The 72,089-nt window shown below is 45.1% G+C and overlaps 3 protein-coding genes across 3 annotated transcripts in view; 1 reads left to right on the forward strand and 2 right to left on the reverse strand.

Annotated features, from left to right (window-relative positions):
• Positions 1-2,104: 2,104 nt before the first annotated feature.
• Positions 2,105-21,318, forward strand: LOC145347568 (guanine nucleotide-binding protein G(I)/G(S)/G(O) subunit gamma-5-like). Its single transcript, XM_080195109.1, has 3 exons — positions 2,105-2,266; positions 18,319-18,470; positions 20,995-21,318. The coding sequence occupies exons 1-2, from the start codon at positions 2,186-2,188 to the stop codon at positions 18,442-18,444; spliced, it is 207 nt and encodes a 68-aa protein (XP_080051235.1). The 5' UTR covers positions 2,105-2,185; the 3' UTR covers positions 18,445-18,470; positions 20,995-21,318.
• On the reverse strand, positions 20,994-44,727 carry rpf1 (ribosome production factor 1 homolog). The gene is made up of 9 exons (XM_080196456.1): positions 44,395-44,727; positions 33,911-33,967; positions 33,014-33,094; positions 32,556-32,651; positions 30,995-31,148; positions 29,174-29,256; positions 28,028-28,218; positions 25,382-25,508; positions 20,994-24,446 (listed from the first exon to the last, which is right to left on the reverse strand). Exons 1-9 carry the CDS (start codon positions 44,725-44,727, stop codon positions 24,405-24,407), a joined length of 1,164 nt encoding a protein of 387 aa, XP_080052582.1. The 3' UTR covers positions 20,994-24,404.
• A 15,380-nt stretch (positions 44,728-60,107) lies between these two features.
• dnase2b (deoxyribonuclease II beta) overlaps positions 60,108-72,089 on the reverse strand; it is a 21,901-nt gene continuing 9,919 nt past the window's right edge. The window contains exons 4-7 of the mRNA XM_080196458.1: positions 68,838-68,916; positions 63,880-64,041; positions 62,061-62,258; positions 60,108-60,481 (exon numbers count right to left, since the gene is read on the reverse strand). Of these exons, the coding sequence (XP_080052584.1) occupies positions 60,108-60,481; positions 62,061-62,258; positions 63,880-64,041; positions 68,838-68,916 (813 nt within the window). The remainder of the gene's footprint in view (positions 60,482-62,060; positions 62,259-63,879; positions 64,042-68,837; positions 68,917-72,089) is intronic.

The following is a 72,089-nucleotide window of genomic DNA, read 5'->3' on the forward strand; positions in this document are numbered from 1 at the left end:
GTGTTTTATTGAGTGGTCAGTCAGTTATATTGAGTGGTCAGTGTTACATTGAGTGGTCAGTGTTATATTGAGTGGTCAGTGTTATACTGAGTGGTCAGTGTTATACTGAGCGGTCAGTCAGTTATATTGAGTGGTCAGTGTTATATTGAGTGGTCAGTGTTATACTGAGTGGTCAGTGAGTTATATTGAGTGGTCAGTGTTATATTGGGTGGGTCAGTGTTACACTGAGTGGTCAGTGAATTATATGAGTGGTCAGTGTTATATTGAATGGTCAATGAATTGTATGAGTAGTCAGTGTTATATTAGGTGGGCAGTGAGTTATATTGGGTGGGTCAATGAATTATATTGGGTGGTCAGTGAGTTACATTGAGTGGTCAGTGTTATACTGAATGGTCAGTGTTATTTTGAGTGGTCAGTGAATTATATTGAGTGGTCATTGCTATACTGAATGTTCAGTGTTATATTGAGTGATCAGTGAATTATGAGTGGTCAGTGATATATTAGGTGGTCAGTGAGTCATGTTGGAGGGGTCAGTGAATTATATTGAGCGGTCAATGTTATATTGAGTCGTCAGTGAGTTATATTGAGTGGCCAGTGTTATATTGAGTGGTCAGTGGGTTATATTGAGTGGTCTGGGTTATATTGAGTGGTCAGTGAGTTATATGAGGTGGTCAGTGAGTTATATTGGGGTGTCAGTGAATTATAGTGAGTGGTCAATGTTATATTGAGTGGTCAGTTAGTTATATTGAGTGGTCAGTGTTGTATTGAGTGGTCAGTGAGTTATATTGAGTGGTCAGTGAGTTATATTGAGTGGTCAGTGTATTATTGGATGGTCAGTGAGCTATATTGAGTGGTCAATGTTATATTGAATGGTCAGTGACTTATATTGGGTGGCCAGTGAGTTATATTGAGTGGCCAGTGAGTTATATTGAGTGGTTAGTGAATTATATTAAGTAGTCAGTGCCGGTGAGTTATATTGAGTGGTCAGTGAATTATATGAGTGGTCAGTGATATATTAGGTGGTCAGTAAGTTATGTTGAGTGGACAGTGTTATATTGGGTGGTCAGTGGGTTATGTTGAGTGGACAGTGTTATGTTGAGTGGACAGTGTTATATTGGGTGGTCAGTGGGTTATGTTGAGTGGACAGTGTTATATTGGGTGGTCAGTGGGTTATGTTGAGTGGACAGTGTTATATTGGGTGGTCAGTGGGTTATGTTGAGTGGATAGTGTTATATTGGGTGGTCAGTGTGTTATGTTGAGTGGACAGTATTATATTGGGTGGTCAGTGGGTTATGTTGAGTGGTCAGTGTTGTATTGGGTGGTCAGTGGGTTATGTTGAGCGGACAGTGTTATATTGGGTGGTCAGTGGGTTATGTTGAGTGGACAGTGTTATATTGGGTGGTCAGTGGGTTATGTTGAGTGGACAGTGTTATATTGGGTGGTCAGTGGGTTATGTTGAGTGGTCAGTGTTGTATTGGGTGGTCAGTGGGTTATGTTGAGCGGACAGTGTTATATTGGGTGGTCAGTGTGTTATGTTGAGTGGACAGTGTTATATTGGGTGGTCAGTGTTATATTGGGTGGTCAGTGGGTTATGTTGAGTGGACAGTGTTATATTGGGTGGTCAGTGTGTTATATTGGGTGGTCAGTGTTATATTGGGTGGTCAGTGTTATATTGGGTGGTCAGTGTTATATTGGGTGGTCAGTGTTATATTGGGTGGTCAGTGTGTTATGTTGAGTGGACAGTGTTGTATTGGGTGGACAGTGTTATATTGGGTGGTCAGTGTGTTATATTGGGTGGTCAGTGTTATATTGGGTGGTCAGTGTTATATTGGGTGGTCAGTGGGTTATGTTGAGTGGACAGTGTTATATTGGGTGGTCAGTGTTGTATTGGGTGGTCAGTGTGTTATGTTGAGCGGACAGTGTTATATTGGGTGGTCAGTGGGTTATGTTGAGCGGACAGTGTTATATTGGGTGGTCAGTGGGTTATGTTGAGTGGTGACTGAGTGTGTTTCTTGCTGCTTATCTCAATGTGGACAGTGCGGGGCGCAGCAGCAGATGTGTAGGAGGGAGAGACCGGAAAAAGCCTGAGCTCCGCTGAAGCGCCTGGCGGAGTCCCCGGCACACACACACACACACAGAGAGGATCGCAGCTTGGCCGCCAGCAGACCCCCCCGGGGAAGCAGAGATGTCCGCCACCGCCAACCTGAGCGCCACCCGGAAAATGGTGCAGCAACTCCGCTCCGAGCTGGGAATCAAGAGGCTGAAGGTGAGCGGGGTTAGGGGATGTGAGTTTACACTGAGCAGGGTGGGGTAGCGGCACAAACACCCGCTGGAAACAGCTGACAACGCCATTCCTCCGAAACACGCAGAAAGCTGCGACTCCCGGGGGGTGGAAATTACTCACCTCCCCAACACTGGATGGGACACAAGGAGGCCAGTCGGCCCGTCGTGTCTGTACTGGCCCTTTCATTGAGCCACCCACTGATCCCCGCTTCTACATATCCCTATAACCCCCACCCAAATAATTATCCAATACCCTTCTTGGAAGTTACTATTAAATCTGATCTCAAGCCTGCAGTCTGGGTGAGGTTACTCACTGGCTCTTGGGGGTTGTGTGTTGTCAGAGGCGAGCTTTACGTACAATTAACCCCAAATTTCTTCCCCCTGTTCTAGAGCTGGCTAATCCCTGGGTAAAACCCTCTCCTTTTTAATGAACCTGATCAAGAACATTTCTTCAATGGTGTCTAAAATCCAGCAATCCATTCCCACTGTCTTTACTCTGTCAAAGCTCACATTTTTTTGCCCCTTTTTGTGTTTTAAATGAATTTCTGAGATGTCTCCTGCTACATTATGGATCACCTTCCCTCGTCTCCATGTCAACAGCCCTGTATTCTATTTTTTTTTAAAAAAGTTTGGCACCATATTTGAAAGGGGGGTTTAGGTAGTTCCAAGTTTAAACATTAAGGACATCTTTGGAACATGTTCTTTTTCCCCTTCTTCCCAAGTTCACAAACCAGCAAGGAAAAAAAAAACGATTCCCTCTCTTTTTCTCTGAAGGAAGATCTTTTTTTAAAAAAAAATGAAAGAACTTCCTTGAACTCCCCAAATGTCCAAGGCTTTGTAAACTTCCGTGTCATTGTTATGAGGAAGCAGTTTTCTTCGTTTGAGTAACATCATGGCACTGGCAGATTTCAGACCGAGTATCGAATTAAGCTTCATCGCGGGGAGTGTGCATCTGCTTGGGTCTAAAGTCAGTAGTTCCTGTGAGATTCGGCAGGCTTTCATTTGCTATTCTGTTCAGTGTTTCAGTTTATGTACTTGACACATTCACTGTTAAGGCCAAGGCGAGAATATTGCCTCACATTGAGTCAGCAAACCAGGAAGCTGACGGGAATTTGTAGGAGTCTTGTTGACGGTTGAATTGTGTAAAACATGTAGTTGTGCAGAAGTATTTGCGGAATTAGAGCCCCTGTTTGTTGTTTTAGATATTTATGATCTTTCTGTGTTAATCTGAGTTCTAGTAGTAATTCCCATTTTTGCCTACAGTTTGAACAGTATAATGTGACATGACGGTGCTTGTTGTACATCAGGATCAACAACCAGATTTCATAGAAATGTGACACGTACACATAAAGTTGTAAATTTCACAAGTTGGGAGAGGAAATTGCAGTTTGCTGCAATACAGAGTGTTGAGGAGGGAGCCCCACTTGCAACATCTATACTGCAAGTGTATCACTGCCCACATTGTAAGCCCTTTCATTATTCAGAACACCGCCAGTGTGAATCTTGTCACATCAGTCTGATAAGTGTTTCATTTTAATTTGGAATATAAATCTAATTTGTAATTTGATGTCATAGAGGCTTACAGCATGGAAAGAGGCCCTTTGACCCAACTTATCCATGCTGCCCACTTTTTACCATCAAGCTAGTCCCAATTGCCTGCATTTGGCCCATATCCCTCTATACCCATGTAACTGTCTAAATACTTTTTTAAAAGATTGTACTTGCCTCTGCTTCTACCTCTGGCAGCTTGTTCCAGACACTTGCCACCCTCTGTGGGGGGGAAAAAAGTGCCCCTCTAGACCCTTTTGTGTCTCTTTTCTCTCACCTAAAACCTATGCCCTCTTGTTTTAGACTCCCCTACCTTTGGGAAAAGATGTTGACTATCTATCTTATCTGTGTCCCTCATTACTTTATAGAATGCTATAAGATCGCTCGTAAAACTCCTACGCTCCAGGGCAGAAATGCCCCAGTCTATCCAGCCTCTCCTAACTCAAACCATCAAGTCCTGGGAGCATCCTAGTTACTCTTTTCTGCACTCTTTCTAGTTTAATATCTATGTTGTGTAAAAACAAAAAGAAAATCCTTTTGATTACCCTCGCAGAGATATTCTCTTTGAGCTCGTTGCTTAGAATCCCCACAGTGCAGAAGCAGACCATTCAGCCTGTCAAGTTTGCACTGACTCTCTTCACCAGATCCTCTTTCCCCCACACCCTATCCCTGTAATCCCCAGACATTTTACCATGGCTAATCCACCCAAGCCACACATCTTTGGTCTGTGGGAGGAAACTGGAGCACCCAGAGGAAACCCAAGCAGACACAGGCAGAATGTGCAAACTACACACAAAACAGTCACCTGAGGCTGGAGTTGAACTCTGGTCCCTGGCGCTGAGGCAGCAGTGCTGACCACTGCGCCGCCATACCACTTGTTCAGTATATTCTATTTTGAAATTTACCTCCTGCCATTGTATTCACGAAAAGAGTTCTGAAGGCATAGACTGGATTTTGAACAGGGTGATGGAGGGGAAAAACAAGAATTTTAACACAGAAAATGTCTTGGAGGGTTTGTGGCAAAGGGTGAGATCAGACAATGAGCTGTGGTACTGGTTACTGGCGCTGGGTTTTAAGAAGATATTTGAAGATGGGGCGGGGGAGAATTCCAGAGAGTAAGGGCCAAGATGGCTGAAGGCTCTCCCGTCAATAATTAGCTTAAAAGAGATGGAAATACATAGCAAGTTTAGAGGGAGTTGTAAGATTGGGGTCAGAAGGAATGGGCAAATCATTGGGGGGGGGGGGGAATTAATTTACAGACCTTAGGAATTTAACAAACATTTGGCTGCTGTGATCCTGTCAACATTCTAAATGGATTGGTGGAACTGGCTTTCCTCTTCTGTATATTGTGCTGCTTTTGACTACTCGTGTACCAAACATTTACAAGCTGGCTTTCTTGTTTGGTGATCCATCTGATTGAGCCTCTTGTTAAGTCCTCTTGCTATATCTCTGGATATCCAGAGAACAAAATCTGTGGGCGTCACTAACTGGCTAGTATTTATTGTCCATTGCTTGTTGCTGGAAGGCAGTTGAGAGTGAACCACATTGCTGTGACTCTGGAGTCACGTGTAGGCCAGACTGGGTAAGGACAGCAGATTTCCTTCCCTCTAGGACATTGGTGAACCAAATGAGTTTTAATTTTAATTCTAATTCCTATCATGCCTCTAACAAAATTTTTAAAAGCCCAAGGTTTTTCACAGAAACATTGTCAAACATAAGGTGACATTGAGATCTTAGCACAGATATGCTGCATCTTTATAAGACCCTTGTCAGACCCCACTTGGAGTACTGTGCGCAGTTCTGGTAGCCTCACTACAAGAAGGATGTGGATGCTATTGAAAGGGTGCAGAGGAGATTTACAAGGATGTTGCCTGGATTGGGTGGCATGCCTTATGTGGATAGGTTGAGGGAGCTCGGTCTTTTCTCCCTGGAGAGGCGAAGGTTGAGAGGCGACCTGATAGAGGTGTATAAGATGTTGAAAGGTATAGATAGGGTGGATTCTCGGAGGCTATTTCCCAGGGCTGAAATGGTTGCTACAAGAGGACACAGGTTTCAGGTGCTGGGGAGTAGGTACAGAGGAGATGTCAGGGGTAAGTTTTTCACTCAGAGGGTGGTGAGTGAGTGGAATCGGTGGTGGCGGAGGCAAACTCGCTGGGGTCTTTTAAGAGACTTCTGGATGAGTACATGGGATTTAATGGGAAAGAGGGTTATAGATAGGCCTGGTAGGTAGGGATATGATCGGCGCAACTTGTGGGCCGAAGGGCCTGTTTGTGCTGTTGTGTTCTATGTTCTATGCAAAAGCTAGGTCAAAGAGTTGGGTTTAAAGGAGTGTCTGAAGAAGCACAATGGAGAGGTTTAAGGAGCTGAGAGCCGTGGCAGCTGGAGGCATAGTCACTGGTGGTAGAGTGAGTAATATCAGGGATGCTTGTGGTCAGAATTGGAGGAGCTCAGATATCTTAAAGGCTTGTAAGATGGAGGAGATTACAGAAAGAGGCAAAGCTAGATAGGGATTTGAAAACAAAGGTGAGATTTTTAAAATCAAGACATTGCTTAACTGGGAATCGGTATAGGTCAGAGAGGTGATTGAGGAACAAGAGTTAAGACAAAGGCAGCAGGGTTTTGGATAACGGAGAGAAGAGTGTGGAACACCAGCATTAGGATACTGATCAGAAACCCCAAGGTATGCTATAAGGCCACACTAGACCCCAATAATGTTTCTGTTTTGGCATTAGTGTGAGGACAGGATGTTTGACTCCAGGTACGATTCTTTTGATTTGATTTATTATTGTCACATTGTATTAGTATACAGTGAAAAGTATTTTTTTTGCATGTCATACAGACAAAGCACACGGTTCACAGAGAAGAAAAGGAGAGAGTGCAGAATGCAGTTATAGCTAGGGGTGTAGAGAAAGATCAACTTAGTGCAAGGTAGGTCCATTCAAAAGTCTGACGGCAGCAGGGAAGAAGCTGTTCTTGAATCAGTTGGTACAAACTTTTGTATCTTTTTCCCAATGGAAGAAGGAGGTGGAAGAGAGAGTGTCCAGGGTGCGTTGGGTCCTTAATTGTGCAGGCTGCTTTTCCGAGGCAGCAGGAAGTGTAGACAGAGTCATTGCTTCCCGCATTGACACCCTAGGAAGCTTTTATCAAAAAAAACTGTAGAATTTTACTATATCAAATGAATCAGTGTAACATTTAACATTTGAACAACACTTAAACAAGATTTTTTTTAAAACTATTAACCTATCTCTCTACGTTCCAATTCAAGCAATTTTCCTCTTACAGACTTAAACTCTTCAAAATTAATTGCAACACACCAGCTTGCATTTTTGTACTGCAGCTGCCGGTCCTTGAGCCTCTAGAACCCCCCTGGAGGGAGAGACAGAGAGACCTATTTCTCGTTACGGATCCCAAAGAGCAGCGTCCAAAGAGAGAGAGAGAGATAGAGAGACTGCTTCATTCAGAACCCAGCAGTAACTGCCTGCTTTTCCCCCCTGTAAGCTTAGCTCCTCTCCTTAAACATATGACTCTTTATCAAAATCCTACTTTTGCACCCCTTTATAGTGGAGTCCAAGAGATGTAGACAAAAGTCGTAGGTAGAAGGAGGATTGGAATGAGGCGCTCACTGAGTGTTAAAATGGCGGCGTGGGCTTGTTGGGCTGAAGGGCCTGTTTCCTATGCTGTGCTGTTCTTTGTACTCTGAAGCCCAGTGAAAAAAACCAAAATAAAAATGAATCAATGCAGATTAAAAGAAACGCATCTCTTGCTAAAGCCAATCGTTAGTCTGCATTCTCAGCATGTGACCTACTGGTGTAGATAAATTGGCACTGTGTAAAACACAGCTGAATTCTAAACATACTCCTCCAAAAGAAATATAATGTAAATACATTTCATAAAGGTTCAGTATCATCACACCAGCCGGGTGTAAATTAGAATAGTTGAGTCTAGAGGCAGCAGATGGACTGAGCAAGGGACAGAGTGGCAATGTTGCAGGGTGGAAATTAGCGATGTTAATCCTGGTTTAGCCTCGGTCAGTCCCCAGAGAGAGAAGTGTAATTGCGAGCCAGAGAACAGTGTGAGGCGCCCGCTGGATTTGCCCTTCCTGCTCAATGTTGAACGTCAGGTAAGCAGCCTGATACAAACCGTGCAGAGGTCGGGAGGGCAGCAGTGAGGTAGCATTGGTCGCCAGCAGTGTACAGATGTGTTTTTGGATGATGTCGCTGAAGAGCAGTATGTCAATGAGAAAAAGGAAGGGGCCAAGGATAGATCCTCGGGGTAGGAAAGCCCACGCAAATGATCTTTGACTATGACTAGAAGCTGATGTGAACAGATCCACCCATTTGCGCAATGCAGGGTAACCTTGACAGTATTGAGGGGTAACCTGATAGAGTGTGTAAGATGATGAGAGGTATTGATTGAGTGGACTCTGAGGCTTTTTCCCAGGGCTGAAATGATTGCCACAAGAGGACACAAGTTTAAGGTGCTGGGGAGTAGGTACGGAGGAGAAGTCAGGGGTAAGTTTTTCACTCAGAGGGTGGTGGGTGAGTGGAATCGGCTGCCGGCAGTGGTGGTGGAGGCAGATTCAATAGGGTCTTTTAAGAGACTTTTGGATAAGTACATGGAACTTAGTAAGATAGAGGGTTATAGATGAGTCTGGTAGATAGAGAGATGTTCAGCGCAACTTGTGGGCTGAAGCGCCTGTTTGTGCTGTAGCTTTTCTATATTTCTATGTTTTTCTATGTTTATTAACTAACTGTAGGTAACTGGTGTGGGGTTTTAAAAGGATCTGGTAACTATTGTATTGGGAGACAAGTGGTCCATGTTTGGTCACCATATGCAGCTGCCATGTGCGTGGCACCGTCACACAGTGATTAGCGCTATTACCTCATCGTGCCAGGAACCCGGGTTCAATTCTAGTCTTGAGTGACTGTCTGTGTGGAGTTTGCACATTCTCCCCGTGTCTGCATGGGTTTCTTCCCACAGTCCAGAGATCTGCAGGTTTAGGTTGATTGTCCATGCTAAATTGCCGCTTAGTGCCAGGAGGTCAAGCAGGTAAAATATGTGGGGTTTGGGTGGGATTGTTGTTGGTGCAGGCTCGATGAGCTGAATAGTGGCCTCTTGTAGGATTCTATAATGCACGAGGCAACAAATGCAGCCTTGTGCTAACTTTAACATTGTTACAGACAGTGTCAAGCTAGCAGACCGCTGAATCTACAATGGTATCTTCGGATTTTTACCAATTATGTCCGGTTCTAATGTAAACTAGGTGTTTGTATCCCATGCAGGTGAATAATTTTTGGAACAATGTGAATTATGACAACAGTCAAAATTCTAACTTTGTTTGATATAATCACAAGTGAAATATGTTCACAAAGGCAGCCCAGGGCATACTGGAAACAAAGTGATGTCCTCCGTTCCATCCTCCCCTCAAACATTAGAATTAAGAAGAGTTTTTGAATTTTTTTTTCTATGAAGTCTCATTTAAGAGGATTTAAATTATATTAAACTTCCTTCCGCAGATCCTGTATTCTCATTTCTCCTTTGACATCCGTCTGATGTCGAACTTGTCAAACAGTTTTTTTTAACTTCGTAACTCTTCAATTATCCATTATTTCATGGGTTGTGGGTGTTGCTGGCTAGGCCTGCATTTATTGCCCAACCCCAATTTCGCCTTGAACTGAATATCTCACCCAGCCCTTTTAGAGGGCAGTTAAGAGTCAACCACATCACTGTGGGTCTGGAGTCACATGTAGGCCTGGCCAGGATGAGAGATTTTCTTCCCTAAAGAAAATTAAACCAATTGGGTGAATTTTTATGCCAATCGTTGATGGTCAAATTGGTTTGGTTGCCATTACTGAGTCTCACTTTTTCATTCCAGATTTTATTAATTGAATTTAAATTCCAGCAGTTGTTGTACCCATGTCACCTTAACATTAGCCACCATCTCCCATCAAGAGTTCCCGACCATCTTCCTTCCTCGAGCGTTTTCCATATTTTTAATCCCTAATCCATTTGCATTCCAATTCCAATTGCATTTGTAGTATTTTTGGGATTGGCTATTTTTCTCTCAGTAAATTACAGCACAGGAACAGACCCGCCCACCCTCCAAACCTGCACTGAACACACTGCCCGTGTGAACCAAAATCCTGTACCCTTCCGGGGACCATATCCTTCTATTCCTATCTTATTCATATATTTGTCAAGACCAGTTAAAAGTCACTATCGTATCTGCTTCCACTACCTACCCCGGCAGCGAGTTCCAGGTAACCACCACCTTCTGTGTGGGGAAAAAAAAAATTTGCCTCGTACTTAGAACATAGAACCCTACAGTGGAGAAACAGGCCCTTCGGCCCATCGAGTCCACACTGACCAGAATCCCACCCAGGCCCTATCCCCACACCCCTACACATTTTACCCGCTAATCCCTCAAACCTACACTACACATCCCAGGATACTATAAGGGGCAATTTTAGCATGGCCAATCAACCTAACCCGCACATCTTTAGACTGTGGGAGGAAACCGGAGCACCCGGAGAAAACCCACACAGACACGAGGAGAACATGTAAATTTAGACAGTGACCCGAGCCGGGAATTGAACCCAGGTCCCTGGAGCTGTGAAGCAGCAGTGCTAACCACTGTGCTACCGTACCTTGCCTTTTAAACCTTGCTCCTTGCACCTTAAACTTAGGCCCCCGAGTACTAATTGACTTCACTGCCTGATGACTTGCAGAACAACTTATCACTTCACTACTTCTACTATTTTGTTTTAAATGTGAAGTTTACACTAAGCAATAAGAGAACTGGTGCCAGTATTTCTACTGTAAACCCGTAGCTGATTCAGTGCAGATATAAGAGAACAGGATTATTGATAGCAAAGCTCAATCCTTGTCTGCTTTGGCCCTGTTGACTTTATTATACTTCACTGTAATTAATGTGCTTGACACACACCTCCTTCAAAGGATTTAAAAATTCTGACACGGCTGAGTTCATAATACTCTCACGTCTCAATCCGAGATTGTGGATGCAAGTCCCATGCCAGAAGCTTGAGCTCCTATCGAGGCAGTACCTGGGGAATGCTGCACTGTTGGTGGTGACGTTCTTTGGATGAGACGTTAAACGAAGACCCCTCTCTGAAGTGGATGTAAAAGATCTTGGGGCACTAATTCGAAGATATTGAGGGAAGTTTGTCACATGAGGAATGGTTGAGGACTCTGGGTCTATACTCCATGGAGTTTAGAAGGATGAGGGGGAATCTAGTTGAAACTTACGGAATACCGAGAGGCCTGGATATGGAGTGGACATGGAGAGGATGTTTCCACTAGTGGGAGAGACTAGCACTCAAGGGCACAACCCCAGAGTGAGGGACGCTCCTTTAAAACTGAGATGAGGAGGAATTTCTTCAGCCAGAGGGTGGTGAATCTGTGGAACTCATTGCCACAGAGGGCTGTGGAGGCCGGGTCATTGGGTGTCTTTAAGACAGAGTTAGATAGGTTCTTGATCAATAACAGGATCAAGGGTTACGTGTAGAATAGAGATGAGAATCATATCAGAGACTTGATGGGCCGAATGGCCTAATTCTGCTCCTATATTTTATGGTCTTGCGGTGTCCCAGCAAACACTTATCCCCTGTCTAACACTCCAAACAGACATTGTGGCCAATTAGTTAATTGCTGTTTGAATGATCTTGCTTTGTACAAATTGGCCGACTCGTTTTCCTGCACTTGATATCTCGTCAAAAGTGCTTAAATGGCTGTAAATCGCTTTGGGACGTTCTGAGGTCCTGAAAGATGTTTTAAATGGTCCTGCCTTGTAGCTTCACCAAGGTGACACCTAATTATTTTGGATATACCTGGTGCTGCTCCTGGCATGCTATCTTCATTGTACCTGGCCTGGGGATATACAGGGCCATGAGGTTATAGATTGTGCTGGAGTACAATTCTGCTGCTGTTGATGGCTCACAGCGCCTCATAGATGCCTAGTTTTGAGTTGCTGGATCTGTTCAAAGTCTATCCCATTTAGCACGGTGATAGTGACACACAACGCGATGGAGGTTATTCCCAATGTGAAGATGGGATTTTGTCTCCATGAGGACTGTGTGATGGTCACTCCTACCAATACTGCCATGCACAAATGCATTTGCAGCAGGCAGATTTAGTAAGGATGAGATCAAATATGTTTTTCCTTCTTGGTTCCCTCATCACCTACCGCAGACCCAGTCTGGCAGCGATGTCCTTCAGGACTTGGACAGCTCAGTCAGTGGTGGCATTACAGAGCCACGCTTGGCGACGGGGACATTGAGGTCTCCCACCCAGAGTACATTCTGCACGTTGCCACTCTCAGAGCTTCTCCCAGGATGTGTTCAACATGAACGAATACTGATTTATTAGCTCGGGGGGTTGACAGTAGATGGTAATCAGCAGAAAGTTTCCTTGCCTGTGTTTGAGCCGGTGCCCTTCATGTGATCTGGAGTCGATGTTGAGGACTCCCTCCTAACTGTGCATCACTGTGCCACTCAGCTCTGGGTCTGTCCTTCCAGTGGGACAGGACATATCCAGGATTGGTGAGGGTTGTGCCTGAGTCACTGTCTGTAAGGTACAAGTCTGACTCTTGTATCTTTCAGAGTAAGATGGTTAGGCAACTCTCCCAATTCAGCCTCCACTTCCTGGCTGTGCACTCCAGACCCCAGCCACTGGCTGTGTGAAAAGATTTTGTTTTCTCACATCGTATTGCTTGTTTTTCAAATCACTTTTAAGTTTGTGCCCTCTCTTGATTTAGTGGAAACAGTTTCTCCCCATCTACTCTTTTTGGCCCCCTTGTGATGTTGAATATCTCTGTCAAATCTCCTCTTAGCTTCATTCTCTCCAAGGATAACAGTCCCAACCTCTTTATAAGATCTTTATAAGACCCTTGGAGTACTGTGCGCAGTTCTGGTCGCCTCACTGTAGGAAGGACATGGAAGCTATTGAAAGGGTGCAGAGGAGATTTACAAGGATGTTGCCTGGATTGGGAGGCATGCCTTATGAAGATAGGTTGAGGGAGCTGGGACTCTTCTCCCTGGAGAGACAAAGGTTGAGAGGTGTCCTGATAGAGGTTTATGAGATGTTGAGAGGAATAGATGGGGTGGATTCTCAGAGGCTATTTCCCAGGGCTGAAAGGATCGCTACGAGAGGACACAGGTTTAAGGTGCAGGGAAGCAAGTACAGAGGAGATGTCAGGGGTAAGTTTTTCACTGAGGGTGGTGAGTGAATGGAATCGGCTGCCATCGGTGGTGGTGGAGGCGAACTCGCTGGGGTCTTTTAAAAGACTTCTGGATGAGTGTATGGGATCTAATGGGATTGGGGGTTATAGATAGGTCTATGGCTTAGTAGGTATAGAAGTGATCGGCGCAATTAGTGGGCCAAAGGGCCTGTTTGTGCTGTAGTGTTCTATGTTCTCTCCAATCTATCCTCGTCACTGAAGTTTCTGATCCCTGTAATCATTTTTATCAATCTCTTCTGCACTCTCTCCAATGCATTCATGTCCTTCCTATATTGTGGTGCCCAGAATTGTACACAATACTCGAGTTGATGTCCAAATAGTGTCAAGTTTGACACGACGTCCTTGCTTTTATTATACAAAGTCTCAAAACTTTGTTATGCGCCAAGTATCCAAGCTCAGTTTCACTTCTTTATACACAAAAAGTATTCAAACTCTTCCACAAAAGATATCAAAACTATGGCTTAGACCTGAATTGTGAAGGCAAGGTGATCGGTCTCTCTGTGGATTCTGATGTCCTCTCGAGTCCCAGACGCAGGTCGCTGCTTCTTTTGATGCTTGTTCTTGCAGGTCATTTCTCTAGAAGGTCCTTTGTCTCTCCTTCTACAGATCTTACTGGTAACCAGTCATGTACTCTCAGAACAGGAACTAATCAATTACTGTATTGGTCATGCCTCTCTCGGATGGGGTGGGTGGGGTCGTGTCCCTCTCAGGAGCACAACACAGAGGTTTGTATTTAATTCACATCTTCTATTCTCTCAATGGACTGCTGTTAGCACCTCTTAGCCTTTCCCTTGTTTTTGTGACTATAACTTACCTATAATCATGAAGTATAAATATCACCCACTTTCTGTGCCTTATAGCTTTGAAAAGGGTTATCTGGACTCAAAACATCAGCTCTTTTTCTCTCATTACGGATGCTGCCTGATCTGTTAAGATTTTCCAGCATTTTCTCTTTTGGTTTTGCATTTAATTATTGTCAATCTCAGTCATATCAACATCTCACATGAGGTGACTGCCCAATCTGTTCTTGTGCCCTGTTCATGTTGTGTGCTGTAGACCGTAGCAGTTATGCTGTTCCCACAATTCGGATGCTGATACAGAGAGCCTTTTTACCCATCACACTTTGCTGGTGTCTTCTCAGATACCCATCAGGCTACCTGTCTCTCCATGTTCTTCCTACCAACATGCATCACCTCACACTTCTCCGCATTGAACCCCATCTGCCACCTATCTTCCCACTTCACCAACTTGTTTATGTCCTTTTGAAGTTTTACACTGTGCTCACAGATCACAATATTTCCAAGTATTGTGAGAGCCACAAACTTTGAAATTGTCCCCTGCACACCAAAATCTGGAAAGTTAATGTACACCGGGAGAAACAAGGATCCTAATACTAACCCTTGGGGATTACCACTACAAACTTTCCTCCAGCCCAAAAAATATCCACTAAACGTTACTCTCTGCTTCCTGTTATTCGGCCAGTTTTGCATCCATGTTGTTCCTGTCCCGTTTATTCCACAGGACTCGGATTTTGTCTCTAAGCCAACCAAATCTTTCCTGACATTCCTGCTCTATTTCGAAAGGAACCAAAATCTTTGGCCCAGAAAGGGTTGCTGGCTGCTCCGAACATCTCTGTTTGCAGATTTAAATGATCCACTTGCTGTCAGTGCTGAATCTCACTGAATAATTTCCACAGATGTGTTGCTGATCTCTTGGATGTTAACCCAGGTTACTTTGGGCAAATATATACTGTTCCCAACAAGGAATGTCTATTTCCACGCTCTTTCAACTTTGAAGTTCCAGTGCCGTCTTATTCTACCTGTTTTTTTAGTAATCACCAAGCCAGACAGTAACTTCCACAGTGGCTAAATGGAGTTGTCTGAACTCTCCACTCAATGGTGTCAGGGGGGCAGTCTGCAATGATGTGAGTCACTGATTGGGGGCACCACAGCCGCAGGCCAGGCTCCCTGCAAGGCCACCCTTGTGTCACATTGCTGCACAAAGACCTTGGCGAGAGTTCAGGAGTGCCCAGTGAGTGAAGTCAGGTGAGGGAGCTGTGAGATTGCGATGAGAAAGTGGCGGTGTTAAGGTTCCATTCCTGCTGTAAGAAGTCTGACAACACCAGGGTTAAGTCCAGCCAGTTTATTTAAAGAACAAAGAACAACACAGCACGGGAAACAGGCCCTTCGGCCCAACGAGCCTGTGCCGCCGTCCCATTGTCTCAGTGACCTATTCATGATTTTAGTCTACGCCTAATGTGCGAGGATTATTTGATAGTAATCCCACCAGCTTTCGGAAACGGTGTTTCTTTGTCAGGTGTGTGACATCCATTCCTGCTGCCAAAGGGTCTCTGCTGTTATTCCTTGGCATGCTGGGCATAGCCATGTAGGCTCGTGTGATGGGAGGAGAGTGGCCAGTGGGTTGATAAGGTCTTCGTTTAGCAACAGACTTGGGTTGATGCAAACCTTTTCCAGTTTTCTTGATATAATCGCCTTCTTCGTTTGACGGGATGGTATGTTGCTCAGGGAGCTAGGGGAGTTAAGTTTGGTGCGTATCCAGGATGATGCGCATTGTTGTGTTGTGTACCTTCAAGACTGGAATGGGATGAGGTGTAACAAACTGGCACACACAACTCTACAGTTGTGTAGACAATGACCAGAGCTGAGGTCTTCTATCAATAGAATTCATTAACACTAAAGCCGTCAACTGATCTTTGCAAAATAATTGAGAGGAACGGATGTAAATATATGGGATTGAATATAAAAGTAGGGAGGTCTTGCTGCAACTGTACAGGGCACTGGTGAGGCCACAGCTGGAGTACTGTGTGCAGTTTTGGTCGCCGCACTTGCGCAAGGATATATTGGCCTTGGAGGGAATGCAGAGGAGGTTCACTTGGCTGATACTGGAGTTGAGGGGGTTGAGCTATGAAGAGAGGCTGAATAGACTGGGCTTGTACTCGTTAGAGTTTAGAAGGATGAGGGGGGATCTTATTGAGACGTATAAGATGATGAAAGGGATGGATAGGGTAGAGGTGGAGAGTTCTTCCCGCTCAGAAAGGACAGCAGGACTAGAGGGCACAGCCTCAAGATAAGGGGGGGGGGGGGAGCAGTTTAGAACGGAGTTGAGGAGGAACTTCTTCACTCAAAAGGTGGTGAATCTCTGGAATTCTCTGCCCGTTGAAGTGGTGGAGGCTACCTCGCTAAATATATTTAAGACGCAGGTTGATAGGTTTTTGATAGACAAGGGGATTAAGGGTCATGGGGAGAAAGCGGGAAAGTGGAACTGAGCCACTTCAGATCAGCCATGATCTTATTGAATGGCGGGGCAGGCTCGAAGGGCTAGATGGCCTACTCCTGCTCCTATTTCTTATGTTCTTATGTAAAGGTCTATTTGGATCATTGTGGTCCATATAGAATCAAAAGCACACTTTCAAATAGGGAACTAAATAATGAAAGAAATCCTAAAATCCTTTAGATTCCCGAATGACGTGGAATGCTGGGCAAGTTGCCACTAATTCCAGGCCTGTGCCTAACCCTTGGAGTGAGTAATGCTGATGGAGCTGGATGGAGAGAGGTGAGATGAGGCTCGCGTGGAGCCTAAAAGCTGGCATGGAGCAGTTGAGCTGAATGGCCTGTCTCTGGATTGTGTGTGTTCTGTATTGAGCCAACTGCTTTCAACCAGCACTTCAGTAACCCAGAGAACTTCTAATTCTCAAAATGCCCTAACAAGCCACTCAGTTCATGGGCGACTGGGGATGGGTAACAAGTCCTGGCCCAGCCAGCGATGCCCGCAACCCATGAATGGATTTTTAAAATGTTGAACTGTTTCTCATCAGCCTGCCTGCAGTGGTCACGGGGACCAGCTTTCCACTCTTTATAATGGTGCACTTTTTAATTTTCCAAACTTCAGTTATTCAGGAAAGGATGGAGGGGAAGGAAGTTTATAGTCTGTGAATTGTGTGTTTCACACAAGAATGGCATTTTCAGAATATTGATGTATTTTGGCCCAAGTACAGTGTTTGTTTTCTTTCCGTATTGTTCTTTTCCCAATTATGCAGGAAAAACGAGCAGGATTGCAAAATGCAATTCCTCAACATTTTATGAATCCTGGATTTCGCGATGATAAAACCCCAGTGCGACTTCTTTAAAAAAAAAATTACCAGAAGCCAGTGCTGCTGCTAACCCTTTTTGTACAAATGTGAGCCTGGCATGCTCTGAGATGAATACAATTGAATATTTTTGCCCCTAACTTTTGAGTGGTGTTTTTAGATTCTGAACCCTGTTCCTACAATCAATTCTTTAATGCAGTGAAGTAAATAATAGACTCACTGTCAAGTCTGACCAGCACATCAGACAAGAAATTGCAATTATTTTTATTATTCATTTGTGGAACATGGGTGTCACTGGCTGGCCAGCATTTATTGCCCATCCATAGTTGCCCTTGAGAAGGTGATGGTGAGCTGCCTTCTTGAATTACAGCAGTCCACGTGCTGTGGGCTGACCTACAATACCATTAGGGAGGAAATTCCAGGATTTTGACCAGCAATAGCAAAGGAACGGCGAGATATTTCCAAGTCAGGACGGTGAGTGGCTTGGAGGGGAACTTGCAGGTGGTGTTCCCATGTATTTGCTACCCTTGTCCCTTCTAGATGGAAGTGATCAGGGGTGTGGAAGGTGCTGTCTAAGGATCTTTGGTGAATTGCTGGAGTGCATCTTGTAGATAGAAGCAGCAGCAGCGTGTACTGAGTGTAGGTGGTGGAGGGAATGAATGTGGATGTGGTGCCAATCAAGCGGGGCTACTTTTTCCTGGATGGTGTCAAGCTTCTTGAATGTTGCTAGAGCTGCACCTATCCTGGCAAGTGGGGCGTATTCCATCACGTTCCTGACTTGTGCCTTGTAGATGGTGGACAGGCTTTGGCGAGTCAGGAGTTGAGTTACTCACCATAGTATTCCTGGCCTCTGATATGCTACTGTAGCCACTGTGTTTATGTTGTGAGTCCAGCTGAGTTTCTTGTCAATGGTAACCCCATGGATGTTGACAGTGGGGGATTCAGTGACGGTAACACCATTGAATGTCAAGGCACGGTGGTTAACGTCTCTTATTGGACATTGCCTGGTATTTGTGTGGCACGAATGTTACTCGCACGTAGCACAATTGAATAACAATGGAAAGTCGTAACATTGAATATAAATTTAATTCTTGTGTCTTCTCTTTGCCCTACCCACATTTAGGTGTCTCAAGCAGCTACAGATTTGAAGCAGTTTTGTCTTCAGAATGCACAACAGGATCCTTTGCTGATGGGAATACACCCAAATACTAATCCTTTCAGACCAGCTAAACCCTGTTTGCTATTGTAGCTGAAATGTGATTCTAATTTCTTTTGGTAAGTAAATGTGTAGTTCGCCAAAAACAATTTAAGTGTTGATGGTGATTCAAATAATGCTGGTGTTTGATTCAAGATGAAAAGCCCAAGATTGATTGGTGTAATATACAAAGGCAGGGCAGAAATTATTCAGTTAATAGGTCATTGGGGAGAGTTACAGAACAAAGAGATCTAGGAGCACAGGTTCTTGAAAGTGGAGCCACAGGTGGAAAGATGAAGAAGGCAGTCGGCATGCTTAGTTTCATTGGGCAGAACATTGAATACAGGAGCTGAGACATCTTGTTGAAGTTGTATGTGACATTGGTCAGGCCACACTTGAAATACTGTGTCCAGTTCTGGTCACCCTATTACAGAAAGGAAATTATTAAACTAGAAAGAGCACAGAAAAGATTTACTAGGATGCTACTGGGACTTCATGGTTTGAGTTAAAAAGAGAGGCTCGATAGATGGGGACTTTTTTTCCTAGAATGTAGGAGACTTAGAGATCACCTTTCCAAAGGTAGGGGAGGCTAAAACTAGAGAGCATAGGTTTAAGGTGAGAGGGGAGAGATACAAAAGGGTCCAGAGAGGCATTTTTTTCTCTCACACGGGGTGAGTGAGTGTCTGGAATGAGCTGCCAGAGATGATAGTAGAAGCAGGTACAATTTTGTTTTTTAAGAAGTGTTTTGACAGTTAAATGGGTACAGTGGGTACAGACGGATATGGGCCAAATGCTGGCAATTGGAACTCGCTTAGTGGTTAAAAAAGGGCAGCATGGACAAGTTGGGCAGGAGGGCCTGTTCCCATGCTGTAAACCTCAATGACTCTATTACATACTGAAGGACCAGAGTAGGCTGGAAAGGGACACCCTTAGATCTGATCATGCATGTTCAGCCATTTTTTAAAAACCTTATCACAAGTTAGTTGCACGTGTAAGCTAATAATGGGGCAGCAAGGAGAAAGGAGTACCCTGGGCCTTAGTCACTGCTGCCATCAGTGAGAGCAAAGAATTGGAATCTAAACAGAGGCATGAGTAAAAGTGCTGGAGGGAGAACTGTTGCTGAGAACATTAGGAGAACTTCCCATTCTTTAACTTTGTGCCCACCCAAACATGCTGGGTCTTTTTTTTAACCGCAGGATTTGAGCAGCATTTATTGCCCATTCATAATTTCCATAGAACCATTGAATCTCTACAGTGCACAAGGAGGCCATTCGGCCCACTGAGTCTGAGCCCAAAGAGCTGTCCAGTAGATTCACAGCATCAGCTTTTTATTCTAGATTTATTTCAGTCACCCAGTTGTGATGATTGGGATTTGAACTCCTGTCTGTGGATGGTTTGAGCAGGGTGAACTGTTGCAGCATCCACAGCCAAGGAAGAGACTTCAGACATCGAGAAACTCCCTCAGTGCTGGACTGAGAGTCATCCAATTGGTCCATAGCTCAGTTTGCTGGAGAAGCATTTTGACCCACTGATCAAGGACTTGGAGGCTTTGGAGAGAGTATAGAGAAGGTTTACCAGGATGTTGCCTGGTATGGAGGATATTAGCTATTAGCTATGAGGAGAGAATGAATAAACTGGGATTGTTCTCCCTGGAAAGACAAGCTTGAGGGATGACCTGATAGAAGTTCATAAAATTATGAGGGGTCTGGAGAGGGTGAACAATTGGAAGCTTTTTCCCAGGGCAGAAATGACAATTACAAGGGGGCACAAGTTCAAGGGAAGGAGGGAAAGGTGCAGTGGGAGGTTTGTTTTTACACACAGGTGGTGGGGGCCTGTAGTGCACTGCCAAATGAGCTGGTTGAGGCAAATACATTAGGGACAATTAAGACTAATCTGTATAGGCACAAGAACAGAGGGATATAAACGGTTGGTCTATGTGGACAATGTGATCGATGCAGGCTTGGAGGGCTGAAGGGCCTATTCCTGTGCTGTACTGTTCTTTGTTCAATAAGAGTCCTTTACTCTTTACACACCGTGACTCCTGGCAGAATAACAGGTTATCATGTCCCTTTTGACCAAAAGATTGCATTGTTAGAGAACACTTGCCATGAGCAGGTGAGGGATGGGGTTGAACTGGGGAATGATGTAAAAGCTCTATAAATTGAGTGGGTTGGAGCTGAAAATGGGATTATGGAGCAAATTGCATGTCAACATTAACTGTGATGAGGTGGGGGAGAGGACAGGAGTGGAAGAGCTTTTGTTCTGCTGTCAGATGTAAATAAAATTCATGTTAGTCTCACCAGAACATAGAAATCGAAAATTTCAGGAATTGTCTTTTGGGAAGGGGGTGTGTGTGTGGTTGGGCGGGTGGGGGGGGTGAGGTGTGCACGGGAGACTTGGGGTAAAATGTAATCTTGTTGAGAACTCAAAACAGGCATTAACCATTAAGCCTCCCACTATACCTACTCTGATTCTGTTGGTTGCATTTTACCCCTCCTGTATGCACCAGTGGCATTTAACACTGCCCAAAAAAAAGGGCAAACTGTGGCCACTACTTGCTGTAAATTAATCTTTGTTCTTTGAACTTGTTTGTCCTTCTTGCAGGTTTCTGGGTCTTAAGTGGGAAATTCACCCTTGGTACATGTTCTGAAAACAATGAAGATGTTTACACTAATCCTGATTCTCAATGGCCTTTGGACCAATGGACAAGTCATGTCAGATATGTTTTTAAAAAGCCTTTTAAAATCTGTGCCAATTTTCCTTACTGTCACTTTGTAAATTGCCTGTTCTTTGATACTGATCTTACACCTACCTCATTGAAGCAATGGGGTGTTGTATGTACAACTTTAGTTGCTGCTTGTGCACAGTCCTGTTTCTAGAAAGATTTGTACACTGGTAAAGAAAATTTTCAATAAAGATCTGAATTCATTTATGTATCTTATACAGTTAAATGCACCACAAAAGCTCTGACAGTTATCCAGACTTGAAGTGTTGGCTTTATTCTCTCCACTGATGCTGTCTTTCCAATACTTTGTGTGTGATTCCAGCCTCTGCAGTAATTTGCTTTTGAAAGTATATTGTATTTCCTAATGTAAGAAGTTGGATATTTTGCATACTAATTTGTAACATGAGCCTTTAGTATTACTGGAGGAAATAGCAGATTGACTGGAATGGTTTATGAAGAGGGAGCGATTAAGAATAGGAACAGCTTAAATTAGGGTTTGGTAAAAGGTTGAGTTCCCCTTGTTCTGGCCTTGGTCCTCTTATATTCTCAAACTGATCAGTAGCATCAGTTAGCAGATGGGGTAGTTCTTTCACAAGGAACTCCTGCAGCAATGTCCTGGAACTGAGATAATTGACATCCAACAATCACAGCTATCTTCCTGTGTGCCAGGCATAAGTCCAATCAGTAGAGAACATTCCCCTGAATCAGGGACTGCTCAGTATCACCCTTGGTCAAATGCTGCCCTCACAGCAAGGGTGGTAACTCTTACCTCACCGCTTTGGGAATTCTGCTTTTCTGTCCATGTTTGGACCAAACCTATGATGAGGTCAGCAGCTGGGAGGCCCTGGCACATTCATAACATAAGAACTAGGAGCAGGAGTAGGCCATCTAGCCCTTTGAGCCTGTCCCACCATTCAATAAGATCATGGCTGATCTGTCTATGAGCCTTTGGTACATTCTTGTTCAGAAAATATTTCTGTTCCCACAGCTGAAGGCATCAAAGTGGTTGTGAAAAGTGGGGAAATATTGCAATGTTAGCCCTGGAAAAGGGAGAGTTTGAATTTTCCAATTGATGAAAGGTCATGAAATATGAGAGATATTGAACTAAAATGTGCCTCTGACCTAGGGGAACGATTCATAGGATGGTACAGTGGTTAGCACCAGGGTCCCAGGTTCAGTTCCATCCTTGGGTCACTGTGCAAACTCCACACAGACATTCCCTGTGCTTGTAGGTTTCCTTCTGTAGTCAATCAACCTAGCCCATATCTTTGGACTATGCTAAATTGACCCTGCTGAGAGGGGAGCTAGGAAGGTAAATGAGTGCTATAGGAATAGGACCTGGGTGGGATTATGGTCAGTAGAGGCTGAATGGCCTCCTTCAATCCTGTAGGGAATTCTATGTCTACAAATCAAAATCACTTGCACTACACACCACAGCATGATATTCAATTAGTTTGGCCCTGAAGAGAGGAACTATATATTGGCAATCTTGGTTAACACCATATTTAGTTCATTTTATAAGGCCACACCCAATTATTTTGAAATCAAGTCTCGAGCGAGAAAAAGGAGGCCTGCAGATTGGGCTGTGGAGCAGTCATGACAGGGGATTCACTGGAAGGGTCCTGATATCTGTGACCTGTATTACTGTGCTGCAACGATGGGTGTGTGGACTGGGAGGCAGGGGGCCTCCCAGTTTGAGGCTAACAGCCTGCAGCTCCCAGGAAAAAAAAAGTGAAAAATCATACTTCTGTCCAAAAGAGTGACAGGGTGCTACAAGATTGTCTTTTCAAACTTGCCCCTCAAAAAAACAGGTCTGAAACTCCTGTTTTCCTCGCTCAGTACTTCAAATTTTTTCACAAGATTGTGCCCATTCTGTACAAGTGGTTACCTTACACAACTCCCTCCTGTAAGTGGTGACCTCATGTTCCACAAGCAACTGCTGAAGACACCCAGCAACCTATGAACCCCCATGTTCCATCTTGTATCATAGGACAATGAATACACTTAGTACTTAACTGACTGCCAGGCCCTTTGGAACAGTTCTTGAAAGACACATATGTAAAAATGTCTCCACAATCTTTGGCAATTGCTCAGGATTGCAGGTGATCTGTTTCCACTCTGGTCCAAAAGGATGCTCAATGCAGGGTCTGCCAGACTCTGCCACTTGCAGTGCACGTGGTGCTTGCAACATTGATAGATGGGCTGTTTGAAGGCTTGTGAAGCAAGACCAATTGAATGGAACCAACTGGACTGCTCTGGGAAAAACAGTTGGCAGGGATTCAAGACAAAATGAGGACCCTCCTATGCTGTACTGTTCTATGACTAATGTGTCATATCTAAGCATCAATATCAGTGTAAAATGCACAAACATCTGGTTCAGAACAGGATTACAGATAATCCTTTCTTGCTGAAATCAACTATTTTGATGGGAGTCGATGTCACATCCACCAACCTAAGCTGAAAGCTTTATTTATTTAGATACCAACATACAAATTAGGAGCAGGAGGCCATTTGGCCCCTTCAGCCAGCTCTGCCATTTGATAACATGGTTGATTTGATTGTGGCGTCATCTATCTCTCATACCCTTACATACTTCATTGGCAAGGGAGTCAATCTAACTCAAGTCTCAAAAATATTAAATGGCTCTATATGAACCTATAGGTTTTGAATAGGATCAAGTTATTTGCATTTTGAGCCTACTCTGTCATTGGTAAGATAATGGCTGACAGACCATCCATGCATTGTCACATTAAATATCCTAATCTCAACCTTTTCTTTAAAGAATAATTCAATACAGCATGTTAACCACTAACTTAAGATTCCCCAAGATTATCTTAAATACTGTTGAAACTTTTCTTTAGAGGATTGTGCCCTCTGAATCAAAGGATATTTGAAATGTGGGCACACCTTTTATATTTACAGGGTCAAAATTAGTGTTATTACTTCCAAATTCAAGAGCATAAATCCTGGATATAAATTTAAGTCAATAATTTAATTGATCCCAAATTGTAATCCTTTTACAAAGTACATTTACAAGGAGTCCTTTAGCTTGTAATAGGTCCCAGTAAATGAGAGTATAATACTTAACAGAAACATTGCTGTAGACTTCAGCAACCAGACATCTCCTCCACAATTTATTTTCAAACAATCCAGTTGACGTCAGTTTTGGATAAAAATGGAGGACTGTTTAGATTGTCTTCAGGATATCAAAAACACATCAATGTGTAAAGTCAGTACTGCCAGGGGAACCTGCGTCACGGCTTCGAGCGATCCCAACGAAAGCCCTACTTTACAAGTGGAACTTCCTTCGGTTTGTATCCATTTCATGACGCTGAAGGAAAAGAAAACGAAGCAGGTCAGTGAGAGCATGCAATAAAATACCCTGCACATACTCAACATGTGACAAGTAAATCTCCTAACATCAGTTAGTGGCAGGGATTCATTTATCTATTAGAAAGATATTAAACACTGCTGCCGAGTAAATCTATACTGCAATCGACTGGAAATGGTTGAGCTATACAGCACATTTAGGAATAGTTGAATCGAATTTTCTTTATCCGTCGGGCGCCATGGTGGCACAGTGGAACCGGAGTTCACTTTGGCCTTGGGTGACTGTGTGGAGTTTGCACGTTCTCCCCGTGACCACGTTTCCTCCGCGTGCTCCAGTTTCCTCCCACAGTCGAAAGACATGTAGGTTAGATGGATTAGCCATGCTAAATATGGTTACGGAGTTGGGGTAGAAGATGGTATGATGCTCTTTCGGGGAGCCGGTGTAGGCTCGACAGGCTAAGCAATGCAGGAATTCTATGGTTCACGATGGTTTGGGCTCCATGTGCATATTTATGGGAAATTGAAGTGGCAGTAAGTCAGCATTAAAATTTTCTCAATGGCCTTAACTGCACCTACTTTCCAGCTTCAATCCCAGACACGAGATATTTCAAATAACCAAATTATTCTGCTACATACATGAGCACAAATCAGAAGAATCTACAGAACATTGTTGCTAGCAATAACACTTCACACATTCCTTATCCATAACCCTCCACGCCATTAGATAAAAGCAACATGAAGTGATTTACATAATAGAACATGTACAATTCTGTCATACATATCCACATTAATATATTGATTCTGCTTAATTTGCAGTCACATTTGACTTTGAGACAATAGTCAGAATCGTAAAAGACTCAGCTATAGAAATTTAATCTAAAATCACCAAGTTAAAGTCCATGAACCCCAAGACAACAAAACATCTCACAAACTGACCTTGTGGACCCATTCATATTCTCCATATTTTGAATCAAAGGTTCCTTTCTGGAGTGATCTCAGTTTCAGGGTGAAACGTGGCCCGAGTTCCTGAAGGCCCACTTTCTTTTCATTTCTAAATATGTACCTTTAAAACAACAGCTCTGTTAGCATCTGGTCGGAATTAAGCGCACATGTCAGTTTAACATTCTTTTGATACAGAACTAATTCACAGTGGTGGTTCCTGGGAGGAAGGGATGGCTGTTTAAGGAGTGTTTAAAAATATCTGTTCGTGGGATGTGGGCATCGCTGGCATTCGTTGTCCATTCCTAATTGCTCCTTGATGAGGTGGTGGTGAGCTGCCTTCCTGAACTGCTGCAGGCCATGTGATATAGGAACACCCACAGTGCTGTTAGAGAGGGTGTTTCAGGATTCTGACCCAGCCACGGTGAAGGAACAGTGATATTGTTCCAAGTCAGGATGTTGAGTGGTTTGGAGGAGAACTTGCAGCCCTCTGGGGCTGTTCCATCATTCAACCACATCACGGCTGATCCTTTACCCTCAATTCCGCACTCCCACAGCATACGCATATCCTCAATTCCTTAAGGAAAGTAGGACTGTGGCCATCCTCGGCTAACACAAGGGGACATAGCCTTAAATTAAGGGGCGATAATTATAGGATGGATGTCAGAGGTAGGTTCTTTACTCAGAGGGTAGTAAGGGCGTGGAATGCCCTGCCTGCAGCAGTTGTGGACTCGCCAACTTTAAAGGCGTTCAAATGGTCAGTGGGTAGGCATATGGATAACATTGGAATAGTTTAGGTTAGAGGGTCATTAGATTGGTTCCACTGGTCAGCGCAACATCGAGGGCCGAAGGGCCTGTAACTGCGTTGTAATGTTCTATAATTTATTGGCAATCTGTCCTGAATATACTCAACTTCTGATTATCCATATTTAAGCTTGAATATGGAACTCAAAAGATTTACAAATCTCTGTGAAGATATTTCTTCTCATCTCAGCCCTAAGCAATCCACCCTAATCTGGATTCTCGAATCACGTTCTTGATTCCCCAGACATGGAGGCATTTTCTCAATTCCTTTTTACTGTCAGGCTCCTCAGAGGCTCCTTACAAAATTTTCTGTTTCAATTAGATTATTCCTCTGAACCTCAAGAAATATAGGACAAACCCAACCATCTTCAGCTGCTTCAATGACTCTTTCTCCATCATGAAGTGGAAGCAGGGGGGAGTGGGGGTGGGATTGGGATTGTTCAGCACCATTTGAAAGTCTGCAGGTACCGAAGCAGCCAGTGCCCTCGTGCAAGACCTGGACTATCAGGCTTGGGCATGCAAGTTGCAAGTAACATTTGTATCATGCCCGTGCCAGAAAATGACTATTCTCACTTGCAATTCAAGGCATCTTCACCGAATCCCCACCATCAATACCCTGTGGGTCACCATTGACGAGACACTGAAATGGACCAGTCACAGGGGAGAGATCCAGAAGTGTCCAGAGGGGCAATTTTTCCACAGAGAGGGTGGTGAGTATCTGGAACAAGCTGCCAGAGGTAGTAGTAGTAGAGGTAGATACAATTTTGTCTTTTAAAAAGCATTGAGATAGTTACTTGGGTACGATGGGTATGGGGGATATGGGCCAAATGCAGGCAATTGGGATTACCTTAGGGGTTTTTTTTGAAAAAAGGAGTGGCATGGACAAGTTAGGCCGAAGGGCCTGTTTCTATGCTGTAAATCTCTATGACTCTATAACATAAATGTTGTGGTTACCACCATCTAAAGGGCAACAGAGGTGTGGGTAATAACTAGTTGGCCTTGCCCGTGACTCTCACCCCATGCAAATAAAAAAAACATAAGTGTCTTCCAGATTGGAACAACTGGCCGCATAATTCTCTCTCTCCCTCGTATCCACTCTGGTTCTTCTGATCCTTGGGTTATCGAATAGATTGCAGTGCACAAATAACGCAGCACTTCCAAGCTCAGCAACATACTATATACCATTATCAGAAAAGTATAGACAGTGGTTTAAGTAAATTTCATTGCACATTCATTCATAGGACATGGGCGTCACTGACAGACCAGTATTTATGTCCCTGCTGGAATGCCTTCCTGTTTGTTTGCAAATTGAGAAACTGTGTTTCCTGTTGTTAGGTTTAAGGTGTTTTACCCCCACTGGGTCAAGGGTTTCAGGATGTCACTGAACTCACCTATGTTGTTACATTTTATTTTTATAGTCTGTCCTTTCCTGCCATTCAGTACGATCACTAAACCAAAATGTATACATTATATAGACCAAGGGGCAGCATGGTGGTTAGCACTGATGCCTCACAGCGCCAGGGACCCGGGTTCGATTCCCAGCTTGGGTCAACGTCTATATGGAGCTTGTACATTCTCCCCATGTCCGCGTGGGTTTCTTCCAGGTGCTCCAGTTTCCCCCCACAATCCGAAAGACGTGCTGGCTCGGTGCATTAGCCATGCTAAGTTCTCCCTCAGTGTACCCAAACAGGTGCCGGAGTGTGGCGACTGGAGGCTTTTCACAGTAACTCCATTGCAATGTTAATGTAAGTCTTGCTTGCAACTAATAAACTTTACACACACTCCAACAAGGACTTGTTATGAATACAGTTTGCTTATTTCACTTGTTAAAAAGCGTACCTGTGAAATCTGAAAAAGATATAATCACGCTGGTTATGAAAAGTTGCCACTTGGCGTCCTATAAATTGTGGATCGTAAGGGAAGAGAGAAGCAAACATTCTCCCAATGCTGTGCCCCAGTCGGGTTGAAAAGTTATTAAGGATCACTTCTGGTATATGCTCTGTTGGTTTCGTCCCTTTCGTCCCTTTCCTCTGCAAGGAAGTGTACAGATTTTAAGATACTCTTTCATTTCTAAACTGCAGCATCTTATTAAGCATCATTCACTCCTGAGAAAGGGTTCAATAATAACAAGAAAAATCTACTGCAGCAACACTCAAGTCACTAGTTTATGTGAACACTGCTTGATATATGAAAGCATCTGAACAGCTAACAAAGGCAATGTTAACATTGCCGCCTTGACAAGGGGCTCAATGGGGTTTTAGAATAAGACCTCTACTAATGCAGCACAGTGCCATAATGGCTAGCACTGTTACCTCAGTGCCAGGGATCTGGGTTCAATTCTGGACTTGGGTGACCACCTGTGTGGAGTTTGCACATTCTCCCTGTGTTTGCATGGGTTTCCTCCTATATTCCAAAGACGTCCAGGTTAGGGGAATTAGCGGGGTAAATACGTGGGACTGTGTGGCTAGGGTTTTGGTAGGATGCTCTGTTGAAAGTTAGCACAGGCTCGATGGGCCGAATGGCCTCATTCTCCATTTTAAGTATTCTATGATTCTAACTTATGCCTGGTTCTTTTACAAGTTATTTTACTCAATAAATGGTCTAACATACAGCATCACCTCACCTACAGCATTGTCCATCTTTTTGTGGCATTGCTTGACGATTAAATTTGATATAATTGCATTTATTTAGTTTTCTATTGCTGAAAAGAAACATGTTGCTGAAGCTTTTTATCTTGAACTCATCAGGACAAATACAAGAATGCCAAATTTCAAACGATCACAACAATTATACTACAGGAGAAAAGGGTGCTGACTGTTTCAGCAACAGGTCTCTTTTTTTCTGTACTATCTTTAATTATATAATTCACTAAGAATTTAGTAATCACTTACCCAGCCAACAGTTAACTTCTTAAAAAAATCCAACATTTCACATGGAACATTACTTCATAGAATATACATTAAACCAAGTTCCTAAATGCTTTACCTTAAGTTCTTTTGCTAGACGCACACTAGACATCTTGAAATGCGCTGTTGGTCCATTGGGAAGGTGGCTAATAATTAATCCATCTGTCAGTTTTGGTTAAGGCGAAAGAAATTGAGTTTTCAGGAAACTTCACAAAATGATCAGTTGAAACATAAACTTCTCTTTAAATGCGAGAGAACTACAAGAGCTCCCTACCATTGTTACAGATAACTGGTCATCACATAGGATGCAGGAAAATCAGCATTTGATTGCCCATCCCTAATTGCTCCTGAAGGTGATAGCGAGCCACCTTCATAAATGGAGTCAATTATTTTGCAGTGCATCTGGAGTCACGTGTTAGGTCAAGCCAGAAAAGATGACAGATTAAAGCAAAATACTGCGGATGCTTGAATCTGAAACAAAAACAGAAAATGCTGAAAGATCTCAGCTGGTCTGACAGCATCTGTGGAGAGAGAATAGAGGCAACATTTCAAGTCTAGATGACCCTTCAGAGCAGGTGACAGATTTCCTCTAAAGGGCATTTAAATGACTAGATGTGCTTTTGCATCAATCAATAATAGTTTCATGGTCACCACTGCTGGGGCCAGCTTTCAATTCCAGATTTAACTGAATTTAAATTCCATCAACTGCCACGGTAGGGTTTGAACCCCTAGCTCGAGCCTCTGAATTACCAGCTCATTAACTCTGCCACGGTTTCTGTATTAAATATTGAACAAAATCATAACAGGTAGCTGCATAAGCTGTGCAGAGGAAGGGGATGTTTTTTTAAAAAATGATATTTAGTATACTGTGGGAAACAAGTGAGGTTCTGAGGTCTAGAAATTCTGCACAAGGACAATGCCATGCGCACTCGAGTACTAATGTCATTACTGTGCATAACACATAGTTGAGATGCTCTTAACTGATCTATATCAGCGTGAACACCCACTAGATTTTAATCTTCCTGCCTCTGAATTGTTTTCAACACAGCTATCATGAAAGTCTCACCCAGTTTCCAAGTTTACCATGTGGTTTGTGAAAAGCTGTGTAAAGACTAGAAGATTGTCGCTCAATGTAACAGCTTACAGAAGCGAATTAGATGGTGCAACCACGATCAGCAATAATGTACAATTCTTGATTACAGATACTGATAAGGGCACTCACCTAGAAAAAGCTTACAGCATCTAACTTGCCCAATCTTAGTTGCCACAAGAGCGTTAAGTGTCAGCCAAGCAGCGTGCGACTCAAATCGCATGTGTGTCAGGCAAGGGAGGGGCTCACGGAAGGAAATTAATGAACTAGTTTTTAAGACAACAGCTGGACAGTTTTAATGATTCTAAAAATTTTGATTTAATTTCACAACCTTCACGGTGGTGCTGGAGCCACTCGGCTACCTGGTACTATATTTAAGTATCAAATAAGAAGTGCGTGGGTTTAGCTCCTCTATGCTGTTCAATGCAACATATATACACTTTTCCAAGGTGCCCTCTTATCTTACTTCCCTTCAAAAGCTCAGAGCTCCCCGATTTCCTCCTCCAATTAGCAGGTATCACAACGAGATATCGCAAGTTTTTAAAGTGCTAAACATTCTTCCTCACACTTTATTAAAATAACACTACTGAAGTGTACAACAATAAGAAACCATTTTACAATGCTATTAGCAATCTCAGGATGTCCCAAAGCATCAGGCTGCAAAAGTAGCATTCAAAAAGGAACCAAATAAATATAGCACGGGCAATTTCTGAAATTTGTGGGGGATTAGAATACATAAAACACTGCGGCGAGTCAAACACGGAAGAAAGCCAATGACATTTTAGAATAAACTCAACAATAAAAGGATACTCGGGACTTTCCGATCTTCATTGATGACGAGCAGGTCTGTAAAATCTCTAGCAACACACTGCGGTATGATCTTTTTCAGAGCCAATCCCTTCCTATAGTAGACATGCGCATTTGGCACTACTTTTGCCAGTTGCTCACATAGCCTTACCGTTCTCTGGAAAACAAAACGATTCATTCACCATTTTAAAATATGCAGCAGCTGAGGGCAGTGATTAAAGCACTGTGACTGAATGCTGGAACCCTGGGCTTGGAGGAGAGGTACTAAGAAACTGAGCCCAATTGTTTCCCACTGGGCTCACCTGTTGCACGATTACAGTAAGAAGTCACACAGCACCAGGTTGAAGTCCAACAGATTTATTTGGAATCACGAGCTTTCGGAGCGCTGTTCCTTCATCATGATCACTCACCTGATGAAGGAGCAGTGCTCCAAAAGCTCGTGATTCCAAATAAATTTGTTAGACTTTAACCTGATGCTGTGAGACTTCTTACTGTGCCCATCCCAGTTCAATGCCGACATCGCCACATCGATACACGATTATTACAGGGAAGAAATACAAACTGCAACAAAAACACAATCACACTAGCCATATTATCGCTAACAACAGCATGTCTTAGGCTGGGAATTTTGTGGTAACTCACCTCCTTATCCCTTAAAGCTCGTCATCTACAAGAATCACGTTAGAGCGTGATGGAACACTCTCCACTTGCCTGGATGAGTGCAGTTCCAACAACATGTTTGACACCACCCAGGACAAAGCAGCTTGCCTGATTGGAACAATATCCACAAACATTCACCTCCTCCATTACTGATGTGCAGTGACAGGAGTGTGTACCATCTATAAGATGCACAGCAGCAACTCACCAAGGCTCCTTTGATAGTATCTTCCAAACCTGCAACCCTATCATCTAGACAGAGGACAAGGGTAGCAGATACGTCGGAGCACGACCACCAACAAGCCACCTTGGCTTGGAAATAGTTTGGCGTTCCTTCTCTGCCACATGGTCAAAACTCTGACACTCTATCCTTAACAACAGCGGGTGTATCCCCACCACATGGACTGTACTATAGTAATTCAAGTTGGCAGCTCATCATCATCTTCTCAAGGACATTTAGGGATGGGCAATAAATGCTGGTCTTGCCGGCAACACCCATAACTAAAGATCAAATAAACCACATGTACACGGTACCTTTATTGTATAAAACATTCCTGGGTGCTTCTGAATTGAAACAGGAATGGGAATGGACACCAATTGTGGAAGTGGAAACAAGGAGCGTTGGTCAGAAGAGATGAATTTTAGGAAGATTTTATAACGAGAAGGGATTGGAAAAGGAGAGGAGCTCAGAAACAGAGCTCCAGAGTGGAGCCAAGTCTCTGAAACCCAACGTGGGTAAAGAGAAATAGAGGAGGGATGTATAAAAGACCAGAATCCGGTGGTACACATGGAACATGGAATTGTATTCCAAACAGGAGTAAGTAGCTCCAGTTGAGAAGAACTGATGAAAACTTTCCCTTTACAATTACGTTTATCTCTTGTCCTGTCAGAGTTTAATTTCACGTACCCCTCGAGGCCGGTCAGATGTGGTGATGAGGATCTTCGGACTGCTTTCTCGGTTAAAGTAGGACGAAAACTCATCAGTTGCTTCATCGAAAGCCACCTGTGGAAGGTCGTTTAATTAAAGACGAAATCAATCTGCAGTCTCCTGATTAAACGTCTGCATAAAACTATCACCTCTGCCCAGCTTCAACTTACAGCACTTGGAGAACTGTTTTTATTCACGTACAAGAATTGATGGAGACAAGAATACCAAAACATTGTTACTTCTCTCTCATCTCATCAATATCCATTATAAAGAAAATATGTGGACCCTAAAGCTAAATCCCAAGATTCAAAATGGAACATTTTTGGTGTTTAACTCAATGGTAATATTCATTAACATGAACAGGCATCCCAATAAAGGGCAACACATCAGAAAGGGCCTTTCACTGACGAGGAATGTGAGAAAACCTGTAAAATTACCTCTTCATCTTGTGGATCCACGGTTGTTTCGTCATACACTCGTTGGTTTTCAATCGTCTTTGGAACTGGTTTTGGTGGTGCCTTCAGCAGAAAGGTGTAATCAGGGTGAGCAAAGTTACATTCGCTTACAGACAAGTGACCTACCCCTATTGGTTTAGCCTGTAGACACAAACCGCAAGCCTGTTTTTACCAAGTCGGCACCCTCAGCATTAATCCCTTGGATGTGAGCAGCCACTTACATCTTCCAAAAATTAAAAAACGGGTTCCCTTATCTAAAATGGATTTAAGATATCATGTATATTTACAGATTATCCTATTTAAATAAGGAAAGCAATTACCAACACTACTGCACTGCATTCCTGGAACAGGATAAATTCCACCTCCAACATCGTGGTCCAGCCAACCAAACCAGAACAATACTAGGTTGACTTGGGCAGTAACTGTGTGGTCCAAAAGCTGGCCCTGGGGCTTGAGCACTGCAGATAGGAAAATCAATCTATGCCCCTTTGTTCATTCGCCCTCAGTGCTCTTGATTAATAAAACAGCAATCATTCAATCTCATTGAAACTGTCACCAAGCCTCCTGCCTCCACAGCTTCTCGAGAGGAGAGTTCCAGACTTATACTCCCCTCTGGCATCAGCCCTGAACAGCCTCGCTCTAATTTTCAGATTATTCCTCATTGCAGTGTTAATATAAGCCCACGTGTGACACTAACAAAATAAACTTTAATCTTTGCTCTGAACAGCAAACAAAATTGCGCTAAACGAGGAAACCGTATTGCAGCAGGTTTTTAAGCACCTTCAAGACTGAAGGAACCAATGTCACTGAACAGCCAACAAACTGCCAGCATCTCAAAGAATGAGATTATTTTGAACTTGTGCATTAAGTGACAGTTACCTTGTCTCCAAGTGCCTCTCTCTCTTTCCTCCGCTTCTTTCTGGCTGCCAATTGCTCCTGGATAACAACAACAGGCAAAATCATTCAGGATCAGAAAGCACATAAAACTTGGTCTCCATTAGAAACTCTCCCACAGCTTAAAACTTAGGCTGCATCATAAATACCATCAGTTATCTGTAATTATTTTACTACTTTCCCAAGAACAATGCCAGTGGAGAGAGCCACTTGTTGAAACCATGGTTAGGGGTTAATACAGCTGCCTCACAGCGCCAGGGACCCAGATTCAATTCCAGCCTCAGTGACTGTCTGCATGGAGTTTGCACGTTCTCCCTTTGTGTGTGCGTGTGTGTATGTATGCATGCAGGTTAGGTGGATTGGCCATTGCCTCTTAGATTGCCTCTAAGATGTGTATGTTTGGGGTATTAGCGGGGTAAATTTTTGGAGTTATGGGGAACAGATCTGGGTGGGAATGCCCCTTCGTGTCAGGGGGATTAGAGGGGGTTACAAGGATTGGGTCTGGGTGGGATCATTGTCGGTGCAGACTCAATGGGCTGAACAGCATCCTTCTGCACTATAGGGATTCAATGCAAAACACTCAATGGAATTCAGGCTTGACTTTACCACATGGGATCATTCATGTCAGCAGGCACACGCTTAGGAAGAAATGACTTGCAAATATGTAGTATCTTTCGTAACCTGGAACATCCCAAAAACCTTACAGCCAATGAAATACTTGAAGTGTAGCCAATACTGTAATGCAGGAAACATGGGAACCAATTTGCCACAGTTCCACCAGTGATCAAACAATCGGATTTCGTAATGATGGTTAAAGGGTAAACGTTGGCCAGGAATCTGAGTGACCTTTCCCGCTCTCTCCGAAACTGTGCCATGGGATCTTTTACATCAACTTGGCTCAGTGTTTCATTCAGAAAGTAGTACCTCTGATCAGTGTCGTGTTTCCTCAGACCTGTCCAGCGTGTTAGCCTGGATATAAGGAATACAGGAGCATTGAATCCCTCCTCTTTGTGATTGCCTCTGAGATCAAAGGTAACCAGGACGAGAGGTCGGTAAAGGGCTGGAATCTCCGCTCAGCTGTATAGTGGAATGTTTGATCCAAATGGACATTCTGCAAAGACAGCCTTTTCTGCTGTTTCCTGTGACATAAATGTGGGAAATTCAACAAAAATGGGAATGATTTTTCTCCAGAAGCAATTCCATAATTTTAAAATGGTCCGACTGCCAGTGCAATTAGACTCACACTGAAGCCTTCTGAATTCATCCTGTAATTAATACTATTGTACAGAAATAGGGTCAAAAAAGAAATCTAGAAAATAGTGCCCCCCGGGAAAATGGAATCTTCTAAAAGGCAATCTTGCACAATAACACTAAAACACTCCTTGAATATTTGTCTAGCTCCTTCTCATGTATTTCTTTCCACATGAAAGGACTATGAACCACCTACCCACACAAACATCCTCAGCTTCCTTGCATCATTACCACAGCAATTGCAACATTGAAGAGAATTGTTAGGTCTTGCTTGTTTTTTCCTTCTATCATGCCATCACAATGTTAGCTTACTATATTGGCAAAATAGAACTTGCATTTTATAAAGTGCCTCATTGGTTCCTAGGAATTAAATCGTCTTTTTGAGGCTAAGTCACAATTATGTGGATAAAAATGGCAACTGATTTCCACACAGCAAGGTAGGAAATGAGGAATAACCAATTAAAAATATCTGATTGTGTTAGTGGAGAAATTGGGTGGGATGCCAGAACTCTCCTGCTCTTCAAATGGTGCAAGGGGGCTTTATTTTCACATCCACCCAACAGGCAGACAGAACCAAGTGTTACCATCTCACCTGGGAAAGGGCACCTCCAACAATGCAGCACTCTCTCAATGCCACTTCAGCCTAGAATATATATTTGCTGTCTAGAGGATGACAATTCTGATTTTATCACAGAGGAACCTACACTGCCACTCTAGGCAGTGGGCAGCACTGCCATGGTCACAATTAATGCCCACCCCTAGTTGCCCCGAAGCAACAGCTGTAATAGTCTTTTTCCAACTGCTGTGGCTCTAGTTGGAGCTGTGCCCCCCCAATGATGGGAGTTTTGGAATTCAGCAATACAGGAAGGAATTGGCATTGTACATCTAAGTTAGCACAGTGTGCGACATGCAAAGCAAAGGCATTTACAATGCATTGCTGTTTGGACTTGCAGGCAGTAGAGATTACAAGGTGCCTGTGAAGTAACTTGGACAAGTTACCAGAGTGCTCAAATGCAGGCAGATTGAATCCAGTGGCAGCAACAATCAAGTACTCTGTCCTGGGTGTGTCAAGTTTCTAGATTCTTTTCACGGACAGGGCAGTGAGAATTTCAGTACCCGAGCCTTATAGATGGTAGGCAGGTTTCTTATGACAGTTTATATTCACCGTTTTAAATTGTTCCTACTGCACTGGATGGACCTGCAGCCCCTATACTTCAACTAGTGAGAGCATTTTGAGTTGCATGGCACCAGTCACACTTGATAGACACAGAAATAAAAGCTATGGAATTGCTGATAGCTCAAGTTGACAGGGGATGAAAATTTCACTTAATCTCCACCATACTTCACTGAAAGCTATTAGCAAACCTGTTAGAACATAACTATCCTCCCTACAATCAAATGTCACAGTACGGGTATCAGATAACAGAAAACTAGTTTCATCGATATTGAACCACAGGCTGATAGAGCCTTATGGAATTGTGGCAATGTATCCAAATAAGCCAGTAGAATATTTGCATCCAAATATCAGACTGCAAAGCATTTACATCCTACAGGATATTTGCAAGGCAAGTGTCCCGCTGCCTGCAAATAGAGTTCACAATTTGAAGTTCCAACTAAACCTACCCAAAGTGATTTGAACAGAAGAGATGGTTACATCAACTAATGTATCTTTATTTTGTGTAAGGGAACTGTGACAGAAATGCCTTCTGGAAATGAAAACTATTTTACTTCACCCAATGCTGATTAAAGTGTTCACCAACTGTGTGTGAAGTAGCTTCAAATCTGTCCTGCCGGAGATGAAACAGCAATGCCTCTACATCTCTTTTATCAACACGAAGCACTGAGAATAACCAGAACCAGCTACCAAAAATAACTCTAAAAATCATGAAAATGTAACATCGCGAGCCATCTCCCACTTTCTAACTGGTAGCTGCAGTAAAGACAATAGAAATGTTCAACCCAATTCACGTGTTTCCTCTACGAAGCTGTAATTTTAATCAACTGAGCACACCCAGTTCCCATATTCCATTGTTCCCCATTTCTAACCAATTCATAAAAAGTTGACATGGTTTTTGTTATTGACACTACTTCCACTCTCACAATCCTCAGCCTCACTATACACTGTGCAAAAACAATTTGCTCCTATTCACTGTCCCAAACTTCTTTCATTTACAGTTCTGGTTTCTACATTATTGAAAAAAAGGATATGGAAGCACTGGTGAACGTGGACAGAAAAGACTCACGGAATGTGGAACACACTGTCACAGGGAATAGCTCAGCAACTAGAATAATTAAGTGGGAAGCTGCACGACATGTTCACTAAATTGGTCCCTAAGGTGAGGAGGGGTGTCCTATAAGAAGCTGAGTAACCTGGTCTATATTCTCTGGCGTTTAGAAGAATGAGGGGTAATCTTGATGAAACATACAAGATTCAGGATGGGCTGCACAGAGGTTGTTTCCACTGTTCGGGGAATCTAAAACACAGCGGCGCAGTCTTAGGATAAGGGGCTGATTACTTGGGACTGAAGTGAGGAGACATTTCTTCCCTCAAAGGGTTGTGAACCTTTGGAATTCTCTACCCCAGAGGGTTGTGGGGAAGCGGCATTGTTAAATATATTTAAGGCCGGGAAAGTTAGATTTTTTTTGCCTCCAAATTGAAATACATAGGGAGTGGAGAAAAGGAACCTAAAATCAGCCATGATCATACTGAATAGCAGAGCAGGCTCGACGGGTCATACAGTCTACACCAGCTTCTATTTGTGCTCACGCAAGGACGAAAGGATAAGATACTAATAGGACGAGAGAGAATAAAGTTGCAAATGTTGCGTGTGGAACATAAACGTTTGTGTTGACCTATTTGGGTAGAATGGCCTCTCTCGATGCTGCAGACTATGAAGTTTTATGGAATATGTCATCTTCAATCGATGTAGGCAACTTCCTAAAGCAATCGGATTACATATTGTACAGAGGCTTTTGAACAAAGAGACAGATCTTATTTGCCACTAGCTTTATTCCCCAAACCAGCTAGTTTGCAAGGAGCAACAGTGAGCAGTGTCAGAGAAACAGGAGAAATCAAACCAAAGGTTTGGTTTTTAGCTGTTTAACTACAATGTACGCAGCCTCATCAACGCAAAATTGCATGTTTGGAAAAATCTGTACAAGTTCCAAGACAGAGTACAATTGGAATGGAAGACAGGGAAATGACAGATGGAAACCAGATGGCAGATCAAGTCAGACTCACCATAGCAACAGGTAGGAGACATCAAAGAACATCTCAGTCTAGTTCGTTCAGATTTCTCTCTCCCGCTGAGCACCTTCACTTTTTCTCCTTTTATTTCAATAGCGACTACACTTCAAAGGTACATCATACTGAACAAGATTCTAACCATCCCACTGTTTGACATTCCACAGATTACTATTTCTGAATCCAAAACGCCATCAACACCCTGAGGGTTACCACTGACCAGAAACTGAACTGCACCAGTCCTATAATTACTGTGGCTACAAGAAGTCAGAGGCTGGGAGTCCTGCCAGAAGTAATTGACTTCCTGACCACTCCCCCCGCTCCATCCCCTCTCTCAGAAGCCTGTCCACCATCTACGAACCAACTAGAGTTTTTCTGATGATTTAACTAATAAAATAGATAAGAACTAGTCTATGTATACAAGTCCCACATCAGAAGTTGGTATACAAAATTAAAAGGACACAGGATTGGGTGTAATATATTGGCATGGTCTGAGAACTGGTTAGCAGACAGGATACGGAGAGTAGGAAGAAATGGGTCTTTTTCAAAGTCGCAGGTGGTGATGAGTGGGGTCCCACAGGGGTCAGTGCTTGGACCCCAACTACTCATAACATGCATCAATTATTTAGATGAAGAAACCAAATGTAATATTTCCAAATTTGCTAATGATATAAAACATGGTGGGAATGTGAGTGGTGAGGAGGATGTTAAGAGGCTTCAAGGTGCTTTAGATAAGTTGAGTGAATGGGCAAATACATGGCAGATGTAGATTAATGTGGATAAATGTGAAGTCATCCACTTCAGATGGAGAAACAGAACGGCAGAGTATTATTTAAATGGTGACTGATTGGGAAATGTTGATGAACAAAGAGCTGTGGGATGGCCTCATAAACCAGTCACTGAAAGCAAGCATGCACGTACAGCAAGCAGTTAGGAAAATAGGCAAATAAACGGTGTGTTGGCTTTCATTGCAAGAGGACTTGAGTTCAATAATAAGGATATCATACTGTAGTTGACGGGGCCTTGGTGATATCACACCTGCAGTGTTGTTTGCAGTTTTAGTCTCCTTATTCTAAAAAATTAAGATACTTGTAAAGCAGGTGCACAGTGACAATTCACTAGACTGATTGTTGTATTGGCAGAATTATCATACAAGGAGAGATTGGGCTGACTGGGCCTGTAAGACTGGAATTCAGAAAAATAGAAGGGGATCTAATCAAAATATTTAATATTCTGACAGGGCTGGATAGACAGGATGCAGCGATGCTGATTCCCCTGGCTGGAAAGGTCTAGAACAGGCAGCCACAGTCTCAGAATACAGACTGTGATGAGGAGAAGCCTTTTCATTCAGAGGGTGGTAAACCTGTGGAATTCTCTGCCACAGAAGGCTGCAGAGGGCAAATCATTGAATATATTTAAAAAGGAAATAGATTTCCTAAAGGTGTCAAGGGGTATGAGGAGAGACAGGAGTACGGCATTGAGATAGAGAGTCAACTATGACTATTAAATGGCAGAGAATGCTCAAATGGCCAACTCCTGCTCCTTTCTGTTTCTACAAGGCACGAGTCAGGAGTGTGATGGAATACTTTCCACGTGTCTGCATGAATGGAAGCCCAGTAATACACAAGAAGCTTGATATCATCTAGGACAAGTTAACACCCCATCCACCGCCTTAAACATTCACTCCCTCCACTACCAATACACAGTGGTAGCAGAGTGCACCCATCTACAAGACGCACTGCAATAATTTGCCAAGTACCTCTGACAGCACCTTCAAAACCCACAACCTCTGCCACCTAGGAAAAGGGCAGCACCAACAGGAAAAGGGGAACACCAACACCTGCAAGTTCCCCTCCAAGCCACTCACTATGCTGACTTGGAAATATGTCATCACCGTTCCTTCAGTGTCGCTGGGTCAAAGTCCTGGACCTCTCTAACTGCACTGTGACTGTACATACACCACACAGACTGCAGCAGTTTAAGGCAGCACCAGCACCACCCTTCCAGGAGGCATTTATGGATGGGCAATAAATGCTGACCTAATCAGACCATGCACAACCCATGGACGAATAAAAGTGACCTGTGAACATCATGAAATCAGAAATGGCACTGCAGAAATATAAGCACATCATTCCTACGTACCAAAACCTCACTTGTTCATCACCCTCTTCCCCTACCTCTATATACCTGCTCCTCACTCGTGCTGCCACCTCAGCCTCACCTCGTTCCCTTCCATCACTGCCAGCTCCTTCCCTCCCAAACATACATATTAGGAACAGGAGTAGGCCACTCAGCCCCTTGAGCCTGTCTTACCATTGAATAAGATCATGGCTGATCTGATTGTGACCTCAACCCTACATTCCTGCCTGCCCCCGATAACCTGTCATCCCTTTGTTCGACAAGAATAAAGAACAAAGAACAACCCAGCACAGGAAACAGGCCCTTCGGCCCAACGAGCCCGCACCGCCATTTCAACAAAGCATTTTCCTACACCTACCCTGCCCCGTGTGTATGTGAATGGTATCCCTAATGTAGCCAGATTCAGGGGAGAATAGTGTAGGGTCAATTTGGTACACCAATCAGCCTAAGAGCACATCTTTGGGGTGTGGGAGGAAACCGGAGCACCCGGAGGAAACCTACGCAACCACAGGGAGAATGCGCAAACTCCCACAGACAGGCCCAAATCCACGTATCTGCACAGCTAGCAGTGATAGTCACTGAGCTGCTGTGGTGCCCGTCTGCTGGTCCGGGATTAAGCATACACAACGACACATAGTACTAGGCCACTCTCAAAACCTCCAAGAGCAGCCCACGCACGACCCACCGTGTGCATGCCCCTCGTTTGACAACAAGGTGGACCGACACCTGTGGATTAAAAGAGACACAACATTAACATGTAATATTACATTTCCAGTGTCGTCCTGAGGCTCTGACCCTTTTTAATACCGTCTTCTATAACCCTCCACCCCTATTTCACTCATGTGCCTAAGTAATCTAGCTAGGTCTGCCTTAAAAATATTCAGACTGCTTCCACTACCTCGGGGAAAAGTTCCAAAGACTCATGACCCAAAGAGAAAAAAATACTTCTGCTTTAAATGGGCAACTTATTTTTAAACAGTAACACCTAGTTCTAAATTTTCCAACAAGAGAAAAGATCACAATGTCGGCTGTGACATTTCGCAATTCCTTGGATTCTTTTACGGTCCTAGTGGATTGGAAACATGCTAATGTGATGGGTATTAATGATTTGAATGAGCACATGCAAGGCACAAGCAGTAAGTTTGTAGATGACACTAAAATAGGTGGTATTGTAGACAGTGAGGAAGGTTATCAAAAATTGCAGCAGGATCTTGATCAGCTGGGGAAGTGGGCTGAGAAATGGCAAATGGAATTCAATACAGATAAATGTGAGGTGTTGCATTTTGGAAAGTCAAATCAAGGTTGAATTTTCACTGTGAATGGTAAGGTCTTAGGCAGTATCATGGAACAGAGGGACCTCGGAGTTCAGGTGCACATTTCTCGAATGGTGAAGTCACAGGTAAACAGAGCAGTGAAGTATGCTAACCTTCATCAGTCACGACATTTGGGATTCTACGATACACTCAGTGCAGAAGCAGGCCACTGGACCCATCGAGCGCACTGACCACAATCCCACCCAAGTCCTATTCCCACAACCCCACAAATGAATCCTAATAATCCCCTGACACTAGGGTCAAATTAGCACAGCCAATCTACCTAACCCCCACATCTTTGGAGTGTAAGAGGAAACCAGAGCACACAGAGGAAAGTGCAGGCACAGAGAAAATGTGCAAACTCCACACAGACAGTGACCCGAAGCTAGAACTGAACCCGGGTCCCTGGCACTATGATGCAGCGATGCTAAACACTGTGCCATCCATATGGAAGTACAGGCCGCATCTGGAGGAATGTTCAGTTTTCATCACCTTGTTATAGGAAAGATGTTGTTAAACCGGAGAGAGAGAGTGAAGAGACAAAACTTTTCACTGTATCCCAATGCATGTGACAATAAATCAAATTAAATCCTCCAAACCCCCCCCACCACACTCTCGACCCCCTCCCCCTCTCCCCCCCCACCACCACACTCTCGACCCCCTCCCTCTCTCCCCCCCCACCACCACCACACTCTCGACCCCCTCCCTCTCTCCACCCCCCCACCACCACCACACTCTCGACCCCCTCCCTCTCTCCACCCCCCACCACCACCACACTCTCGACCCCCTCCCTCTCTCCCCCCCCCCACCACCACCACACTCTCGACCCCCTCCCTCTCTCCCCCCCCCACCACCACCACACTCTCGACCCCCTCCCTCTCTCCCCCCCCACCACCACACTCTCGACCCCCTCCCTCTATCCCCCCCCCACCACCACACTCTCGACCCCCTCCCTCTATCCCCCCCCCACCACCACACTCTCGACCCCCTCCCTCTATCCCCCCCACCACCACCACACTCTCGACCCCCTCCCTCTCACCCCTCCCACCACCACCACACTCTCGACCCCCTCCCTCTCACCCCCCCCCACCACCACACTCTCGACCCCCTCCCTCTCACCCCTCCCACCACCACCACACTCTCGACCCCCTCCCTCTCACCCCCCACCACCACCACACTCTCGACCCCCTCCCTCTCACCCCCCACCACCACCACACTCTCGACCCCCTCCCCCTCTCCCCCCCCACCACCACACTCTCGACCCCCTCCCTCTCTCCCCCCCCCACCACTACACTCTCGACCCCCTCTCTCCCCCCCCACCACTACACTCTCGACCCCCTCTCTCCCCCCCCACCACCACCACACTCTCGACCCCCTCCCTCTCACCCCCCACCACCACCACACTCTCGACCCCCTCCCCCTCTCCCCCCCCACCACCACACTCTCGACCCCCTCCCTCTCTCCCCCCCCACCACCACACTCTCGACCCCCTCCCTCTCTCCCCCCCCACCACCACACTCTCGACCCCCTCTCTCCCCCCCCACCACCACCACACTCTCGACCCCCTCCCTCTCACCCCCCACCACCACCACACTCTCGACCCCCTCCCCCTCTCCCCCCCCACCACCACACTCTCGACCCCCTCCCTCTCTCCCCCCCCACCACCACACTCTCGACCCCCTCCCTCTCACCCCTCCCACCACCACCACACTCTCGACCCCCTCCCTCTATCCCCCCCCCACCACCACACTCTCGACCCCCTCCCTCTATCCCCCCCCCACCACCACACTCTCGACCCCCTCCCTCTATCCCCCCCCCACCACCACACTCTCGACCCCCTCCCTCTATCCCCCCCACCACCACCACACTCTCGACCCCCTCCCTCTCACCCCTCCCACCACCACCACACTCTCGACCCCCTCCCTCTCACCCCCCCCCACCACCACACTCTCGACCCCCTCCCTCTCACCCCTCCCACCACCACCACACTCTCGACCCCCTCCCTCTCACCCCCCACCACCACCACACTCTCGACCCCCTCCCTCTCACCCCCCACCACCACCACACTCTCGACCCCCTCCCCCTCTCCCCCCCCACCACCACACTCTCGACCCCCTCCCTCTCTCCCCCCCCCACCACTACACTCTCGACCCCCTCTCTCCCCCCCCACCACTACACTCTCGACCCCCTCTCTCCCCCCCCACCACCACCACACTCTCGACCCCCTCCCTCTCACCCCCCACCACCACCACACTCTCGACCCCCTCCCCCTCTCCCCCCCCACCACCACACTCTCGACCCCCTCCCTCTCTCCCCCCCCACCACCACACTCTCGACCCCCTCCCTCTCTCCCCCCCCACCACCACACTCTCGACCCCCTCTCTCCCCCCCCACCACCACCACACTCTCGACCCCCTCCCTCTCTCCCCCCCCACCACTACACTCTCGACCCCCTCTCTCCCCCCCCACCACCACCACACTCTCGACCCCCTCCCTCTCACCACCCCCCACTCCCCCGGTACCTGCCGCCGGGCCCGCTTCCAGCGCTGGAACATGAACTGCCGCCGCTGTTTGTTTTTAATCTCGGACACGCTGAACCCGGGCGGGAAGGCGACCTCGGGCTGGGCCGCGGGCTCGGGCTGGGGCTGCGGCTCCCCCTCGGCCCCACCGCCCGGCTCCCGCCGCTTCCTGCTCTTCCCCTCGGCCACCATCTTCCTCACGCCTAATCTCCCCCGTGACCTTTCACTCAGCTCTGCGCTGCCACCGCCACATCCGCTTCCGGGGGGGCGCAAGCCGACGCCGCCACTTCCGCTTCCGGGGGGAGGTCGGCGCCACCTGCCGGCGAGAGAGCGCATAGCCGCGGGAGGCGCGCATGCGCGATACCAGCTCTTCCCCCAAAGAGCCAACCTTGAAGCCCAATTAAAATCCAGAAATTGTTGCGCCAGTTGACACTCAACCTGTGGCAAAAGGGGGTGGAATATAAAAGTAGGGATATCATGCTACAGCAGTACAGGGTCTTGGTTACCCGGGATCGTCCCAAACTTTAGAGGATTATCCCATAATTAGGCTCGTTGTCCCATATCTCGCGCAATGACCTCATCAAGGCCAGTCCTCCAGTACAACAGAGCTTCATTGAAATAAATAAAAACACTGCGTCTGCAGTTTACAAGAATTCAAATGAGCCAAACAAATCCTGGATTGTGGGTTTTAAGCCCACACTACATGAAGCTGATGGGAAGATTCATTAGTGGTGCCTCGTGTCCCTCATGGCCGCTGTAACATCCCAGAACAAAGTCTTTCACCATATTTGTTGCGTTTGAGATTTGTTCTGGCAGTATCCACTCACCACCTACACCGCTGTTACTCGTTCGCGCCAATATCAAACTAAATTTTTCGCTGGGCTTTCCTTAGTCTGGTGCCAGCACAGCTAGAGGGCTATGTGTCCTTTTAGCCTCCTAGAGGAGGGATGTAAGGAGGTCCTGTGGTGCAGTGGGTAGCATTCCTATCTCTGGAGCAATGGTTCTGACCTTAAGTCCCAAACCCAGGATTTGATCATCACAGAAGGTGAGTTGATAATGTGGCCAAACAGGTTGATTATAAGAACATAAGAACATAAGAAATAGGAGCAGGAGTAGGCCATCTAGCCCTTCGAGCCTGCCCCGCCATTCAATAAGATCATGGCTGATCTGTCGTGGCTCAGTTCCACTTTCCCGCCCTCTCCCCATAACCCTTAATCCCCTCTCTTATCAAGAACACATCAACCCGCTTCTTAAAAATATTTAGCGAGGCAGCCTCCACCACTTCAACGGGCAGAGAATTCCAGAGATTCACCACCATTTGAGTGAAGAAGTTCCTCCTCAACTCCGTTCTAAACCGCCTCCCCTTTATCTTGAGGCTGTGCCCCCTAGTCCTACTGTCTTTTTTGAGCGGGAAGAGTCTCTCCACCTCTATCCTATCCATCCCATTCATCGTCTTATACGTCTCAATGAGATCTCCCCTCATTCTTCTAAACTCTAACGAGTACAAGCCTAGTTTATTCAGCCTCTCCTCATAGCTCAATCCCCTCAACTCCGGTATCAGCCTAGTAAACCTCCTCTGCACTCCCTCCAGGGCCAAAATATCCTTGCGCAGGTGCGGCGCCCAAAACTGCACACAGTACTCCAGCTGCGGCCTCACCAATGCCCTATACAGCTGCAGCAAGACCTCCCTACTTTTATATTCAATCCCCCTCGCTATGAAGGCCAGCATCCCATTCGCCTTCCTGACCACCTGCTGCACCTGCAAGCTGGGTTTTTGCGACTCATGCACAAGGACCCCGAGGTCCCTCTGCACCGTCGCCTGCTGCAGTTTTTCGCCACGTAAGTAATAGTCCTTCCTACCATTCTTCCTACCAAAGTGGACCACCTCACACTTGCCAACATTAAATTCCATTTGCCATTTCCTGGCCCATTCGCCCAGCCTATCTAGATCCTTCTGCAGACTCTCCACACCCTCCGCACAATTTGCCTTTCCCCCAATCTTGGTGTCATCAGCAAATTTCGACACCCTGCACTCGGTTCCCTCCTCCAGATCATCTATATAAATGGTAAATAGCTGAGGCCCCAGCACCGACCCCTGGGGCACCCCACTAGTCACCAACCGCCAATCCGAATAGCACCCATTGACCCCCACTCTCTGCCTCCTATTTGACAACCAATCCTCTATCCACGCTAACACCCTACCCCCAACTCCATGTCCCCTGACCTTCTGCAATAACCTCTTGTGAGGTACCTTGTCAAACGCCTTCTGAAAATCCAGAAAGACCACATCCACCGGCTCTCCTCTATCCACTGCCCTAGACACATCCTCATAGAACTCCAGTAAATTTGTCAGACACGACTTCCCTTTAATGAAACCGTGTTGCGTCCGCCCTATCAAGCAATTCCCTTCAAGATGCCTCGCAATTTCCTCCTTAATGACGGATTCTAATTATCAGTTTGTAAATCCTCCCAATATGCCTGATGGCAGGCAGTGAGACTAGGAGAATTCCCAGTGGAAACCAGTGTACTACCTTACCAAGCATAATCAATGAAGCCAAGCATTTGCCATCCAAATGGATGCCTGTGGTCACTAATGCCCTTAAGGACATACTTGCATTGGAAGCAGTTCAGACAAAGCTTGTGAGGTTGATGCCTGGGATGGAGGGATTATTTTATGAGAGAAAATGGAGCAGGCTGGGCTTATACTCACTGGAGTTTGGAAGAATGAGAGGTGATGTCATTAAAGCAAATGAGATTCTGAGGGGGTTTGACAGAGCGGATGCTGGCAGGATTGAAATGGGGGGCACATTTCAAATATGGGGTCTCCCATTTAAGACAAAGATGAGGAGATTGTTTTTGTCTCTCAGAAGGTCATTAATCTTTGCGATTCTTTTCCCCAGAGAGCAGTGGAAGCATTCCAGACAGAGTTAGACAGATTTCTGATTGATAAGGGAGTCAAGCAGGAAAGTGGAGTCAAGGCCACACTCAAGTCAGCCATGATCCAATTGAATGGCAGGCTTGAAGGGTTTGAATGGCCTACTTCTGCTCCTATTTCTCATGTTGTTACATTGGCATCCTATTTGTACCTGAGTTGAGCCATATCCTCCCCATCATCCTGTGGTCAAATGGACAATAGCCTGAGCAATTAGAACAGAAGAACGTAAGAAATAGGAGCAGGAGTAGGCCATCTAGCCCTTCGAGCCTGCCCCGCCATTCAATAAGATCATAGCTGATCTGTCATGTCTCAGTTCCACATTCCCGCCCTCTCCCCATAACCCTTAATCCCCTTGCCTATCAAAAACCTATCAACCCGCGTCTTAAATATATTTAGCAAGGTAGCCTCCATCACTTCAACGGGCAGAGAATTCCAGAGATTCACCACCCTTTGAGTGAAGAAGTTCCTCCTCAACTCCGTTCTAAACCGCCCCCCCTTATCTTGAGGCTGTGCCCTGTAGTCCTACTGTCCTTTCTGAGCGGGAAGAACCTCTCCACCTCTACCCTATCCATCCCTTTCATCATCTTGTACGTCTCAGTGAGATCTCCCCTCATCCTTCTAAACTCTAACGAGTACAAGCCCAGTCTATTCAGCCTCTCCTCATAGCTCAACCCCCTCAACTCCGGTATCAGCCTAGTGACCCTCCTCTGCACTCCCTCCAAGGCCAAAATATCCTTGCGCAAGTGCGGCGACCAAAACTGCACACAGTGCTCCAGCTGCGGCCTCACCAGTGCCCTGTACAGTTGCAACATTAGGCCCAACATCAAATTGGATACTTTAAATTAGCACAGCTAAAAACTGTTTCTATGAGTTATTACAGCTCAAAAACCGTTCAGGAATATTGACTTTGGATGGCATGGTGACACAGTGGTTAGCACTGCTGCCTCACAGCACCAATGACCTGGGTTCAATTCCTGGCTTGAGTCACTGTGGAGTCTACATGTTCTCCCTGTGTCTGTGTGGGTATCCTCCGGTTGCTCTGGTCTCCACCCACAGTCTGAAAGACACGCTGGTTAGGGTGCATTGGCCGTGCTAAATTCTCCCTCAGTGTGCCCGAACAGGTGCCGGAGTGTGACAACCAGAGGATTTTCACAATGACTTCACTGCAGTGTTAACATAAGGTTACTTGTGACACGAATAAATCAACTTTAACTTTACCAGAATTGTTTCACTTTAACAATAGAGAAGTCATCATGACCTGAAACCAGAAACCAGAGCTCTTACATATTAAATAGAGAGGCTCAGGTTTCAGAAGGGAAGAGTCATTATGACCCAAAACCCATCAGGAGATACTCAGCTAGAAGATATTACAGTTGTGTACTCAGCCAGACTCCCTGCTATTAAAGATGGATATACAATTAGGGTGACCTGACCTAACCTCATTGGGTGTTGCGAACCCACCCTGTCACCCTTTGGCCAAAAGCCAGGGAACATTTAAAAAAGGAAGGGGAAGGATAAAAATAGCCATTTTCGAGACAAACTCCAGCAAAGAGTGAACCAAACCTACTGCGAGCTGGGACAATGAAAGAGAGCGTGCAAGAAGACAACAACAATCACTCCTACCTAAGCTCATCTGCTTTTGGTACCTCCATTCTCGACTATTCCAACGCTTCCCTGGATCTACCCTCATTGTCCACTTCCCTGAGCTCACCCGGAACTCCGCTGTCTGTCTCCTGACTCCCACCAAGTCCCATTCACCCCTTCACCTTGTGCCTGCCAACCTAAATTTACAACAAGATGAGATTTAAATCCTCATCCTTGTTTACAAAGATCTCCATGGCCCATCATCTACCCTCTCTCTATAACCTCCTTCAGTCCTATAAACATCTGAGGCCTCTGAACTCACAAACCTAAATTATTATTAGCCAAACACAGCAACAGATGCAAGCAGTGTGATCCCATAGACTATAAAGCAGATAAACAATCATAGGCCGGAATCTTAGAATCCTATCAACGTACAAGGAAGTAAAAGCAAAATACTGCAGCTGCTGGAATCTGAAACAAAAACAGAAAGTGCTGGAAAATCTCAGCTGGTCTGACAGCCTCTGTGGAGGGAGAATAGAGGCAACATTTTGAGTTTCGATGGCTCCTCTTCAGAGCTAATGAACCTCTGACGAAGGGTCATCTAGACTTGAAATATTAGCTCTGTTCTCTCCCCACAGATGCTGTCAGACCTGTTGAGGTTTTCCAGCATTTTCAGGTTGTATAAGGAGGTAATTCCGTTCATCGTGTCTGTGCCAGCTCTTAGTGCAACAACAGTTTAACTAGCCTCGTTTTTCTGCCTGGAATTTATTTCTCTTTGGGTGCTTGTCCAATTCTCTTTGAACGCTGCGATCTGTCTCCATCACATTCTCCAGCAGTGCATTTCAATCCAAACCGTTCACTGTGCAAAAAGAAACTTTCTGTTGCCATTCACCTTAAACGTCCTTTGGTTCTCAATCCTTCTGCCAGCGATGCCAGTTTCCCTCTCCCTTCTCTTTATTTTTAATTGTACATGGCATGTGGTGGCTGGGACAAGCATCTATTGCCCGTCCCTGAGAGCTTTTAAGAGTCAACCACATTGCTGGGGTCTGGAGTCACACACAGGCCAGAGCAGAAGGACACAAGTGAGAATCAACCATTCCCAAATTGAATTTAAATCTTACCAATTGCCACAGTGGGATTTGAACCTACATTCCCAAAGCATCATCCTGGGTCTTCTGCATGAAGGGTCTGTTCACAATACCACTAAAACACCTCCTCCCCCTGACTGACTGAAATGAATGATTAAAGTGAAGTTTATTTGATAGTCACAAGTAAGGCTTGCATTAACAATCAAGTTACTGTGACATTTCCTTAGTTGCCACACTCTGGCATCTATTTGGGTCAATGCACCTAACCAGCGCATCATTCAGGCTGTGGGAGGAAACTGGAGCACCCAGAGGAAACCCACGCAGACACGAGGAGAATGTGCAAACTCCAAACAGACAGCCACCCAAGCTGGGAATCGAACACAGGTACTCTGGCGCTGTGAGGCAGCAATGCTAACCACTGCGCCACCGTACCGACCCAATAAATTGTGTTGGACTCTTAGTGTGAGTGTGCTTCTTCTCTATATAGTTTATATTTTGGGGAGAGTGGGGATGGGGCAGGGAGGTGGAGGCGAGGGGAGAATGTGTAAACTCCACACAGACAGTTATCCTTTGAAACGATACCTACTTTTGGACTGAGCTAGATGTAGATTTTTTGTAGGGTTGGAAGGAGCAGGGATGCCGCTCTGTCCTCCTGTCCAGCGACTGGGCAACACTCAAAACCTGTTCCCGGGAGTTTGCCTGGTTCTAGCCCTGAGGGTGATCCCAGGGGCCCTGAGGAAACTCAAATGGATAAGCCTACAACTAGGGGGGCACGATTTCAAAAGAAAGGGTCTCAGAGGCAGAGGGAAAGAGCAATCCCGGGATTTCAGAGGAAGGCAAGGAAAGGGAAGAAAGTACCTGTATTCCTACAGCACCTTCCACAATATCAGAACTTCCAAAGTTCCTTACACTCAATGAAAATAAAAATTCTTGATGTGAAGGAACTTGGATGGCACAGTGGCACAGTGGTTAGCACTGCTGCCTCACAGGGCCAGAGATTCAGGTTCTATACTTGTCTGTGTGGAGTTTGCACATTCTGCCCGTATTTGCTTGGGTTTCCTCCAGTTGCTCCGGTTTCCTCCCACAGTCCAAAGATGTGTGGGTTGTTTGGATTGGCCATGCTAAATTGCCCCATAGTGTCAGGGGGACTAGTTAGGTGAAACGCATGGTATCATGGTGATAGGGCCTGAGTGGGATCGTGGTCAGTACAGACACAATGGGCTGAATGGCCTCCTTTTGCACTGTAGGATGCAATGTTGCAATGTAGGAAAATGTGACAGGTAACAAGATCCCAGGAAGAGCAATGTGACCAGATTCTCATTTTCTTTCTGGTGTTGTTTGAGGGATCAATTTTGACCCAGGACGCTGGGGAGAACTGACCAGGCGCGTAACCTCATTGAAGGATCAAAAAAGGATGGATTAAATAATACTTCACCGAAAATCTTTAACAATAACAGGAGCGATCATAAGAAATACCCTCTCCCCCGATTTCTCTGAGAAGGAAATAATGTTCACAGTAGCGGGCGGGGCAGGCTCGAAGGGCCAGATGGCCTACTCCTGCTCCTATTTCTTATGTTCTTATGTTCTTATGTTCTTAGCCACTAGGTGGAAGCAATTTTACAACTTTTACAATCTTATTTATCATGAAACCAATGAATGGTTATAATCTAACAAAGAGGACAAAAGCAATTTATTCCCATAATTGAATGAAACAGTTTGTTAGGTGGGATTTTAAAATCAAAGGAATGTTTCACAGGCAGGCATGAGTGGCACAGTGGCACAATGGGTAGCATGACTGCCTCACAGTGCCAGGGACCTGGGTTCAATCCCCATCTTGGGTCACTAATATGTAGTTCATCCAGTATGGAGTCTGCATGCTCTCTCTGTGTCTGTGTGGGTTTCCTCTGGGCTCCAACTTACTCCCCTGGTCCAAAAGATACGCTGATTAGATGCATTGGCCATGCTAAACTCCCCCTTTTGTACGTGAACAGACACCAGAGTGTGGCAACTGGAGGATTTTCACAGTAACTTCATTGCAGTGTTAATGTAAGCTTACTTTTGATTCTAATAAAAAAAAACTCCTAATTAAGTTGAGGGTTAAATCGCCCCAAGAACAACAAAATTTATATCTTCCTTGTCACGTAAACATCCAAGACTTTCCAAAGGAGATAATCAAACCAGAAATTTGATATGCCACATTGGCTAGAATTCTCTATCCTATGTTATATTAAGTTGATCTTTCTCTACACCCTAACTATGACTGTAACACTACATTCTGCACTCTCATCTTTTGTTCTCTATGAATGGTATGCTTTGTCTATATAGCGTACAGGAAACAATACTTTTCACTACGTGACAATAATAAAACAAATTAAAATCCTCAACTGCAGCTGGGATTTTCCAGTCCCGCTGCTGTGAATGAAAATTTGGCTGAGCGCCAAATTCTCTGTTCTCACTGCAACAGCAGCAGAATTCCAGCCATTCGGTTAGACAACCAAAAGCTGGTCAAAAAAGTAGATTTTAAAGAGGATCTTCACTTGGCTGTTCCTCAGGGTAACTTGCTGCTGCATTACTCACATCCAGAGCAATGTCACTGATAGGAATAACAAGGGTAGACTGCCCCACTGTGTGCAATTCTTTCCTCAAATGTGTCCCTTTACCCTTTTACCTTGGACAAGAATTTCATACGACTGGACACGACCATCCCGGGGATCCAATTGAGACAAGCACCATAATTCTTCATGCCTGCCAAGTCCTCACCGTAAATGCCCACTCCATTTTTGTCCAGTTGTGATTCTGCTTCTGTGTGCTCTGTTTTACCTCTACCCTCCCCATTAAATCAGGGAATACAAGATCTAACCTCATTGGCAGGTGTAACACCTGTGGTGACATGAAGTGCTATAACTGATCAGGAAATGGGTTAGTTTGGTTTGTAGAGAGGCTGACAACTAACTTGATCTGATTTATTATTGTCAGATGTATTAGTATACAGTGAAAAGTATTGTTTCTCGCGCACTCTACAGACAAAGCATACCATTCATAGAGAAGAAAAGGGTGCAGAATATAGTGATTTAGTCATAGCTAGCGTGTAAAGGAATATCAACTTAATGCGAGGTAGGTCCATTCAAAAGTCTGATGGCAGCAGGGAAGAAGCTGTTCTTGAGTCGATTGGTATGTGATCTCAGACTTTGGTATCTTTTTCCCACTTAAGAAGGTGGAAGAGAGAACATCCGGGGTCCTTGATTACGTTGGCTGCTTTTCCGAGGCAGCAGGAAGTGTAGATAGAGTCAATGGCCTGGAGATGGACTGGGCTACGCTCACAACCCTTTGTAGTGAATAGGCTGGGAATAGAGGGATGCGAACCGCGTAGAGGCAAAAGATCTTTAGTTTAGAAAGGTATCATGTGTCTGCACAAACTTGGTTAGCTGGAGGGCCTGTTCCTGTGCTGTACGATTTCTTTGTTCTAATAAGGGTTTGTGGTCAGTGACTATTATGAAATGCCATCCATAAACATACCAATAGAACTTCTTGGGCTGGATTTTATGACCTCTCCCATCCCAAAAACATGAAATCCCACCTGGAGTCAATGGACCTTCCCCAGGCCCGCCCTCACCTGCTCCGATTCCCGTGGCAAGCGGGTAGTTAAAATTCCACCACTTCACTCCAAAGGTGATGGCTGGTCCTTCTTTTTCAATTTGAGAATAAGTTTCTCTATTATCGGTCACCATGCCTAAAAAAAGATTTCAATTCTGATATAGTTCTGGGGGCAGAGCTTCCTTAATCACTTTTATCTTCTCCTCCACACGGTACACCCCCTTTACATCCACTTTGAATCTTAAGCACATTGGGCCTCGAATGTACATTTCTCCCTTTTTAGCCTCACTGCTGCCTGCTTAAATCTCGTTAAAACTTCTTCAAGGTTTGCCAGATGCTCCTCTTCAGATTCTCCTGTAATCTGTACATCATTTGGGTGCCCCTGTAAGGAGAGAGCAGCCTATGGTCATCTGGGATTATTTTACCTCTCACATCATTTGGATAGACAACCATTTTCAGTGGGTTCTGTAGTCAGCTTAGTGTCGTGAGCTGGATAATTGCACGTGCTGATGAGTCTCTGAAGGGTAGCTGAGTACACTGAAGTTGATTGCAACAAATTTGCATCTGACTCTAATTGTTGGTACTCATGGCTCACATCAAGCTTAGTGTAAGTTAAGTCTCCTGATAATTTAGCGTACAAATCTTCAATCCTTGGAATTGAATATCGAACAACTTCTGCTGCCTGATTGATGGTTAATTAGTACTCCTCACATATCCTAATTGTTCTATCTGGCTTAACCACTGGCACAATGGGAGCCGCCCACTCCAAAACTGTACAGGTTTGATGAAGACAAATCCTTCCAGCCTCAGACAAAATATGTAGCTTCCCTGAATTTACATCTCTCCTGAGGGTCATTTCCCCCACACTGGTAGCATTCTTCATAGTTCCTGGTCAATGGACCAAATTCCCTATGACTCTACCCTCTCTTTCACACCAAGCCTCTTCGCTCATTATTTCCTGTGCCACTGTTCCTGGCACTTTGACCACCAGCAGCTTCCTGGCAAACCTGGTGTGCCTCACCTGCTTGCACGTTCTGCAGTTCCATATACACCCTTTTGACACTTCATATGACCTGGGTATGCCTCTTAATGCCTCTTCAAATTAATCCCTGCCTCTGCTAGTATTTTTCTTTACATAGCCGTATTTTTAATACCGCAGACCAGCTTGTCTCTCAACATGTGCAGAACCAAACTCGCATTGTCTTAGGCACAAAACAAACACTGCTATCAATTCCCCTGGGATTCTTCTCAGTGAATTAAATTTGCATGGCTTGTTGACTGAGACCCTTGCTCCAGTTGATTGATAGACACAAAACCATTATTCTTGAATCAAATTAGTTCTTTATTAAACAAACCATAAAATCTCAATACTTATCACTACTATTCCCAGTTTAAAACACACAAATTATTTTACTTTCCTTTACTACGACTACAAATCCCTCAGCGTAGGTTTAAACAAACAATATGTATCCTATGACTTCTAGTGAAGTTGTGGAGACATCACTACCTAATTGTCCTGGCCAGGAACGAACAAGGATCAAACTCCGTCGTTAAGCTGAATGCTTAAGACTACCTTCCTTGATAGTTCTTCCTATAGTTGACCACTGATTTGTCTCAGCCTGTGACCACATTTATATCTTCCTTGGGACTGTGCCTGTTTGCATTTCTTTTGTCCTTCAGATTACTACAGATGTCCATGTTAATGGCTTCCCATCCATCGCAATCAGTACCTCCCCATGTGGAGTGATTGTTTACAACCATTTGTTCAATCCCATATCTCTTGGCATCTCAAGCTGATGACAACCACTTTCTGAAGTCCCGACTTCCCACTGTCTTGTATCCTGTGGTAGATTCCTCATATTGTCTTCTGTAACTTAGCCATATTTCCCATCAGCCTTTAGTTTCTCTGTAACTTAGCCAACTTTCCAGCAACACTCGGACCTGGACTACACATTATTGCCAAGAGCTTCAGGTGGTAATGGTCCTTGGTTAATTCCACAAGCTCCTTGAAAGTTCTGGAGTCGGGGGACATCTGAAGGAGTCAGACTCCTTATCAAGCTTGGGGTTGGAGCCCACAGGTGGGTTAGTAGGATTATTCACTGCTTCTTTTCCCCACCCCTTCTCCCCCAATGATTTCATTGGCCTGAAAAAAATTATGTAGGCATCGACATATTGCACTCACTGTTCCGTGTTAGGGTCGAATGGGTCTAGTTTTCCAAAAAGGAAATTTCAACGTTCACAGACTACTGTATGAGTTTGCTTTGAAAAGGCTTCCTCGCAAGGCCTGCTCTCCCGATTTCTGCAGCAGGAGGAAGGCAGTCCGATTAATCCTCATCACCAAATGTAGCAACAGGCGACCACCGAGTAGAATCATAGGATCCTACAGTGCAGAAGGAGGCCATTCAGCCCATTTAGTCTGCACTGACCACAATCGCACCCAGGCCCTATCCCCATAACCCCATGCAATTATCCTAGCTAGCTCCCCTGATACTAAGAGGCAATTAGCATGGCCAACTCACCTAATCCGCACATCTTTGGAGTGTGAGAGGGAACCGGAGCACCCGGAGGAAACCCACGCAGACACGGGGAGAATGTGCAAACTCCACACAGACTGGCAAATGAACAGTTTATTGTAGTAAGCGTCTACTTACAGAGGGTGAGATAAAGGCTACTGTACTCCATGATTCCAGACTGCTAACTGCCGGGAAGACCCAGGATACACATGCTATGACCCAATTGGCCAAATGGGTCAGGTGGCCCTCTAAGAAATTGCCCCTTAAAGGGGCAGACTAGTTTATAGCACATTCACATTTGAAAGTGATGACAAATAAAATGACTTGAAAGATATGATGCAACAATTTGGAAGCTTAGTACAGCCCTAAGAAAAACAACCCATATTAGAGTTACCAATTTTTTTACGGTACACGTAAAGCAGTGATAACATTTGTCAGTACGTGACTGAGCTGGGAAACAACCTAAATCGTGTGAATTTAGAGAACTTTAAGAATCACATATCCGCGATGGAATAACCTGTGGGATCACAACGGTTCTCCGAGAGAATGGCTTTTGAGAGAAATGGATCTCACGCTAAAGAAAACAACAATGATCTGCAGTGCGGCCAAATGTCAGATTAAACCGATGACAGAAGGTGCTAAGCTGCTCATGGTTGATGCAGCTAAACTGAAACAGTGCTGGGGAAACACAAATAGACAGCCTGAAGGTAAAAATAATAAGACGGCTATTAAAACATTTGAGTGCAGTCAGTGTGGAGCAGAGCAGTTAGTACACAGTTGACCAGCTCACAGAATGCAGTGTAAGAACTGTTAATAACTAAATCCCTTTACTAAATCAAAGAAGGTGCACCTGATAACATGATGATGAAGACGCTCGAACTGAGTTGTTCTTTAAAACCTACCATCTTGATGGGTTTTTGGTCATCAAGCCTAATGTCTCCTGCAGGAGTGTGGCCTCTTCAACGGCCAACCCTTTTTGGCCAACGTGACCTGACCTAAATGAATGGAACCTGAGCGTGTGAATCTGGGCCTAACGGGCCCATCGCAGAGCTGGACGCTGGAGTTGGAGTCAAGGTGTTGTTCGAAATAGACTTATATATTTGTGCTGTTAAAGTGTATTGATTGGATATAATTCCTCTTGATCAATAAATACTTTAGTTCGTTATTTGCCACATCGAGTCACCTCAAGTTACTCTGTAGCTTGAGTAACTCTGAGATTTCCCACTGTCAACCAATGGCCACAGTGTAGCCAAGAACTATTTCCGAGCAAAAATGTTTCAAACTATAACCTGTCACCAGAACTCATTTCTTTTCTCAGTTTTGTTTGTCTGAAACATCCTTTTAGAAATGGATTCCCATGAACACAGAGAAATTATCCAGCCCCGCCCACAGCCTGTTTTCCAGCGGCAGAAGTGACTCGCCATTGACCACTGACTGGACCTTCCAGTCCCGCCAACGTCTACGCCGTTTTGTATGGCTCGCCTGTCCTGCTGCCGGGGAATCTGCTGTGAGGAGGCCACCTCGGGCGGGACTGCAGGATCCCACCAGCAGTAAGGGCCAGAAAATCCCACCTACATTGAGGACGAGACCGGTGGTACTATTTTGACACGTGACAGTCACGCAGGTCCCTTTTAGTGCTCCTTCCAGATTAAAATATCATGAAGAAGGGATTAGTTTAATTTGACGTTCATGCTCAGCAGAATATCACAGGCTGAACAGTCTGTTCCTGTGCTGTACTGTTCTATGTTCCATGTTCTAATTCCCAACAAAATACAAATAAAAGGATTGTCCAGAATTTTAGCGGGGTTAATGGTGCCTCAGTCAAAGAGGTGTGATAGTTGCTGACAAACTCAGCTGACCTCAGTTCAATGAAAATAACATTCTCGCTGAGCAGCTATTTTGGATTATGGCACCCATCGCTAATCTAGCCCATTAAAAGACTCAGGCAAATGTACAAATCTAACAGAACAAAATCCTTGTATTTTTCACAGAAAACTGAAAACAAAAAGAGTGCAGGGAAAAAGGAGCGCAGGGTCTGCACTCTCTCTCATTTCCTTCTCTATGAACAGTATGCTTTTTCTGTATAGTGCGCCAAAAGCAATACTTTTCGCTGTATGCTGACACACGCGACAATAATAAAGCCAATAAAAAAAAATTGAGGTTGTACCCATCTCGAACAGGCTTAAAGGAGGTTAATTAATATATATTCTTTGACAAGATATTAGGCAAACCTTGATAACACGAGTTCGGTTTGCCAAGGATACGGGGAAATCGGAAATGATGCAAATCATCATTAGAGCAAGTCATCATTACGAGAGAGGCAGTGTTAGGTAAGCATTAAGGTAGACAAATCCACAGGGCCAGATGGCATCTAACCCAGATTATTGAGGGAGACAAGAGAGGAAATTGCAGGGGCTCTAACAGAAATCTTTTGTTTCTTCATTGGCCACTGGTGAGGTCCCAGGGGATTGGAAGATAGCCAATGTTGTCCTATTATTTAAGAGGAGTAGCAAGGATAATCCGAGTAATTATAGGCCAGTGAGCCTGACGTCAGTGATAGTGAAATTATTGGAGATCCTTAGGGATAGGATCTGTACACACTTGAAACTGAATAGTCTTATTGACAGCATTTGTACGAGGGAGGTCATGTCTCACTAATTTGATGGGAGTTTTTTGAGGAGGTGACAAAAATGATTGACAAAGGGAGGGCCATGGATGATGCTTTACTAAAACATTGGACAAGCTCCCTCATGGCAGGTTGATGCAAAAGATTAAATCATGTGGGATCAGGGATAAACTAGCTGGATGGATTCAGAAGTGGCTTGGCATAGAAAACAGCAAGTAACAGTAATAGGGGTGTCTTTCTGAATGAAAGTCTGTAACTAATGGTGTTCCACAGGGATCAGAGCTGGGACCTCTGTTGTTTGTGATATATATAAATGGCTTGGAAGAAAACATAGCTGATCTGATTAGCAAGTTTGTGGATGACACTAAAATTGCTGGAGTTGCGGATAATGATGAAGGTTATCTGCAGGATTTAGATAGGCTGGAAAATAATCCGGACAAATGCAAGGTGCTGGATTTTGGTAGATCCAACACAGATGGGAGCTATAAAATAAATGGCAGAACCATCAGGAGAGATCTGGGAGTACAGTCCACAGGTGCTTAAAAGTGGCAGCACAGATGGAAAAGGTGGCGAAGAAAGCATGTGGCATGTTTGCCTTCATCGGCCAGTGGTATAAAAGTTGGCAAATTATGTTACAGCTATATAAAACATTGGTTAGGCCATGTCTGGAATACTGTGTTCAATTCTGGTCACCACACTACCAGGAGGACGTGGAGGCTTTGGAGGGAGTACAGAAAAGATTTATGAGGATGTTGTCTGGTCTGGGAGGGTATTAGCCACAAGGAGAGATTGAATAAACTGGGATTGTTCTCCCTGGAAAGATGGAGGCTGGGGGGGTGACCTGATAGAAGTTTATAATGAGAGGTGTAGTAGATAGGGTGAACAGTTAGAGGTTTTTTCCCAGGGTGGAAATGGCAATTACAAAGGGGCACAAGTTCAAGATAAGGGGGTAAAGGTTCAGTGGAGATGTACGGGAAAGTTTTTACACAGAGGGTAGTGGGGACCTGGAATGCACTGCCAAGTGAGGTGATTGAGGCAGACACGTTAGCGACAATTAAGACTTATCTGGATAGACACATGAACAGGCGGGGAATAGAGGGATATCGGCTGTTGGTCTAGATGAGACAATGTGATCGGTGCAGGCTTGGTGAGCAGAAGGGCCTGTTCCTGTGCTGTTCTTTGTTTGTTCTTTCTAAATGGCAAGAATTTTTTTTAAATAATCGTGTCAAGTTTTCCAAATTAAATGAGCTTCCAAATGAGAAGTTTAGCAAGGAACTACATTGACAATCTCTGCTGCTTGACTCATTGCATCGTAGGAGGACAGCACCCAGGTTTGTAGGGTCAAAATTGTTCAGTTATAACAATAAATTAAACCTTCAGGTCCAGGTCTCTCCTGGTTCCATTATCTGGGTGTCCGTACAGTTCTGGTACCAGGAGACGGAGTGGTGGAAAGCTTTGTAAATATTTGGGTGCTGTGTGCAGAGAAGTCCTCCACTTCTCCACATCTGGCCAGATGTCCGATTCAGGTCACCAATACAGACCCACTGCTCATGACGATGCAGAGACACGCACCATTTGCTGTGATCGTTGTGCGAGTAGAAGAGGGCAGGCCCCGGCAGCTTGACTCTGATGACATTGTAGACGTGTTTGAGGAGGGTGCAATTGGAAGGGAGCTCATATCTGCTGCCATTCCAAGTTTCTACCAACAAATCCGTCTTCAGGGCCTGAGCAACCCAACCTGTGTAAATATCTGGAAGATAACAGGGAAAGTAACTGATGGTGAAAAATAGCCACTGAAATGTTGCAGATACATCGAGAATGTATTTAAAACATCACACATCTGCATCCATTTCTGACCACAAAACCTTACTTCCTTCTTCTTTAATAATGTTACTCTTATCACACTTTTATCTGAGAACACAGAAACTGAAGTACAAAATGAAGCCATCCAGCCCCTTCATTCTATTCTAGATTCCTGACTCCCCAGTGAAAATGGACCAGTAATAAAGACCTACAGAGGAAATTAAAGGCCACTGAAATGCAAATGCTAAGACATATGTGCCAGCACTTTACCACCTCGCTTGCTCGAGGCTCGAACGCTCCCACCCGGGGCCAATGAAGACCCTCGCCCACCACAATTCTGGGATGGGCGAGGCAGTAAAATTCCGACCCTGGTTATGACTCCATTGCAAACAGTAAGATGGTTGGAGAGGTGCTTCAAATTGCAAAGAGCTCAGAACACTCTTAAAAAGTGACATCCAGAAAATAAAATGTCAGTAATTTGACCATTGGATCAGAGCTGAAAAACACAAAGATCTCCCAGAGAGCACAGGGAGCAGAAAGACGATTCGACCGAGGCACGTGGTTAGATGATAATGTCACAGGAGATTGTGGATGAGCTAGAGCGGAGATGTGGGAATGGCATAAGAAAACTTACAGGAGGCTGCGAGCCTGGATAGAATGGACGTGGAGAGGATGTTTCCACTCGTAGGAAAAAGTGGAACCAGAGGGCACAACCTCAGGACAAAGGGACGATCCTTTAAAACAGAGATGAGGAGGAATTTCTTCAGTCAGAGAGTGGGGAATCTGTGGAACTCTTTGTTGCAGAGGGCTGTGGAGGTCAGGTCATTGAGTGTCTTTAAGACAGAGATAGATAGGTTCTTGATTAATAAGAGGATCAGGGGTTATGGAGAATGGGGATGAGAATCATATCAACCATTTCCTTTTGGGAACAGCCACAAGCAGCGGAGGCAGCGTTTATATTGGGAGACCATGCAAAGTCGTCACCTGGCCGGAATTCTCCATAAGACATAGGAGCAGAATTAGGCCACTCGGCCCATCGACTGTGTTCTGCTATTCAATCATGGTTGATATTTTTTCTCATGGCAAGTGTACATTGTCAGTTTCTAACTGACACACGGACATAAGAGCCTGAAGTAAGAAAATTAGTGGCAAATCAGAGGGTTAGCAGTTAGAGGTACAGGGTTCAGGTCATTTGAAAAGGAACAGGACGGGAGATGAGGAGAACTTTTATTTACACATAGTGAGCTGTTGTGATCTTGGAAGGCGCTGCCTGAACAGATGGTGGAAGCAGATTCAATAATATCTTTCAAACTGGAGAAAATTGGGGAAACATTTGCAAGGCTGCAGGGAAAGGTCAGGGGAGAGTGGGACTAATTGGATATCTCGTTCAAAGAGCCAGCACAATCACGATGGACAGAATGGTATCCTTCTGAGCTGCATCGCCGTCTGGGTGACCCCGTCTTCCTCCTCCATTCTTGAATCAGAAGACATTTCCTACAGTCTGTTTTCCCGACTTGACCACTTACCATCTTCAAAGTTCTTGTACTTTGCGAAGTTCTGGAACCGGACCCCCCCGGAGGATGTCAGGTGGGTTTGGCGAATCCAGGGCGACTTGGAAATGCTCCAGCCTTTGGCGACCAATTGGAGAACCGAAAGCTTAGGCAGGAAGATATCAGGGAGAGACCAATTGTAGACACGTGGGTTATAATATAAAAACTGCCTTCCTGCAAAGAAAGATCCTTGTGCTGTTAATCTGTCGGTGAGAAGTCTGCAAGGTCATGTCTTCAAATACAGAACAGAAAGGCTGTATATTAAATATGCTGTGCTTAAAGCTTCTTTCCGCCTTCCAGGGCCCAATTTCCCACTGATTTATGTGCAGACCATATGTTGTGAATTGGAGTATCAGTAACAACGTCAACATGAATTTTAATAGCATCCAAATCTTGATGAAACATTCTGAGATGCTTCGCCGGATATTAGAAAACAAGATGTGACACTGAGGCGCGTTAGGAGACATTAGGTGAGTTGACCCCCAAAAAAAAGGCCCAACAGGCAGGGTGGGATTCTCTTGTCGCACCCTTCCCAAGACCAGACATTTCCACCCAAGGTCAATGGACTTGCAAACGGCCCGCCAAATTGTCTGTCCCAGCCAGGGTGATTCCCACACTGGAAAAATTTACCCCATAGACTTTAAGGAATGTCTTAAAGGAGGGAAGCAAATGGCGAGGTGTAGGGCAGGTGTTTCAGAGCCTGTGGCCAAGGCAACTGAAGGTGCCACCATTCACTGGTGGAACAATTAAGATTGGGGATGCCATTAGTTGGCAAAATTGGCCACCCATCGGGCAGCCACTCCCCTGAGCCACCCGCTGCTGATTACCCAGAAGAAGTTACAGTCAAACGGGGAAATGAAAGTAAGCCACTATGGTATTGTCACTAGTAATTCAGAGACCCAGGGTAATGTTCTGGGTTCTAATCCCACCACGGCAGATGGTGAAATTCAAATTCGATTTAGATAAATCTGGAATTTAAACTCTAATGATGACCGTGAAACCATTGCTGATTGTTGTAAAAACCCGTCTGGTTCACGAACATCCTCTAAGGAATGAAACATTCTGCCCTTATCCTTTCTGGTCTATATGGGACTCCAGACCCACAGACTCTCCAATGTCCTTTGAGTAGCAAGTCAAGGACAATTAGAGACGGACAACAAAAGCTGACCTGGCCAGCAACACCCATTTCCCTTCAACAAATATTTTAAAAACACTGGTCTGAACTGGTCTTGTATGCTTTAAGATAGAACACTAGTCAAACAAGGAAATAAGAATATTTTTATTTATTAATTGGTGGGACATGAGCATCACTAGCTGGCCAGCATTCATTGCCCATTCCTGGTTGTTCTTGAGAGGGCAGTCAACCACATTGCTGTGACTCTGGAGTCACATGTGGGCCAGACCGGGTAAGGATGGCAGATTTCCTTCCCTGAAGGACATCAGTGAACCAGATGGGTTTTTCTGACAATCGACAATGGTCATCAGTGGATTCTTAATTCCAAGTAATTTTTTTATCGAATTTAAATTCCACCATTTGCCGTGGCACAACTCGCACTCGGATCCCCAGGGCATTAGCTGAGTTTCTGGGTTGAGAGAGGCCATCGCCTCTCCAAGATGGTGATGGTCTGAACTGTTAATTTTTCCCTTGCTGTGGCATTGGAAGGTATCAGGCCAGCTCCTGACTCTTTCCTCCATCATTGGACCAGCCGTGTCACCTCCCACCTGACTCCAGCATTCCTTTCCCAGGGATTAACTCTCCAACAATATCGCAGCATTAAAAATAATCATTCCTTACCAATTTCCATCACTTGACTGTATTTGTATGTGAAACAGAAGAGAGTCTGTCCATATTTCTTTCCAGAGGAAGGCCATGAATATTTCTTGTTAGGAAAAGGAGGGAAATGTGGAACGCTGTGACTTAGCCAGAATCCTTGGTGTTTGTCGAACAGCAGAACACCTAGAATTAGTTAACAATGAGTGACATACCATCAAAACACGTGACTGATAAACATCATGAGGGACACTATGGGACAGGATTTAGAAGCTTGTATTAACAATGCAGACATTGAGCAACAGGAAGGAATATTGGGGGTTCAGATACGGAGATTAGGGGGAACTATAGGAAACCGGAAACTCTTGTGAGGCCTACTCAGCTCAGAACCTGAATTGCAGATTTGGGCTCCAAGATGGTGAACTGGAATTGACAACTCCAGCTGAAGGCGTGTTCTCATCAGTGACTCCCCAACACGTTGACATGGTGTACTGCCTTCCCAAACCCAACTGGACAGCAGCAAGTCCACTCTGTTCCAAGTACAAGTCTTCTCCAGTGAAGTTTTATTGAATGGATCTGAAAATGTCTGCCTCCTGAGGCAGGCTCATGGTTTAGTCACATGACTACAGAAACCCATCAGATTGATTACATTTCAAAACTCAACATGTTGTTTCCACAATTAGACGATGCTCAACAATTAACCACAAGTGCCATTTTCCCCATCTCCAATATCTTTTATAACTAATTGGAAATATTTTATTATGGGTGACGCAGTGGTTTGCACTGCTGCCTCACAGTGCCAGGAACCTGGGTTCAATTCCAGCCTTCGATGACTATCTCCGTAGAGTTTGCACGTTCTCCCTGTGTCTGCTTGAGTTTCCTCCAGGTGGTCCAAGTTTATTTATTAGTGTCACAAATAGGCTTTCATTAACACTACAATGAAGTTATTGTGAAAATCCCCTAGTCGCCACACTCCAGCGCCTGTTCGAGTACACTGAGGGAGAATTTTGCATGACTTATGCACCTAATCAGCACATCTTTCAGACTGTGCAAGGAAACCTGGAGGAAACCCATGCAGACACGGGGAGAACGTGCAGACTCTGCAGGGACCCAAGCCGGGAATTGAACCTGGGTCCCTGGCGCTGTGAGGCGGCAGTGCTAACCACTGTGCCACCAAGCCATCCAGGTTTTCTCTGACAATCCAAAGATGTGCAGGTTAGGTGGATTGGCCAAGCTACATTGTCCCTTAGCATCAGGGGGATTAGTAGCGTAGATGCCTGGGGTTACGGGGGTGGGGCCTGAGTGGCATTGTTGCCAATGCAGGCTCGATGGGCTGAATGGCTTCTTTCTGCACTGGAGGGATTCTATGACTTTAATAAACAGTAGATCAAAGGAAATGAATAATTGTACAATATCCGCACTCTACATTTGAACTCCTTCTCAAACTCCCAAGTGTGCTGACCTCTCCGCTTTAGTTCCTGATACTTGCTTGTTCGAATTTCTGAAATGTTTTATTCGCTGTGAAGCTGTACGATTTCATAGCTGAGGAACTGAAACCTATTTATTTAAAAGGCAAAAATTACAAAGCTGGTTCAGTAAACCTGTCTCAAGAAATACCTTGGATTGAGTTTGTGCTGAATCGATTACTTCACCTCAGAGAGAGCCACTCTGGAATGGTGCTAACATTAACTGCGTGTTCCCGAGGGATAGGATCTGCTCCTGATCACCTCCCAGTGACTCCTGCAACAAACTGGGACGTTGTCTGCTCTCCCAGGGTTAAACCTGAAAGGTCCCTTTAACACTACCGAGAAGAGAAGGGAAAACTTTGGCTGATCCCTCGAGAAGAGTTTTAAATAGATAATCCGTTCATGGTCATGATCCAACTTAAGGAGCTCACTGTGCGTAAATTGGCCACAGGCCAGAGGCTAGGAATCCTGCAGTGAGTAACTCACCACTTCACTCCCCAAAGCCTGTCCACCACCTACAAGGTGCCTTAGTGATTATTTACCAAAATTCGCTGGATTCCGGGGAAGTGCCGGAAGATTGGAAAACGGCTAATGTTACGCCGCTGTTTAAAAAGGGTAGCAGGCAAAAGGCAGGGAATTATAGGCCAGTTAGTTTAACGTCTGTAGTTGGTAAACTGCTAGAATCCTTCATCAAAGAAGAAATAGCGAGGCACCTAGAAAAGAATGGTTTGATAGAGCAGACGCAGCACGGATTCGTTAAGGGGAAGTCGTGTTTGACGAATTTATTGGATTTCTATGAGGATGTGACTAGTGCGGTGGATAGAGGGGAACCGGTGGATGTGGTCTTTTTAGATTTCCAGAAGGCGTTTGATAAGGTGCCTCATAAAAGGTTGCGACAGAAGGTTAGGGTGCACGGAGTTGGGGGTAAGGTGTTAGCGTGGATAGGGGATTGGTTGTCTAATAGGAGGCAGAGAGTTGGTATCAATGGGTGCTATTCTGGTTGGCGGTTGGTGACTAGTGGAGTGCCCCAGGGATCGGTGCTGGGGCCTCAGCTATTTACCATTTATATTGATGATCTGGAGGAGGGGGCTGAGTGTAGGGTGACGAAATTTGCTGATGACACGGAGATGAGTGGAAAAGCAAATTGAGCGGAGGGTGTGGAAAGTCTGCAGAGGGATCTGGATAGGCTTAGCGAGTGGGCGAGGACCTGGCAGATGGAGCATAATGTTAGCAAGAGTGAGGTTATCCACTTTGGCAGAAATAATAGTAGGAGAGATTATTATTTAAAAGGCAAAAAGCTGCAGCATGCTACGGTGCAGAGGGACCTGGGGGTCCTTGGCAACGAGTCGCAAAAACCCAGCCTGCAGGTGCAGCAGGTGATCAAGAAGGCGAATGGGATGCTGGCCTTTATAGCGAGGGGGATAGAATATAAAAGTAGGGAGGTCTTGCTGCAACTATACAGGGTACTGGTGAGGCCGCAGCTGGAGTACTGTGTGCAGTTTTGGTCGTCGCACTTACACAAGGATATATTGGCCTTGGAGGGAGTGCAGAGGAGGTTCACTAGGCTGATACCAGAGATGAGGGGGTTGGACTATGAAGAGAGACTAAATGGACTGGGTCTGTACTCGTTGGAGTTTAGAAGGATGAGGGTGGATCTTATAGAGACGTATAAGATAATGAAGGGGATAGATAGGGTAGAGGTAGAGAGATTCTTCCTGCTTAGAAAGGACACCAGGGCTAGAGGGCACAGCCTCAAGATAAGGGGGGGTGCAGTTTAGATTGGAGTTGAGGAGGAACTTCTTCACTCAAAGGGTGGTGAATCTCTGGAATTCTCTGCCCGTTGAAGTGGTGGAGGCTGCCTCGCTAAATATATTGAAGTCACGGGTAGATAGGTTTTTGATAGACAAGGGAATTAAGGGTTATGGGGAGAAAGCGGGAATGTGGAACTGATCCACTTCAGATCAGCCATGATCTTACTGAATGGCGGGGCAGGCTCGAAGGGCTAGATGGCCTACTCCTGCTCCTATTTCTTATGTTCTTATGTTCTTATAAGGCACAAGTCAGGAGTGTGATGGAATACTCTCCACTTGCCTGGGTGGGTGCAGCTCCAACAACACTCAAGAAGCTTGACACCATCCAGGACAAAGCAGCCCGCTTGATTGGCACCTACAAATATTCACTCCCTCCACCACCGATGCTCAGTAGCAGCAGTGTGTACCATCTAGAAGGTGCACTGCAACAATTCACCAAAGATCCTTAGACAGCACCTTCCAAACCAACCCAAGGCCACTTCCATCCAGAAGGGCAATAGATACATGGGAACACCACTAGCTGCAGGTTCCCCTCCAAGCCCCTCACCATCCTGACTTGGAAATGTATCGCCGTTCCTTTGCAGTCACTCGTTCAAAATCCTGGAATTCCCTCCCTAATGGCATTGTAGGACAATCCACAGCACGTGGACTGCAGCAATTCAAGGAGGCAGCTCACCACCACCTTCTCAAGGGCAACTAGGGATGGGCAATAGATGCTGGCCAGCCAGAGACACCCTTGTCCCATGGTGATTATTTTCAAAAGTGTTTCATTGGCTGTAAAATGCTTTGAAACATCCTGATATCATGAAAGGCACCAAATAAATCTAAACTTCCTTTCTGTCTAGATTCTGGAGGGGAGGATGAATCAGCAGTGGAGGCCACCCTATTGCAAAGGTTGGGTTCAAGGTGCCTCAGGTAGGAACTCCAACTCCTACAGACGGACTTCATAGCTGACCACGAGCACGAAGCACACAAACATCGGAACTTGGAGCAGGAATAGGCCCTTTGGCCCTTTGTGACTGACCCATTTTCAGTATGATCATAGGGTCATAGAACCATACAGAGTATAACAACCCCTTTGGCCCATCATCATTGAAGCTTGGTTATTGATTCCCAAGATCCATGAGTTAGAAAAACAGCAGGAAAAGGAAGAAAGAAAAGTGGACAAGAAAAACCCAGAAAAAGATAGCATGAAGAAAACCCGTGTCCTCTCCTGCTATTGGAAGAGAGGGCTGCTATCAGGCTGGTAACCAGAAACTGAGGTATAAACTCATGGTTCACTGTTGTCGAGGTCATTATCCTTCACCTCCCCAAAGAAGCAACTAATGGTAAAGGCCATTACAAGTTGGCTAATTATTAACCAATGGCGAACAGCAATAAGTTGTGTGTCATGTCACATAAAGCCTTTCTTATGTTGACAAGTGACTGAAGTTATTTAAATATTACTCTGAAAACTGATAATCCTTCACATTTCACTTTTGCCTGGAATCAACGTCATTGCCAAACACATCCAGAGATTCCATGAAAGTAAAGTTATCCGACAGCAGCTGCTTTGAGACACTTTGTTCCCCTAAGTCTACGAATGAGTCCTAGATTCATAAATGACCAATATAAACGGACCAAGTTCAACTCTGGACTTTCAGGCTCCACGCACGTTTGTTCAGTCAATCAAAACTCTGTGCCAATGTATAGAAGATTCAATTACCTTTTGTATGTCCATGCTTCATATCATAAGGCATTAATGGTGCCGCATCATTGTAGAGAAAATATGCTCTGTCATTGACCTGTCTCCAAGGGAACAACAGTGATCCAAGCATATAATTCCATAAAGTCACACAAGATAAAGAATATATTTGCAAACTTGAAGGATGGGGAGAGTCAATGGCAGATGGATCTCAGTAAACATAAGCATGAGTCAGCGCAGTTTGGTAGGTGGTTTAAGAGTGAATTAAAATAGGAGGTTTCAAACAGAGATGAGTAATTTCTTTTTTCAGAGAGGATGGTTAGTGTTTGCTGATGACACAAAGATGAGTGGAAAAGCACATTGTGCGGAGGGTGTGGAAAGTCTGCAGAGGGATCTGGATAGGCTGAGCGAGTGGGCGAGGACCTGGCAGATGGAGTATAATGTTAGCAAGTGTGAGGTTATCCACTTTGGTAGAAATAATAGTAGGAGGGATTATTATTTAAAAGGCGAAAAGCTGCAACATGCTACGGTGCAGAGGGACCTGGGGGTCCTTGTGCATGAGTTGCAAAAACACAGTCTGCAGGTGCAGCGCGTGATCAAGAAGGCAAATGGGATGCTGGCCTTTATAGCGAGGGGGATAGAATATAAAAGCAGGGAGATCTTGCTGCAACTGTACAGGGCACTGGTGAGGCCGCAGCTGGAGTACTGTGTGCAGTTTTGGTCGCCGCACTTACACAAGGATATATTGGCCTTGGAGGGAATGCAGAGGAGGTTCACTAGGCTGATACCGGAGATGAGGGGGTTGGACTATGAAGAGAGACTAAATGGACTGGGTCTGTACTCGTTAGAGTTTAGAAGGATGAGGGGGGATCTTATAGAGACATATAAGATAATGAAAGGGATGGATAGGGTAGAGGTAGAGAGATTCTTCCCGCTCAGAAAGAACAGCAGGACTAGGGGGCACAGCCTCAAGATAAGGGAGGGTGCAGTTTAGAACAGAGTTAAGGAAGAACTTCTTCACTCAAAGGGTGGTGAATCTCTGGAATTCTCTGCCCGTTGAAGTGGTAGAGGCTACCTCGCTAAATATATTTAAGGCACGGGTAGATAGGTTTTTGACAGACAAGGGAATTAAGGGTTATGGGGAAAAAGTGGGAAAGTGGAACTGATCCACTTCAGATCAGCCATGATCTTATTGAATGGCGGGGCAGGCTCGAAGGGCTAGATGGCCTATTCCTGCTCCTATTTCTTATGTTCTTATGTTTGGAATTCCCTTCCCTATAGGGCAATAGAGGCTGGGTCACAATATATTCAAAGCTGGGGTTGACAGATTTTTCATTAACAAGATGAGTCAGCTAGGGTTATCACAGAATCCCTACAGTGCAGAAGGAGGCCATTCAGCCCATTGAATCTGCACCAACCACAATCCACCCCTTCCCCAGGCCCTATCCCCATAATCCCATGCATTTACCCTCGCTCGTCCCCTGACACAAAGGGGCAGTTTATCATGGCCAATCCATCTAACCGCACATCTTTGGACTGTGGAAGGAAACCAGAGCAGCCAGAGGAAACCCAGGCAGACATGGGGAAAATGTGCAGATGCCATACAGACTGTGACCCGAGGTGGGAATCAAACCTGGGTACCTGGCAGTGTGAGGCAGCAATGCTAACCACTGTGCCACCGTGCCACCCTGGTTATGGAAGGGGGAAAACAGCAAAATGGAGATGAGGCCACAGTCAGGTTGGCCATGATCTTATTGAATGGCAGAGCAGACTCAAGAGTTCAAATGGCCTTCTCTTGATATTTTTTATGTTTTATTTTCTGCCTCATTTTCCAAAAGTCTAAATGAAGCAGCGGATCAAAGGGAACTGGGGGCACAGGTTCACAAATCACTAACAGTAGCAATACAGGTTAACTTAGGTGTGGTGATCCTCAGGTTAAATTATCACCAGCCTATGGTCATCTGGAACTATGGTGCCTTTACCTTACAGATATATTTCTGAAGGAGTAAATAGGCAGCTGAAGGTGAAAGAAGAAGATTCTGTTAATAAGTTGCAGACCAGTTGATCCAAATGACCAGTTTTGGTGTTGTAATCTCTCCATTGATCAAATCTAAGGTGGTGTGAGTTCAGTGAGGTGGAATTCCAAATGGTCATATTGCCTCTCCCTGGTTACATCCCACATTATCAGGCAGCTACACTTTGCTGAAGCAGAATGGAGTTAAAGGCGACACGATGGTAGAGTGGTTAGCATTGTTGCCGCACACAGTGCCAGGGACCCGGGTTCAATTCCTGCTTAGATCTCTGTCTGTGCGGAGTCTTCACATTCTCCTCGTGTCGGCGTGGGTTTCCTCCAGGTGCTCCGGTTTCCTTCCACAGTCCAAAGATGTGCGGGTTAGGTTGATTGACCATGATAAGAAATTGCCCCTTAGTGTCCAGGGATGCGAAGGTTAGAGGGATTAGTGGGTATAATATGTAGGGATATGGGGGCAGGGCCTGGGTGGGATTATGTTTGGTGCAGACTCGATGGGCCGAAGGGCCTCTTTCTGCACTGTAGGGTTTCTATGATTCTATGATTCTCCCTGTGTCTGTGTGCATTTCCTCCTGGTGCTCCGGTTTCCTCCCACACTCCAAAGATGTGTAGGCTAGGTGGATTACATAAGAACATAAGAAATAGGAGCAGGAGTCGGCCATCTAGCCCTTCGAGCCTGCCCCACCATTCAATAAGATCATGGCTGATCTGAAGTGGATCAGTTCCACTTTCCCACTTTCTCCCCATAACCCTTAATTCCCTTGTCTGTCAGAAACCTATCTACCCGTGACTTCAATATATTTAGCGAGGCAGCCTCCACCACTTCAACGGGCAGAGAATTCCAATGTGAAGAAGTTCCTCTTCAATTCCGATCTAAACTGCACCCCCCCCCCACCTCTTATCTTGAGGCTGTGCCCTCTAGTCCTGCTGTCCTTTCTAAGCGGGAAGAATCTCTCTATCTCTACCCTATCCATCCCCTTCATTATCTGATACGTCTCTATAAGATCCCCCCTCACCCTTCTAAACTCCAACGAGTACAGACCCAGTCTATTTAGTCTCTCTTCATAGTCCAACCCCCTCATCTCCGGTATCAGCCTAGTGAACCTCCATGCTAAATTGCCCCTCAGTGTCAGGGGGATTAGCAGCATAAATGCATGCAGTTATGGGGGTTGTGGGCCTGTGTGGGATTGTGGTCAGTGCAGACTCGATGGGCTGAATGGCCTCCTTCTACACTGCAGGGATTC

The sequence above is a fragment of the Carcharhinus amblyrhynchos genome, chromosome 9 (genome assembly GCF_965287045.1).
Source record: "Carcharhinus amblyrhynchos chromosome 9, sCarAmb.v2.hapA, whole genome shotgun sequence".
In the NCBI taxonomy this organism is placed as follows: domain Eukaryota; kingdom Metazoa; phylum Chordata; class Chondrichthyes; order Carcharhiniformes; family Carcharhinidae; genus Carcharhinus; species Carcharhinus amblyrhynchos.

Coding starts and splice junctions, on each gene's coding strand:
- rpf1 (XM_080196456.1), bottom strand. CDS start 44,727: ATGCGCTCTCTCGCCGGCAGGTGGCGCCGACCTCCCCCCGGAAGCGGA. Junction 31,149..32,555: donor CATCTGACCGGCCTCGAGGG/GTACGTGAAATT, acceptor TTTGTTTTCCAG/AGAACGGTAAGGCTATGTGA. Junction 24,447..25,381: donor AATATGAATGGGTCCACAAG/GTCAGTTTGTGA, acceptor CTTTTCCTTCAG/CGTCATGAAATGGATACAAA.
- LOC145347568 (XM_080195109.1), top strand. CDS start 2,186: ATGTCCGCCACCGCCAACCTGAGCGCCACCCGGAAAATGGTGCAGCAA. Junction 2,267..18,318: donor TGGGAATCAAGAGGCTGAAG/GTGAGCGGGGTT, acceptor ACCCACATTTAG/GTGTCTCAAGCAGCTACAGA.